This window comes from Mytilus galloprovincialis, chromosome 2, assembly GCF_965363235.1.
Source record: "Mytilus galloprovincialis chromosome 2, xbMytGall1.hap1.1, whole genome shotgun sequence".
In the NCBI taxonomy this organism is placed as follows: Eukaryota; Metazoa; Mollusca; class Bivalvia; order Mytilida; family Mytilidae; genus Mytilus; species Mytilus galloprovincialis.
Window position 1 is genome coordinate 106,467,336 of NC_134839.1, and position 72,089 is coordinate 106,539,424.

Consider the following 72,089-nt stretch of genomic DNA (forward strand, 5'->3'; position numbering starts at 1 on the left):
ACTTCCGGTTTACAAAAGGTCACTTCCAGTTGTGTTTTTTAAGGTCACATTGCTTACAACTTAATGCAAAAAGTCCCATGGCTTTATCATGTGTACATATGAGGTAAAAGCAAAGGTCAAAATCTAGAACGTTAAATTAGCATATGACCTTGAGCTCAATTTCAAGGTTATAAACCAAGGACCTCAAATCAAAAGACTCTAGTCCTCTACTTTATATTGTTAATGAGTTATATTACCATACGTATGATATTAGATATAAAAATGGGGAAAACTCGCGTCAAATGTCTACGTACCCTTTCGACTAAAATGTATGTGTTACGACATGTCGTAACTAACAATTGTGTGAAAATATTTTGTTGATATCTTGTATGATTACTGAAAATAAGAGATAACAAGCCAAAATCAAAATTTTAATCATGACCATGACCTTTGACCTTGACCTCATTTTAATTTTTTTGGACCAAGGACCTCAAATCAAAAGACCCTAGGCCTCTACCACTTATGGTTTTCCAGTTAAGATGCATATCACTTATATCAAATATAAAAGGGGAAATAACTCTCATATGAAGTCTCCGGATAGCTTCGGTCAAAATGAATCAAATCATCCTGAGGATATAACGAGCAATTTGGTATAATAAATTTGTTGGTTTCTTATACGGTTGCGAAGATTAAGCGATAACAAGAAAAACAGTGTTCGGGGTAAGATAAGATTTTTATAAATATTCTTTTTTTCAAGAGGATGATCCCATTAGTTAAAACTAATCTTCCTGAGAGTCCTCAAAAATATTGATAAACAAAATTTTAATCTGTTAACCGAGTCTCTGTGAAGGCACATGGTTACATTCATGATGTCTGCTTAAGTAAATTATGCTATATAAAATCAAAATATACGCTGCATGTATTTTTTTAAATTATGGTTACATTAATCAAAATATAGTATCGGATATAGTTCTATGTACATTTAGATTCCATGAGTTGTAGTTTTATCTACAAATGACCGATTATATCATTTTCATTTGAAGTTCGTTGATTTATAAATCTCTAGTACTTTATAGGTAGTTGTGATTTAATATATAGTATTTAAATTAAATTGAGAACGGAAACTCTTTAGATACTTTGAAAATTGTTAACATATAGACTTTGAAAAGAGAATACATGAAACTAAATATATAATATCTAACAAATTGTAAACATGAAAGAAGAAAAAATAGCATTCAACATGCTTTACTACATGTTTTTTTTTCCAATGAGTTCCGACAACAGTTTATTAGTATAAAGTTTAATTTCTACATTTTGCGGAAACCGACTTTACTCCCTCCAAGATGATATTGGTTTTTAATTGAACCCATCTTTGCTGTACCAGATGGCGGTGTACATGAGGATGTAATAGTAATATTAGATGCATCTATTTCTTTTAAATAGTCAAGTATTCCTGATTTTATTCCGTAGTCTCTGTCGTCATCGTACCCATCGTGTATGTGTCCGTCTGTGTCCGTAGATCTATATACAAATGTGTTGTATATGCATGCTGATACTGGGTCCTAAATTATTTGCCGGGCAGCTTCACGAACTTCTGAATATGTTGTGGTGACACAATACGTGTGACCATTGTCATGAATTCATTGGAATTAGTTTGTTAAAATAGACCAAATTTAGACTTGTTAGCATCACAAATTGCAAATACTTTTACTTTTGGTGTTGACACTTCCACATATTTAATTCCACTTTTACTGAACAATAGACTGTTTCTTTTAAATTTTGTGTCTACGTCTATTTCCTTTTACTCTTTTTGTTTTTGTACCAGCCTTTTTCTGTTTTCATGCATATCTCTTTGTGTCTACTCTCTTACTAAATTCGTTTTCAAAAATACTTAAGACTACAACATTGTGTTTGTTGTTCGAAAACACATTATAATTTGAGAAAACCAAGTATCGTGATTAGATAATTCAACAAATGATATTTACTATCTGTGATTTTATATCCAAGTACAAGATGTTGTACATTAAATGTGCTAAACAAAAATTACAATTATCAGTATTAGTTTTTTCCCCACTGCACTAAAAGCATTTTTGTTGGACCAATATACTGATTACTATACACTGCAATAATTTAAATATTTCTAATTCATTTTCCAACAGATATTTCAAAATTAATAGGTACAATGAAAAATAATGTTAATCCAATTCTTGAACCAATGCATACATATTAGTCCAGTCAAACTAATTTTTAACCTTAAACTAATTGCAACATGTTAGTTTTAAACTATAGCATCAACCCCTAAATATACACAGAGAAAAGTCCCATAAATTTAACTTGAGGAAAACTCAAAAATCAGCAGTTTTAATTTCCTAAGGAAATTTCCTAAGGAAATTAACATTGGGAGGGGAGATAACGCCGCAAAAATAAATCTTTTTTGTGTCAGTTTTTGGTTGATTTTCTTTAGATTTATTTCAAGTATGATATTTTGATGGGTTTAAAATTCGTATTTTACTATTTTATATAATCTCCTGCCCATGAAATGTACAAAGCCGAGTTTTTATGGGTATTTTTTATTTTTGTGCATTTTTCATCAAAGAAATTGCAAATTTGTGGCTTTGTGACCATTTTGAAAAAATAATGTAAAATTTGGTATTGTTAATATCTGTTTATTATATTTGTTCAGCATCTACCTCCTTTAAAGAAATTTTAAACCACAAAAAGAAGAATATATGCTTAATTATATTTATTAAATTTGAGATTCTTTACCTTGACATGTTGAAAACTCAATAAATGGTCAACTAATAAATTACGAAATCTATATTGTAGCCTGATAAAAGATATGAAAATATCTTTAGAGTTGTTTGTTACACTCTAAAGATGGCTAAAATATCAAGAATCAAGACATTCCGTTGAATAAAAGCGGTAAAGTTATAATTTTGCATCAATTTTTATTGATATTTCTGCCTTTTTTGTAGAGTTAGCTCCCATTTTCAATGCAAATCTCCATAGGAATTTTAAATTGTGATTTTTTTTTAGTTTTCCTCAAGTAAGATATTATGGTTTTTTTCTGTGTATATTTGGGGTATAATGCTAAAGATTAAAACTTTAAAATCTTCTGTAGCAACTACTTCAGGTTAGGGTGAAATGTATGCTAGATTGACTGGACTATATATCATAAACGTAATCTTCTGTGCATGACTTTATAATTTTTTTCGCATAAATTCGTATAATCCTCAAAAAATATTTCAATCGGTCAGTGTTGTTGTGAAAATATGGCAGCTAATTTATGATCGTGTTTTGAAGTCGAAGTTTAACGGTTGTCACCCGTTTGTAAAGAAATCAACAAAGAAGCATGAATATTCAGATAAGCACGTGTATAGCAGGTACAATAAGATATAGTTTAGTTTGATGACGGAACGATGTTAACGTTTGGTTTTCCATTTGCACTTGCGTATTGCGATCACCGGATTTTTACGGAAAGGTCACGCTGCATACGGAAAACATGTTGGCGAATTGTTTGCTGGAAGCAAGCAATTGAAGAAAAGTAAATTTCTTCTAAATTTGGATAAATTATAGAATTTTCTTGAGAAAGAAATATATGTACATAAGTTTTATAATAACAACTAGCCATTTAGTTATAAAAAAACCATATGCATAATTTTTTTTTAATTTGAAGTTTCATATGACTTAAGTCTCATGTCTCAATAATATATATTTAGAATAATCTTATATAAATATAAAAAGAGAGACATTCTGTACATAACTATAAGAGACTCTAACATTAAATAAATTATAGAGAATATGTCTTTTATAAAACATTTTATAAGAACATGATTTCCATATAAAATTGTCTACGTCTATTAAACTTAACTACGAATCATATTGATATCTGTAAATAAAATCACGAATTTTCTGTTTATCATCAAAAGTTACAAACGTTATTAATAATGTAAAAAAAATAAACAGGAAATACGAAAAAGTATTTGAAAAATATATAATCTGCTAACCAAGGATTTTTCAGTATACGGATATGGATAGAAAACTGCACATTGCTAGAAAACGAAGAAATACTGATGCCAACGTTAAAAACGTTATTAATAATGTAAAACAAATAAACAGGAAATACAAAAAAATATCTGAAAAATATTGATCACAAAAATTTAATATGCTAACCGAGTCCCTGTGAAGGAAGATGGTTACATTCATGATGTCTGCGTACCGATACCGAAAGCATGGTAAGTAAACTATGTTATATACAATCGCAATATACGCTGCATGTATTTCCTTGACTTTTTATACGCCCGTCTTTTAGACGGGAAGTATTATGGTATACCGTTGTCCGTCCGTCTGTCCGTCCGTCGTCCACACTTCGGACAATAACTCAAAAACACTTTCACCAATTTCCATGAAACTTAAGTGAATTGTTTATATCTATTGACGTAAGCTCCCTTTCGTTTTTTTTAATTTCAGATTTTAAGTTTTGGATTTATGGGGCTTTATTCATAAAAAATTGGGGATTTTCAACACTTCGGACAATAACTCAAAAAGGCTTTCACCAATGTCCATGAAACTTTGGTGAATTGTTTATATCTATTGATGTAAGCTCCCTTTCAATTTTTATAAATTTCAGATTTTAAGTTTTGGATTAATTGGGCTTTATTCATAAAAAAGGGGGATTTTAAACACTTCGGACAATAACTCAAAAAGGCTTTCACCAATGTCCATGAAACTTTGGTGAATTGTTTATATCTATTGATGTAAGCTCCCTTTCAATTTTAATAAATTTCAGATTTTAAGTTTTGGATTTATGGGGCTTTATTAAAAAAAAGGGGGGGGATTTTTAACACTTCGGACAATAACTCAAAAAGGCTTTCACCAATGTCCATGAAACTTTAGTGAATTGTTTATATCTATTGATGTAACAAATAATACTTAATAAAATCTGATGAAAACATAAAATTTGTAAAATCTTTAGTTCAATTTAAAACATTAAATTTCTTGTAAAAAATAGGTTCCATGAATGTCATACGTTTGTTCTATTATTGAATGGTTGCAAGGATGAAAGCACATTAGCAGTCCCTGAGATACTAACTGTTCCCTGAGGCATATATCATTTTATGATAACATTTTTACTATCTAAGCTATGGATAAAAATCAAATACTGTTTTTGCATATAGGATGTTTTACTCTTGTTAAAATTGGTTGCAATTGAAATCACAAATGATACCTTAGCATTGCAGCTTTTTTATAGAGTTCGGTTTCGGTGGAAGGGTTGAGCGCAATAAAAAATGTTATAAAACATAACTAGTCTACAATAACACATAATAAGTGAACAAGTGACAACATGAAAATCCTAACATGTGACTAAATATTCCTTAAATGTTAAAGGGTGTCATTTTATGAAAAAAATAAGGAAATCAAGTCTCCTAAACATTTATCAATATGATCATCTTGTGAATATTCTAAACAATAAAAAGGTAATAACCATTATCCACCATATTAAGCACCATTTGAACAACTTTTGCATACATCTTTGTATAATTTAGTATGAATTCCTTACTGTGTTCAACAGAATCTACCTATGAGCAATATACCCCAAGAAAATTACCTTCTTTCAAACTACTATAAAATTTGGAAATCAGCCATAGAATTACTAAAACCCATAATCATATATCACTTTCCTTATATTGCATTGAAGACTTCTGTGTTATATGCCAATGTTAATGATATTTGTTTTTTATGCTAAATATCGAAAAGCTGAACTAGGTTTAATCATCAGTGTCTTCTTCACTGTAATCACTGTCCTCATCATCAGAAAAATCCTCATTTTCATTCTCAGAAGAAGCCTCCTCATCATCAATGAAATCTTTATCTTCATCACCAATGAAATCCTTACTTTCATCACCTACTTCCTCATTTAGATCATAACTTTCAGTAGAGTCACTTTCACTATCTTCACTTTCCCTGTTATCTTCTTGCTGCTCCTCATTGTCATTGTAGTCTTTTTTGCCATTTTTATACGCCCGTCGTCTTTCAAACAACGGGCGTATCATGCGCTAAAGCGCAGCCCTTTATTTTAATCATGGTGACATTATTAAAAATATAGTATCAGATATAGTTCTATGTAAATTTAGAATTCATAAAATGTAGTTTTATCTACAAATGACAGAAATAATTTTCATTTGAAGTTTGTTGATATATAAATCTGTAGTACGAATATGGGTGACACTGAGTTCTGTAATAGGAAATATGTATTTTTAAATGTGGATTGTATTTGTTATCAATTACAAACACGTGTTGCAGGATCTCAATATTGACGACTTTAAGTCTAAACCTCCTGATTGCACTTGTTCTAGTTCCAAATTCACATATAATCCGGCTGGCCACGTTATTACCGGTGACCTCAACATTGTTAATAACACCTCCCTCCGAAATGTGTTATCGAAATGTCCGAAATATCGTGAGCCTAAATTTATCAATTGGAAATACAAGTTCAAAATTTTGATGGATTCAGTCGAGAATTATGCCAGACAATGGGCTAAGCGCGAGAAGGCAGACGTAGACACTCTTTCTGAATGTATTAAGGCTGTGAGGTCGTTGATACAAATCAGAATTTGGAAATTGAATGGGTTTATCAATGCCCATGCTACGTCAATCTCTAAAGAACCAAATGTTGCAAAACACTTATCCTACCTCCATGACAAATATGTTGTTTTCCCCGCAGATAAAGCCTAAAACAACATCGTATTTGTGTGTAAAACTCATTATATTAACTGCTTGATAAACTAATTAGGTATTGACAATTCATTTGGAAACTCAACATATACCCTCACGACACTTACGAAAGAGGAAATCATGGATAATCACAGGTCTGTTCTATGTTCCTTTGGAATTTCAACCAAAGATGAAGAACTGGATCTTCCATCACTGTATCGGATTCCTAAACTACATAAGTATCCTTACAAACAACGGTATATTGCTGGGTCTTCCAAGTGTTCCACGAAATCTCTTTCTGAATTATTTTAAAAACATCTAATTTATCAACAATCAAAGCCGGGCTTCAAAGTTATTGTGAAACTTCCTATTCTAGAGGTGGCATGAATCAAATGTGGATACTAAAAAATTCCAAAGATCTTTTAGAGTACTAGTATAAACAATCTAGCTCCCTTTCATCTTGCAATAGTATTAAAAATTGACTTTTCTACACTTTACACAAGTATTCCACATTCCAGACTAAAAGACAAATTGAAAGAGTTGTAATTGCTTTGTTTCATAAAAAGAATGGCCAACGTAGATACAAGTATCTTGTCTTAGGGAGGAATAAATCCTCACTCTGAATCAAACAAAAAATGCTCTAAAACTGAAATTATCAAGATGCTTGATTTTTTTTATTGACAACATATTTGTTATCACCCAATTGATACGATATTCCCGTGCGTGCTTCTCCTATCATGACTTTCTTGATAGATGGTTGCTGCTCACAAGGATGCTATTAAACCAAGAGTTCCAAATGGTGAAGTTGAAATCATCCCTTCGTAAATTTTACGGACGCCATCACGAGTTGGTTGACCGTTATGGAATAACCGTTTCACAAATGATATCGGATATGTTCCTTACGTCGTAAATACAAACCCCTTCCCTTTCATGAATGTGACCTACCGAATTAGACTATTTACCGGATTTGTTATAACATAAGCAACACGACGGGTTCCACATGTGGAGCAGGATCTGCTTACCTTTCCGGAGCACCTGAGATCACCAATAGTTTTCTATGTTGTGTCATGTGTTGTATTGTTTGTCTGTTTGTCTTCTTTTATTTTTAACCAGGCGTTGTCAGTTTATTTTCGATTTTTGAGTTTGACTGTCCCACTGGTATCTTTCGTCCCTCTTTGTTAACAGTCTATAGTTTATGCATTTTGGTGATTTTTTTATTGACGAGTACCATGTCTGTTTGTATTGGCCAATTACATTTGTAGCTTCTTTTTGATGTTCTGATTAAGCCACTTTGAGAAACGTCCATTTTGTAGTCGAAAAATATTTGAAAATCAGCACATGTTTAGAATATCTTGAACATATTTGATCCATTTGATGCTTTCATTTTTCACAACTGTGTTGATAGTATGCGATCTTGTAAATTAATGACGACAGTTTGTTTTCGTCTGAGCATAGTTTGCACCAGAACGAAATAGTCATGCATCTAATGATGATGTCACATTAACTTTTAATTTTCAAATATGACTGTATCACTTAGTAAATCTAGTTGGTTTTGGAGATCGCCTTTATTCTCTAACATGATGACGGTATCATCGGCATAAAGTAGTAAACACAATCGTAAGTACACATTCAGATCATTTTTCAAACATTCGGATATGGAAGATGAGCCATTTTGATATTTTTGCTATTTAAAATAAACCGTTAGATCATTTATATATAAAGAAAATAAAAATGGCGATAGGTTTGCACCCTGTCTAAAAGATTGAAGATTCATTGTTATATGTCCATGATTTGATACCATTGTACGTATTTACAATATACATTTTACCATTGATGTCATTCAGGTTCATTTTATATCCGAGTCCGTTTCCCGAGTTTATCGAATGCCTTCGCGAAGTCGTTGAAAGCGCTTAACACGCTCCCCCCCCCCTCTCCGGTTTTTCATCATTTCAAAAAGACAGTATCATTTACAATTTCTCGAATAAGAATCGGAGGAAGTGTAACGTGTATTTTCAGGTGGAATCGTCGTTCTTGTTTTGTGTATTGGGATGACATATTAATCCACATGACAAAATTGCTTTAATTTTCTTCAAGTTGGACATATTTTGATATCTCATCTTATAACAATTTATTAGGCCGTCCGATCGCCTATTTGATAAGTTGCATCTGTTTTTCATTTGGAAAGTATAGCCAGGCAAGGATAGATGGTCGCAGTTGTCGGTTTTAGTTTCTTGGAAATATATAATGTCGTATTTGGTTGAAAGGTCAATAAATTCGGGATATTGCCTTTTTGTCTTTATTCCACATTCATTTAAGCTTAGCAATTTTAATTTTTATTTTCATTAATATCTCTCTTAGCTTCCGTAAGTTCTATTTTAAATTATCCAGCATCTTTCTCTTATGTATTTGTTCGGGTTTTCATTATCATTTTTTTTCAATGCTCGATACTTTACTCGTTAGCTCGGTAAGTTTTCTATCAATGCCTTCTTTTTTATCCGTCCTTTCTTTAATTACACTTAATTAATCGATAATCAAGTTTAAGAAGTAGCTCAACGATATCTTCTTCCATATTCTGATTACCAGCATTGAACTCCGTCATTTTATTCTAACGTTATAACAATATTTCGGGATTTTTGCAAAATTAAATCAGATTGTCTTACGTTGCAATAAAAGCTTTATAGCACAATAAAACAATGGCGACGTTGTCGGCTTAAAAAATACTTTTAATAACTCGATAGAAATAGGGGGAAAATGTCACAAAAAACAATCAAATTGATAAATGCTTACTTTAAATTCCTTCTGGCTCTTTCCTGAATCTTCGTTTATCAGTTTTAATACTAATTTTCGGCAGAGCAAATTTTACGCGGCTGCTTTGTTATCTCTCTCTCAATAAAGGACATGGGCTTCATCTTCTAACAAATCCGTACATCTATCACAGACTCGATCCTATAAAAGCATTTTTTCAAACCTCCCCGTTTCGAGTCTTATTGGTGCTAATCGACATCGAAATTTGGGACAATGATTTCTTTGTGAAATTGAAATTGTAAAATAAGTTCTGTTTCAAAACTGTCTTCAAATAAATTATACGTTCGGAGTTTGTTTTCACCTTTACCAGATAAAGCTGTCTCTATCTGTAAATTGCATTTCACTTGTTCAAGATATTTACAAAACATCTTATACATAATAGTATTGACAAATGAAGTATCAATATATTCTTTAATAATACACAAATGTTCTGCATTACACTCAGAAAATGATTTCCTTACATAAAAATTCAAATCTTTATACACACGTTTTTTTCTCATAAATTCTGCCCATATGAAAACTTTTTTGTTTTGTATCTAAAATATCATTCTTGTAAATCACAGTACTCTTAAATAAGTTCTCGAAGATAATTGGATTATTTCACAACTTTAAAAATTTATCTCCATACATTTTTTAGTTAAAAAATTAGTACACCATATCCGGTTTTCTTCAGTGATGTTAGGGATATATTTTAAAAAAGAAACATTATATCAACCAAGAACAGATATATTATATATTGTTTTGCCTTTTCAACTTTAAAAAGATATATTATACTATATTTGGCCTTTTTAACTTTTTTGGATTCGAGCGTCACTGATGAGTCTTTTGTAGACGAAACGTGCGTCTGGCGTGTATACAAAATTTAGTCCTGGTATCTATGATGAGTTTATACCAACCGGAAAAAGATATATCCTATAAATCAAGTAATCAATTAGTTCTTGGTGATCTTTAATTTGTAATACTTGTAATTATTGATTCTCCGATACCCATTTTCCCTTTCCGACAGCCCTGACCTACAAATTATAGAAAAAAAACTTTGACGATCAGTACACTCTTTAACTGTAGGTTTAAATTTATAAAATTCTATTAGAGGTAAAATTTCCGACCCTCTTCAAATAATGTCTGCTAGCCTTGTGATTTATATTTTCTGAGACAAGTCAATCGCTGTTCATTTATTTGAGATCTCCAAACTTTTGTTTTGTTTTGCTGAGACTATAACTTTTTGTGTAGTGTTTTGAGTATTATTGTTGATCTTTTCTACACTTTTCTTTATGGCTGTGGTTTTGTCTTGTTAATTTTCAAATGATGATTTTTTTATTTCAAAATTGTATTTTCTATCTCGTTTTTCTGGTAAGCTTGCCTTGTAATAAGCTTTTTGTGCCATCAAGATACTATTAACCGCTGTTGAATATATGTTTCCCAGATGTACACAATTACTGTCCAGTTGTCGTTACCTTCATCCTATCTTCTCATAATTGAAATATTGAAGTTTTTATAGAAGGGAGACGATATTTACATATGCATTTGCGTGTTACTTAATAAGCTTTATAAACTTATCACCATAAGAATAAGGATGTCATTTCCCACAGACATATATAAAGTTATTTAAAAAAAAATCAGATTATAACATATATTCCTGATTTAAATCAATATACAACAAGTATTATCAAATGGTTCGTTTCTATGTATTTTGTTGTTTAGATTTGCTGTTGTTCTGTTGTTTTCCTCATAGCTGATGTGTTCCTCTGTTTGTTTGTAACCTGCTTTGTTTTCTCTTAACCGATTTGCGAAAAAAATTAAAACAGCGGTATAATACTGTGGTCCTTATTATACTACAACAGTTGTCCAGTTACACACACATAATGTTCCTCCACTGGAAAAATAGACTTTAGCGAAATTAACGCTTAGAAAAGGTAAAATGGCAATCAGAATCGAAATATTTGGGTTTTTTTTCAATTCAGTACATACCGTATTTCATTTGATATCCATAATCCCGGAAACGACAAACTACATTGTCCACGTTATATAAAACTTTTAACATTTTGCAGTATTATCACTGTTTACCGATAACAGCTGATTACTTATGTCGTGTTGATACTTTTATACTTGTTTGCTTTCTGACTATTTTTATCTAAGCGTCTCTGTTGAGTCTTATGTAGATGAAACGCGAGTCTTGCGTATCAAATTATAAGCCTGGTACCTTTGATAACTAAGATAAACCGTTTAATATTTATGTCTCTGTCCTGAATTTTCTTGCGTTTATTAGTACTGTAGTCCTGTCATATAATGTTGTCATTTAAGTGTTATATTTAACATTGCTATAAAAGCGCGAGGTTACGCTAGCCACAAAATCAGTTTCAACCCACTATTTTTTTCTTAAAATGTCCTGTACAAAGTCATGAAAATGGCAGTTGTTATCTTATAGTTCGTTTCTTTGTGTGTTACATTATCGTTTGGTTTATTGTCGTCTGGCGTACTAAATTATAATCCTGGTACATTTGATAACTATTTACACCACTGGGTCGATGCCACTGCTGGTGGACGTTTCGTCCCCGAGGGTATCACCAGCCCAGTAGTCAACACTTCGGTGTTGACATGAAAATCAATAATGTGGTTATTTTTATAAATTTCCTGTTTACAAAACTTTGAATTTTTAAAAAAACTAAGGATTTTCTTATCCCAGGCATAGATTACCTTAGCCGTATTTGGCACAACTTTTCGGAATTTTGGATCCTCAATGCTCTTCAACTTTCTACTTGTTTGGTTTTATAAATATTTTTGAAATGAGCGTCACTGATGAGTCTTATGTAGACGAAACGGACGTCTGGCTTACTAAATTATAATCCTGGTACCTTTGATAACTATTTAGTGTTTCTGTAATTTCGTTGTTTTCCTCTTAAAGGTGATGTGTTTCCCTCGGTTTTATTTTGTAACCTGGATTTGTTTTCTCTCAATCGATTAAAGATTTTCGACAGCGGTATACTACTGTTGCCTTTATTTGATACCAATCAACGATTAGTTTCTGAACCGTAAATGGAAATGGCTTAAATTGACAATTAACAAACGAATGACATAAATTGGTATTTGTTTCCAAATTTTAATAGGAGCTACAACATGTTAGAAGGAAGCTATTAAACCAAGAGTTCCAAATGGTGAAGTTGAAGTCATCCCTTCGTAAATTTTACGGACGCCATCACGAGTTGGTTGACCGTTATGGAATAACCGTTTCACAAATGATATCGGATATGTTCCTTACGTCGTAACTACAACCCCCTTCCCTTTCATGAATGTGACCTACCGAATTAGACTATTTACCGGATTTGTAATCACATAAGCAACACGACGGGTTCCACATGTGGAGCAGGATCTGCTTACCCCTCCGGAGCACCTGAGATCAGCCTTGTTTTTGGTGTGGTTCGTGTTGTTTATTCTTTAGTTTTCTATGTTGTGTCATGTTTACTATTGTTTTTCTGTTTGTCTTTTTTCATTTTTAGCCATGGCGTTGTCAGTTTGTTTTAGATTTATGAGTTTGACTGTCCCTTTGGTATCTTTCGTCCCTCTTTTAGAAAATGTGATTTCTTTATGGGAAACTAAGATCACTCCTGTTTCTGCTTGTGCAGTTCAGTTTTTAAGTTTCTATTTTGTGTTTCTTACATTGTTGTTTGCATTTTTTGTCGTTTTCGGTTTTTACCATGGAGTTGTCTGTTTGCAACAGAATTATAAGTTGAATATCCATTTGTTAACCAATCTAGTTTGTGTACATTCCTCACAAAACATGACTCGATGTTTGTTCTCTAGGACTTATTGTGGAATTGTCTGATATTATTTTCACATTAATACTTGATTTTCTTCACATTTAAAAAAAATGTTTGATGTATTCACGGGGTGAATCATGAACGTCTTTTAAATATATATTCTACGATAATTATGTATTATGAAACAGAAGAAAAAGAAAACATGGTTCTTGTTCAGATGTTTCTTGCTAGTTACAGTGAAACTACCTTATTTATGAACTTTCGTCTTTTAAGCATATAAGTAAGTACGTTAATAATGTGCAACCAAATACACATTTAAATATAGATGTCCAATTTACTTCTCTATACGAAACAACACGGAATTATATGTAATTAATTGATATTTGCTTTCGTCGAATTTTCATACCCTTAAAATAAATGCGAATGATAAATAACAGTCAATGTATCGTACAAAAAATGATGTGATCGTTTTCAGCATTTAACAAATGTGGAATAATATAACCACATTCGATTAGGTTAATTGCATTTGTCCGTATATAGTTTAAACAGTTTGATTTATTTAAGATTTGTGGTTAAACCCCAAAATCAAATCCCGAAACTTCGGTCATGGTCGATGAAGTGAACACTAAAAGCGGCCGTAAATTACTTCTGATGGGTAACTACTTCGTTGGTAGACTCAATTTGTACTTGACCAATGTTAAACAATATATTATATACACTATTTCAAAATCTTTTTGATTCAGTCAGGTCCGTAAAATTAACTCAGCTTTATAAATCCATGTCAGTTGTGCACATTCAGATGTTGATGTCCTGATTCTATTCCGTATGGACGTAAATGGTATATGTAAAACTCTAATGCGTACATTTTTTGTGGAGGCACATAATGAAAAGATATGGCATAGTCACTTATACTCTCTGTTCCCTGTAAAAGACCAGATAGATTATTAAAACCTCATATTATACATTTTTAAGTGACCATTTTTGTTAGGCAGTTTTATGTCATTACATTTTCCAAGTCTACTTGCCACAGAGAAGGAATCAGAATACTTACATGTATTTGTCGACCGCTTATTAGTTGCTTAGAGGAATAGACGAGATATCGATTGATACATAGTTTGTTGGTTGCTCCCGTAAATTCCGGAGAGAAATGAATGATATACTTTAAACGACCGTGCTATACCCTCATATGGAGTCAAAGTCGTTAGACACCTACGTGTAGAAGCTGTATACCTGATAGGTTATTGGTTTTCTACTGTTGAGTAATGAAAATGAAACTTATTAATAGATCGTTGGTTGGGTGCTCACTAGTTACTTGATAATGAGTTTGTAGGCTATAATGTTAAACATGTGTCTTAGTTGTTTTGTCTGATACGTTACCATTTGCCTTAACAATTTGGCCAACTAAACTTGGTATTTTTTAGTAAGAATGATAAATATTCAAATGTATCAATAACAGAAGAAATAATGTCGAACTTCGGTTATACTTTTAACTTTCTGGACACACTCATCCGTCCTTTAACAATATCACTGTCTTACTAGCATAACAAATGTCGAAGTAATTACTATTTAGCATATGATTACAATAATATCAGTATTCGATAAAATGGTTCCCTTTCCATTAATCGAAGAAATGGAGAAATAGTTAGTTCTAATTTATATGACTGATGATGTGACTGATGATGCGACTAATTGATGCGACTGTCATACAAGTGAGAGGTATAGCGCTATAAAACCAGGTTCAATCAACCATTTTCTACATTTAAAAATGCCTATACCAAGTCAGGAATAAGGGATTTGTTGTCCATTCGTTTGATGTGTTTTATCATTTGATTTTTAAAGTTTGATTATGGACTTTCCGTTTTGAATTTTCCTTGGAGTTCAGTATTTTTGTGATTTTACTTTTTAGATACATGTTTAGGAAAATGAAAACAGTTATTGAAGTGTGGAATTTTAGAAATAAGGCAACAGAAGTATACATCTGTTCAATAGTCATTATTCGATAAAGCAAATACAAATCCCGGGATCAAATCATAACCGAGGGAAATACATCAACCATCATAGGAAAACAACCGAACACCAGAAATACATCAACCATCATAGGAAAACAACCGAACACCAGAAATACATCAACCATCATAGGAAAACAACCGAACACCAGAAATACATCAACCATCATAGGAAAACAACCGAACACCAGAAATACATCAACCATCTTAGGAAAACAACCGAACACCAGAAATACATCAACCATCATAGGAAAACAACCGAACACCAGAAATACATCAACCATCATAGGAAAACAACCGAACACCAGAAATACATCAACCAGAAATACATCAACCATAATAGGAAAACAACCGAACACCAGAAATACATCAACCATAATAGGAAAACAACCGAACCCCAGAAATACTACAAGAAAAGCACACGCAAACAGACATAGAAACAGACTGTAGGTAACAACTACCACATTCATGACTTGGTACAGGATATTTTTTTAGAATAAATGATGGGTTAAACTTGGTTTTACGGCTAGGAAAACCTCCCGTTAGTAAGGCAATGTTAACATTACTGCTAAAATGACAACACTATCTGACAGGAATACAGTAAACACAAACGCATGAACACTCGGCACACAGGAATACATAAGTAAATAAAATAATAGTACATTACAACATGTAAACCGTAGAATAACAACGAACAACATAACATTACAAACGAAATATAAACTGCGCGTCATATGAATTGATCAACGCCACAAAACTTGGCGTATTTTTCTGACGTTTTTATTATCACAGGAAAATTTCTAAAAATAAGATAGATTTGCTTTATTTATAGTCACAATAATATTAAATTTGGATTTAGTTTGTTATAGTGTTATTTGATGTATTTTATATCCATGAGATGAAAATTAAAATGCAACTGTGCTTGTTATGGTGATATTATTTATGTTTTATAACCTTGTCGGATTTTCATCTAAATCGAAACTGTGTATAAACAATAAAATCCTGTGCTAAATTTGCTTTAAACATATAATCAGAAACCTTTCCTTGATTGGTAAAACTGTGATTCAAAAATAAATTGCAATATCTTATCTAATTAATGTCATTTCAACTTCCATGTACTAACATCACTATGTAAATCCTAATTATTTTTAGTCGAATAATAACATTGTCATATTTTATTTACTTATATTTTGTGACAATGTATGTATGCAAAGCAGTATGAACACCAAAAAAATCGTAAAATTAAAAAAAAAAACATTTGAATACGACAAAGTACAACAAATTAAAACATATTAAGTTCTTACAAGGTTCTTACCTAAATTAAAACGTATACATTACTATTAGGATAAAACGCTCCATGGGGTGCAGCTTGACGCAGCCGCAGAAGTCGGACATTTAACAGTTTGGGCAAGTATAAAAACTTTAGGCATTCAAGAAAGATACAGCACTGAATTTGGATTGTGATTAAAAGTATGACACAGAATAGATTTCCGCCTTAGATTGAGTGTGAACAAGTAATCGGGGAGGGGGATCTGATATTGGACTAATAACTTATATGGTCCAAAATCCAAAATATAAATACACGATCAGATTCGGCATATCTGAGTTCACCAAAAATTTATTTATTCATTAATAGACAATTTATTGTAAGCTGTACTTGGAAGGAAACCTTTTATTAAATTAATCAATTGTATGATGGTGTTTGAATATTGCTACAAGTGTGGGGTACAGATGGTAGTTCATGTTTATTTCTCATCAGGTAGTTATGGCAGTTTAAAACATAGTGTGACTTTGGTTTACGGGAAAGGGGAGATAATCCTTTTTTCGTTGTCAAACTTTTTACCTTGTAAAATTGAAAACTTTGAAACGAAATTGGGTATGAATTGCATATTTTGGTTAATGTGATTTTAATTCTAAGTGTTATGGATGCTATTTAAATAAGAGTTGTGGTTATAATTAAGATTTGTTGTTATAATTGTTGCGAACAGTGATATTTATAGGGGTTTCATCCCGCTTTTTCCACTTTTAATAACATGCATTTTTGATTGAAAATTGATTCAATATTGAGATTTAAAAACAAAAAATATCATATCAAAAACTATAAATATAATCGAAAAAGAAACAAATGATATAAAAATGTTTATATTTAGATTTTAAAAGTGCAAAATTTTATAATGAAAACTATAAGTATAATTAACTAGAGGCTCTCAAGAGCCTGTGTCGCTCACCTTGGTCTATGTGCATATTAACAATGGACACAGATAAATTCATGACAAAATGGTGTTTTGGTGATGGTGATGTGTTTGTAGATCTTTCTTTACGGAACATTCTTGTTGCTACAATTATCTCTATCTATAATGAACTTGGCCCAGTAATTACAGTGGAAAATATTTCCTAAAAATTTACAAAAATTAACAAAAATTTATGAAAATTGTTAACAATTAACTATAAAGGGCAATAACTCCTTAAGGGGTCAATTGACAATTTTGGTCATGTTGACTTATTTGTAGATCTTATTTTGCTGAACATTATTGCTGTTTACAGTTTATCTCTATCTATAATAATATTCAAGATAATAACCAAAATCTGCAAAATTTCCTTAAAATTACTAATTCGGGGGCAGCAACCCAACAACAGGTTGTCCGATTCGTCTGAAAATTTCAGGGCAGATAAATCTTCACCCGATAAACACTTTTACCCCCATGTCAGATTTGCTCTAAATGCTTTGGTTTCAGAGATATAAGCCAAAATCTACATTTCACCTCTATGTTCTATTTTAGCCATGGCGGCCATCTTGGTTGTTTGGCCGGGTCACGCCACACATTTTTTAAACTAGATACCCCAAAGATGATTGTGTCCAAGTTTGGATTAATTTGGCCAAGTAGTTTCAGAGGAGAAGCTTTTTTTAATAGATTACTAAGATTTACGAATCAAAGCACCAAAGGCACTGTAGGCAGTTAAGTAAAAAAAAGCAGAGGCAAACTTGGCAGAAGTTAAGACGAATATTGTTGAAAAATTGGTGAAAATATTATCTCGGCTATTTCTCAAGTATTGAATAATGTTTGTACCCTAAAGTTTTCACTATCCAATCCTGCCACTTTCAAAAGTTATGTCGAATTATTTTTTTAATATTTAATATCTGCGATTATGCACATACTGTACACTGTCCCATATAAGGGAAGAGTTTGTGCCTGTCCATATTCAGGACCCAGTAATTTGGTAATTGTTGCTGTATATCATATCCATTTTTCACAACTGTTTTGTACATAAATCAGGCTGCTGTAGTTTTATTGTTTTACATTTGTAATTTCCTGGTCTTCTAAGGCTTACTATGCAGTATACATGTAGGTTTTGCTAATAGTTACAAGCTGCATGGAGAATTATTCTTATCATATTAACAATTTCAATAATGGGGTCCAGCAGTGGTGTGTGGTTTAATTCAACTAAATTCTATAGTATGAATATGCCATATTAGCAGTTTTAGTTGCATTAGCTGGTGCACCTACATTGTATGCACAATCATCAAATCATAGATGAAACTATCTGAAGTGGTGTAATTTTCGTGCAAGTTATATTACAATAAATGCTGATGTTGTTATAAGGGCCTAGCAATGATACAACATTTTTTGAAGCCTGTATGGTTGCCTAACTATAATTGCTTACTTTCTTCATTTTAATTTTGGTGGATATATGTATATAGAGTTTGTCTCATTATGATGCATTGGCTATCATTCGGCATCTTCTTATCTTTATAATAATTGTACATGTCTTATCTATAATCAGCTTTTAATACAGATACATGTTTTGCCTATTTGTTATTTTGATAATGCAAATAATACAATTAAAATAGAAATGCATTAACATGTAAAATATATTCAAAGACAATGATCCGTGACTGATTGTACACGGCTGAACAATCCCTATGGAAATAAGATGTGCCAACACTTATACAACTGCTTACCAAATACCATTGACTTTTCATAAGTTGTCCCCTTAAAACAAACCTTAACACATAGATTACTGGTATCTTAAACTAACATAATTATAATAATCACAAACTAGTTCAAGTAAACTAGTTAAAAGTTCAAAGTCAATAGATCATGCATATGACCAAGGGGTATTAAGGACCTAATATATTATATGGAACTGAAATGTACTAATGCTTTTTCACTTACATGGCAATCATCATTGACTTACGACGATTGGTTTCCCTCATAGTAAAATAATCAATTTTTTTATGAAATTTAAAAGTAACATCAGTTTCCAAGTAAAAAGAGAATAATTGAGGGGGCAGGGCCAAATATCCTCAATAGAAATTGAAAGTGACAAAGTTTATACAACTGCACACCTGAGAGTACTATATGTGTTATAGTAGTCTCAGTGCACACCAAATATCATTTACCGTTCACTAGAATAACTGACCTAATTAAAAACTAATACATGTAAACTATTAAGTTTCAGAGTCAATTGACCATGACAAAGGGGGTGGGGCTAAATATTCTGGTAATGAGAAATATATGCTAACACAACTGCTGACTGGCCAAATATCATTGACCTCCCATAAACTAGACCTAATCACACAATCACACTACATTTTTGTAATATATTGTTGATGCTGACCATGCTGACAAAACAACATAACTATATATATGCCTCTCTTTTTAACTGTCATCTTTGGCAAGACAAAAATTCCAACAAATTTAATACAAATATTTTGTCCATCTTTTTTTAATATTTCTTTATTCTTTATTTCTTGAATAAATCAATGCTACAGATAATTCGATATCAATTAGAAACGTTTAACATGTTTAATGTCTACTTCAATAGCATCAAAATCACTTCACTGTCCAAATGAGCTTAATTTTTAACTCAATTTATAATATTCATTTGATGTAACTGCTGGCAAGTTTATAAATAATTCCTGTCAGAATGCTGAATCAAAACTTGTTGTACTAGTTGACATGATTAGACCTGGCATAAACAATCTTCAAAATTGATCATATATGTAGATGTACATGTAGCCTTGCAGTGTTCTCCCCACGGATAAGAATTATACATCGCGGCAAGACCGATAGAACCACGGTCAAAAATTATACATCGCGGGCCCGCGGTCCTTTAAGGGCCTGGGGAGAACACTGAGTAGGTATATGTAAATATTTTCATAACATCATACATGTAGTAGTCTAGAGTTTCATTGTTGTTGTGGAACTATAGGGGTGAATAGACAATCCAGTTGCTACAGAGAATCATGTATTGTACATATACATGTACATGTATGCCTTGCCTCTTCTTGTATTAGCCATCGCCAAAGATTGGAATCAAGCTGAAATAAAAACAAATACAAATAGGTATAATATTCATTATTGCTTTAAAATTTTTACATATATGCAATATAGCATAAAGGCTTCATGTCACGTCCACTTGTATTTTTGTCCATCTGATGAGTTAACCTTTTTCAACTGACTTTTATAATTTATTCTCATGTTGTACTGTTATACCACTGTCCTAGGTTAGGGGAGGGTTAGGATCCTGCTAACATGTCTAACCCTGCCACATTATTTACATATGTGCCTGTCCCAAGTCAGGAGCCTGTAATTCAGTGGTAATCGTTTGTTTATGTGTTACATATGATATTTGTTTTTCGTTCATTTTTTGATATAAATAAGGCCGTTAGTTTTCTCGTTTGGATTGTTTTACATGGTCTTATTTGGGCCTTTTATAGCTTACTATGGGATATGGGCTTTGCTCATTATTGAAGGCCGTACAGTGACCTGTAGTTGTTGATGTCTGTGTCATTTTGGTCTCTTGTGGACAGTTGTCTCATTGGCAATCATATCACATCTTCTTTCTTATATATATATATTCATGTCTAAAATCTTTATGTATTAGTTTTGTCCATGTTCATTGAGGCCCTTATAATTACATTTGTAATGCTTAAATTCTCTAGGGTCCCAAGTCAGGATCGTCTGGCCTTTGTTAGTCTTGTATGATTTTCTATCAATATAGATTCTTGTTTATAATTCTAATTACTTAGTTTAGTATGACTTGAAGTCCTTTATCACTGAAATAGTAACTTTTGTTTAGAGGTCAATTGAAGCAAGCCTTCATGTATGAGAGTTTTTCGCTGCACTGAAGACCATTTGATGGCCTTCAGCTGTTCTCAGCTCTTTGGTCGGGTTGTTGTCTGTTTAGCACATTCCCCATTTTCATTCCAATTTTATTTGAAATTGTTAGTGAAATATCTTGATCACGGATTCGTTGTCACCCATTGCCAATGTTATAATAAAATAATATATCTGTTGTATAAATAATTGATGTAGGAATTAAGAAAAAAAAATGTTTGTAACTTGTTAAAAACGTAACTTCGTAACGCAAAACGTTACCTTCTATGGGCTTCTTTTCGTACTATGCGAGTTTTATTTAACAGTAATTTCATAGAAAAGTGGTTTACCAGTATCAAATTGCTGAAGGAAACGTAAAGTTATGATTCTTGAAAACTTCACGAATGTTTAAGTATGAAAAAATCACAAAAAGAAACATCGAAAAATGATGTATTTTCATTTCCAGAAAATGAAAAATGCTTGTAAATCCAAATCAATTACGGCTTGGGACGCGTCACAAATTTCGTACTTAATATTTTACAATTATATGCGACTTTTGAAGTGAAATAATGCTGTCCTTTAGCAAATTATTGATAATGTAGTAATCTTTATATTGTTTGAAGCGCCTTTGGCTATATCAAAGCACATGTAGCAGTCTGGAACACCAAAGGCTTAACTAAAACACGATAAAGGAAACCATCTTGAAATGACCTTGACATCGACAAAATCTATAAATACGTATTCAAATGAGGTCCCGATTGAAATTGCAAAGGCCCTGATCGAGTATAACGTTTGAGGGTTTCCACGATACATAGCAAGTACGGAGGGACACGATGACAAATAATAATATCACCTTGCATTAAATAATTAAATAAAATACATATTTTCATACAATGTAGAAATAAAATAATCAAGTATTCTTACAAATTCAAGACTTATACAGAGAGGAAGTAAGACAATGCTTAAAAATATTTACCTTTATTAGGATGGAATCCACCAAATCAACGGCGTCACTGATTAAAAATAGCCGCAAAATAATATCCATGCGCCATTTGGCACATTTTAATGCCTTCATTACAAACATTTTCGGCGATGAAATTATTCTTACAATAGTTCACTTACATCTTCATCAAAAGCACAGACGATAAAAAGCTATGCTTAACTTTTTAATTAGCACTTTTTCAAATGGGAACATCAATTGTTTTGGGAAAATCGACGATCATTTAAGGTATTCTTCCTTATATTTATTGTTTTTCATAACAAAAAGTGTGGAAAAAATGTTTAATTAGTTACAAAGAATCTACCAGACCTGCCAGATCAGAGCAATGGCACTTTTTCAAAAATTCCCAGGGGGGAACCCAAATCCAGGGTGCTCGCATAAGGCAGCTTAACTGCCTAAAAATGGTTAAAAATTTACTATAAAGGGCAATAACTCTTAAAGGGGTCAACTGACCATTTCGGTCATGTTGACTTATTTGTAAATCTTACTTTGCTGAACATTATTGCTGTTTCCAGTTTATCTCTATCTATAATAATATTCAAGATAATAACCAAAAACAGCAAAATGTCCTTAAAATTACCAATTCAGGGGCAGCAACCTAACAACGGGTGGTCCGATTCATCTGAAAATTACAGGGCAGATAGATTTTGACCTGATAAACAATTTTACCCCCATGTCAGATTTGCTCTAAATGCTTTGGTTTTTGAGTTAAAAGCCAAAAACTGCATTTTACCCCGATGTTCTATTTTTAGCCATGGCGGCCATCTTGGTTGGTTGGCGGGGTCACGCCACACATTTCTTAAACTAGATACCCCAATGATGATTGTGGCTAAGTTTGGTTTAATTTGGCCCAGTAGTTTCAGAGGAGAAGATTTTTGTAAAAGTTAACGACGACGGACGACGGATGACGACGACGGACGACGGACGCCGGACGACGGACGACGGACACCGGACGACGGACGCCAGACGCAAAGTGATGGGAAAAGCTCACTTGGCCCTTGGGCCAGGTGAGCTAAAAAGGAATTAAATGTCATAACAACTATGATAACTGCATATATTGTATACCTCATTGTAAAGAGGACATTAAAACTATCTGTAAAACATTTCTGTAAAATTCGTAGCAAAAAGATTGGGAAGCAAACAAAGAACAAGCATTATTTAAAGTAGTAATTGATTTAATTTCAAATTACTTTTCCCAAATTATCAAGGGAGAAAAAAGATTACTTTTTAAACTTAGAATAGAATATATTTAACATAAAAACCATCCAAAAGAATGAGAGTACTCATTTCAAATCTCGGCACAAACTGCTGTCAGACAGTTAGAAAATGTAGAACAGTATATGTTTAATTTTAAATTGTTTAATTTAGAAAGGGTAATTTTATTTAGTTCGTTTATGTGTATGTTGACGTTTATTTTTTATGCACTTCAGTATTTCTGTTGTTCCATCGTTTTCCTAGCTCTGATAGCTGAAATGTTTCTCTCGGTTTTAGTTTGTGACCCGGACTTGTTTTCTCTCAATCGATATATGACTTTTAAACAGCGGTATACTACTGTTGCCTTTATTAATTTGAAAAACTAAGAAAATTAAATGTTAATGATTTTAATTTACTTAAAGGATATAATCTTATTCCTATTTATAAATGTATATTTACTTCTTAAATGCTAATTTATGTCAACAATTCTGTATAATACTAAGTGCTGTGCAGTTTTGTTTTACTTTTTATTATTTTTATCTAAAGTCATATGAAACATAAAATTAAAAAAAATATGCATGTTTTTTTTTAAAAGTAAATGGATAGTTTTTATAATAAAACTTACGTACATAAACTTTTTTCTTAAAAAATTCTATAATACGTCCGAATTTACTTTTAATTGTTTGCTACCAGTAAACAATTCGCCGATATGTTTTCCGTATGCAGTGAACTCACCGTGACCCGTATGATGGAAGAATTCATTTTGCTGTCCTTGAACAAAACCATTAACAATTTAACATATAAATTTAGCAAAAATAAATTACTATTGTATTTTGTTTAATTCTATATACATATATATAGAGAGAGATTTAAAAAATAGGGGACTACTTATATTAGGAAGAATTCATTCATAATATGTGTTTATAGATACTATTATGTGTTAAAGATTTTTATCATTTAATGTCCTCCTCCATTAATATTTCATATAGGCTGCCTTTACACCATTTCAACCTTACCAAATCAAACCGCACAAGAACTTTTTGCCGAAGATATAGACGTAATACTCACCACTGTACATTAAACAGACCACATTAAACAAATTCAACGAACTATTATAACTTTATCTTCAAAGTTTCCATTTGCCTAAGGTTAATCATTCACCTTTAACGTACAACTACAGAACAATTTGTAATTCCACTGAATTTTCGAAACAACTGCTAAACTATATTACACTTCTTCAGTTATGAGTCTTCTTCATAATAAGTCTCATTACATATAGACATGTAGATAAGCTGTGCCAACCAGTGGTCGCCCCTGACATGGTAGTCGTGATATACAGGGTATGAAATTATGTTTAGTTTATATTAAGTTTTAACCAGTTTATCAGTACGTAGCTTGTTAAACAGTGTCTCTTATTTTATAATATCAATAAATTACTAGTAATAGTTTTATCTATCTATTTGTATTTATCATTTTTGTCTTTAAACAATTTGGATTTTTGTTTAGGGGGGTATATCATGAAACAGTTTTTGCATTTTGTGAGTCAGACATGGGCATGTTTTCTGCCTGACTGATCACCAGTCAGAGCACATGTCAATGCCTGGGTCCAGGGTGCAGTTAACCAACACTATCACTGTTAGTATCTTCCGTGGGATAGTGCGTATACACTTTCCCCACGGGACCACTGGTTGGGGCAACTGACCAAACGTTAGTTACATTCATATTTAACCAATACAATAGTTGCATTTGATAATGATAAAAATGAACACAAATAAGCGAAACAATATGCCATTTATCATAAAACTCACAGCCAATTTCGGATAACACTGCATTAAAATGGAGTTTTTAATTAGGTGGGTTTTTTTTCTGTACTTTTGTACTATTCGAACATTTACTGATTTCAGCAAGTCAACTGGGTGGCTACTTAAATACAAAATGTCAACATGGCGGCTACTTAGTTACAAAATGTCAACAGTCAACTGGGCGGCTACTTAGTTACAAAATGTCAACAGTCGAATTGACGGTAGCTTACAAGAAAAATTGTAAATTAGAAATGGCAAATGTTTGGTTTTTCTAGCAGTTATTTAAGAAATAGTTTATGCAAGCAACAGATTTTTAAGAATTTTTTAGGTCGTTTGTAAAATTTCCAACAAATCTATGTTCCCTGGAAAAAGTAAAATGTACGGAAACTTCGCCATGGGATGTCCACAAAAAGTCATCTCTTAAAAATGTCTAAATAAAATAAGTAACCCGTAATCATTTCTAAAAAATGAATAGTAAGCATGGATAAATGTCAAACTGATCTAAAATAAAACAAAAGATATGATATTAAATTTCTAACGATGTGAATTTTAACATGGATGCTATTTGGGTACTCCTCATTACAGAATCATGGATCGTTCTGAGGTCTGTTCAAATTCATTTTTTTCTACGAGTCAAAAAGGATTGAAAAAGAGCCACATAATTAATAATGATACATCTACAAAATAATCACAAAATGGAAACTTTTATCTAGATCATAGATAAACGTAGGTGAAAAAAATCGTCAAAATGGGTGAAATTAGGCTACCCTCACGTTATATGTAACTGTGAATTATTCAACATTGCATAAAATCTGCTTTTTGCTTCCTTCGTCAATATAGTACAAGATCAACGAAAAAAAGCGAACAACACAATTCGAATAAGTTAGGAATTGTATGTGTATGATAACTTACCTTTTTAGCGCCATTGGCGTCATATTGGTAATACCAATCAGGATATCCACCGAATAAATGAGTTTCTGGATCAAAGCAATGGAATCGGCTTCTTCCTAATGCATCCGTTGAATTGACAGTTTTTACACCAAGATTCTCCATACATTTCCCAAGTTCTGCGTCCTCTGCTCCACCGTCTTGACGACATACGCGTGGGTTGTTGCCCTTAGTTACTAATCTTGTTAAAGCTTCTTTACTCAATACATAACCGGCACCGCCGCTATAATAACCTTGTTTTACAATTGTTTTAAAATGATGCCCAAAATAAACTGGTTCACTAGGTTTGTAATCATTCAAAAAATATCTAAGATTTTCTAGTATGACATATGTATCATCGTCTGCTTTCATAAACCAGTCAGCCTGGTCTTTATAATGTTCATATACGTATCGAAAAGCTTGCATAGTTTTACCAGTTAGATGTTCCCGTCCCTCTGATATATTTAAACCAATAGTAGGGAAACTAGTATTTGTTACAGAACTTATGAAAATAAGAATGTTGCATCTTTTAGCCCATGTTTTTTTTACATGAATGGCTTTTTTATCTAAATTTTGTGGGCCAGTCATAACCCAGCACAATACTCGAATATTCTTTTCAAGATCCTTTGCTACCGAGTTATTATCTGAAAAACAATAAATGATGTCAGAAAATGATATATAATTACAGAATAGCATGCAACTGTCAGAGTACAATTGGTATTTACTTCCCTTAGATTATTTTAGTAAAAACAAAATGCGACCTGTTGGAAAGCGGTCCTCTTTTGAGTGATTCGTGAGAAAAATTATGAGGTAATCTGACTATAGATGTCTTTGTTATTGTCGGTGGGATGCTGTCTTATTGAAATATTCCCAACATCTTTAATTATTATTGAATGCACAAAATCGTAAGTTTTATATTGATTAAACTTCGGACGAAAATTCAGTGAACACTAACGATAGCTTTCTTCTTCTTTTTCGGGACAATCTGATGAGTCAAGCCACTTCCAAGTGATTTTGAGTTTATTCTTTAGTTGTGTGTTTACAGGTTATGGAAGGTTGAACTCTAATAAACTTAGCTAACCCGTACGTCCCCTTACCAAGACGTGATCCTGTAATTCAGTGGTTGTCCCTTGTGGCTGTTTCACATTTTGTCATATCGATGACTTTAAACAGACATACAAAACGTTATTTGAATATGGCATAGTACAAAACATAAGTTCTGATGAGTGCCTTTAAGAATACAAATATACATAACAATTAAAACAAAGCATCATGCACATATATATCATACATACAACTGAATATAGCCACACGTCAATCAAAATAAGCAGATTTCTATAGGAATAGCCGGGGCGGATACAGACTTTATTAAAAGGGGGTTCTTAACCCAGGATAAAGGGGGGGTTACAACAATATGTTCCAATACAAATGTATTGATCGTCCCAAAGAAAGGAGGTTCCAACCACAAAATCCCCCTTCTGGATCACCACTGAGGAAACTTTTATAAATATAGTATTAAACAGTCTGACCATTTACAATTACATCCGACGTGGAAAGCACCTCACTATATTTAGCTGTCTGCGACAACCGACTGTAGAGGTAAAATTCGAAAAGTTTTGAAAACGTTCTAGAAGAAAAACTATTAATAGTAGCTAATTACTTTAGTTATTAGTAATGAATATATTCAGTAAACAATTTAAAATATGTATTACAATTTATAATTTGATTCTTTAAATTTTGCATTATAATGACGAAGGAAATAAGAGGAACTTGAATATAATAATTGTTTTTAGTAAAATGCGTTTAATACAACGAACGACAGTCTTTCAAAATAACGTCTTCCTCTCATCCAAAGGTCTCTAAATAACACATCGTGTTGCAAAGAATGATGGTATTCAAATCTATACAGTAAGAGAGGTAAACACAGAAGGCAACCTAAACCTTGTCTTTTAGATCAGCAGAAATAGTATATACTAACCGTGATGAAAATGGCTATCATCAACTAGTACTGGCTTTATAGGTCTTAAGTTTTTATCCATTATATCGTGCATATCCTTTTGGTTTGTCGTCACCTGCATTAACGATCGAGTATCTAGAAACGATCTAAATGTGTTTGATGTATGGTCTATTGTCTTCCTGAATGATGTTAAAGACGTGAAACAGGCCAACAAGAATGATATTCCTAATCCAAAGGCAAGGCCAAAAACAAAGGTGAGTCTGGATGACTGTGTACCTCCAAACACTGAAAATACAATAATAAGTATAGCTTTGACGAATTAAAGACTGGGTGGCTGTTGCTTAACATCAATTAGAAATCAATGTTTTGGTGGCCTATTCACCGGAATGGACATCCAATTCAATTCTACAAGATGTCGGTTACAAGAATAATAATGATAAAAGTCTTACAATCCTAACCAAATAACACATTTAAATCAATATATCCGAATAGTGGAACATTTATACAATAAATACTCCTATAGTATAGAAAATGTTATCATACATGTTCCTAAAATGTAAACACGCTTGAAGATGTGTTAACCATGTTTGCTTAACTCTGAAATTCTAAAAGTTTTTCCAATCATGTATGCTCAGAGATTTGTGTCACTCAATATGCTCAAAGTTTGAAAATCATCTGTGCTTAGATATTTGTCAATCATGTATGCTTAAACTAGTTAATCATGTATGCTTAAAAATGTGTCAATCATGTATGCTTAAAGCTTTGTTAGTCATGTATGCTCTAACTTGTCAATCTTGTATGCTCAAAGATTTATCGATAATGTATGCTCAAAGATTTGCCAATCATGTATGCTCAAAACTTGGTCAATCATGAATGCTAAGGGGTTTGTCAATCATGTATATTTACAGCTTTATCTATAGTGCATGCTAAATTATTTGTCAATCATCTATGCTTAGATATTTGCTAATCATGTTTCCTCAAAGATTTTCCAATCATATATGCTTTGTCCATCATGTTTGCTCAGATATTTGTCAAGCATGTATGCTCAATAGTTATCAAATGCACAAGCTTTGTTAATCCTGTTTTCTAAAGATTTGTCAGTCCTGCATGCTCAAAGCTTTGTTAATCCTGTATTCTAAAGATTTGTCAGTCCTGCATGCTCAAGGCTTTGTCAATCCTGTATTCTAAAGATTTGTCAGTCCTACATGCTCAAAGCTTTGTCAATCCTGTATTCTAAAGATTTGTCAGTCCTGTATACTCAAAGCTTTGTTAATCCTGTATTCTAAAGATTTGTCAGTCCTACATGCTCAAGGCTTTGTCAATCCTGTATTCTAAAGATTTGTCAGTCCTACATGCTCAAAGCTTTGTCAATCTTGTATTCTAAAGATTTGTCAGTCCTGCATACTCAAAGCTTTGTTAATCCTGTATTCTAAAGATTTGTCAGTCCTGCATGCTCAAGGCTTTGTCAATCCTGTATTCTAAAGATTTGTCAGTCCTACATGCTCAAAGATTTGTCAATCCTGTATTCTAAAGATTTGTCAGTCCTGCATACTCAAAGCTTTGTTAATCCTGTATTCTAAAGATTTGTCAGTCCTGCATGCTCAAGGCTTTGTCAATCCTGTATTCTAAAGATTTGTCAGTCCTACATGCTCAAAGATTTGTCAATCCTGTATTCTAAAGATTTGTCAGTCCTGCATACTCAAAGCTTTGTTAATCCTGTATTCTAAAGATTTGTCAGTCCTGCATGCTCAAGGCTTTGTCAATCCTGTATTCTAAAGATTTGTCAGTCCTGCATGCTCAAAGCTTTGTCAATCCTGTATTCTAAAGATTTGTCAGTCCTGCATGCTCAAAGCTTTGTCAATCCTGTATTCTAAAGATTTGTCAGTCCTGCATGCTCAAAGCTTTGTCAATCCTGTATTCTAAAGATTTGTCATTCCTGCATGCTCGAAGCTTTGTCAATCCTGTATTCTAAAGATTTGTCAATCCTGCATGCTCAAAGCTTTGTCAATCCTGTATTCTAAAGATTTGTCAGTCCTGCATGCTCAAAGCTTTGTCAATCCTGTATTCTAAAGATTTGTCAGTCCTGCATGCTCAAAGCTTTGTCAATCCTGTATTCTAAAGATTCGTCAGTCCTGCATGCTCAAAGCTTTGTCAATCCTGTATTCTAAAGATTTTTCAGTCCTGAATGCTCAAAGCTTTGTCAATCCTGTATTCTAAAGATTTGTCAGTCCTGCATGCTCAAAGCTTTGTCAATCCTGTATTCTAAAGATTTGTCAGTCCTGCATGCTCAAAGCTTTGTCAGTCATTTACATTTACACAATACTTCTTAACCTCGAGATGTTGAAGAATACAAGAAGGTACATGCTAGGGAATGTTTTGGAAAATCAGAACATATTTACAATTAATTTCAAAAAACATTTTTCTAATTTTCATTTTATGATGTGACCGCAAAAATTTGTCAAGTATTATAATAAATGCTTAAGGTTTATGTACCCTTCTGTAGCCATTTTTGTACGAACTTTTCCAATTTCAATTGTATCAAATCTACAGATATTATGAATAATTTTGTACATATTCCAAGGGGAAACTTGATGCAAAGCATTATTTTTTACTGTTCCTTTGCATTTAATAGAAAAAGAGGACTTTGTGGCAAATAAATCAAGATTTTTATAGAAAATCCACAGCCTTTATCCTTGTACTCTCATATTTGGCAATTTGATGACTGATAGATATAGGATTATTGCATGCAGTGCTAGCATTGATTTCCTTAAAACAAGTTTATAAATGTAGTTATTGGTTAAGACAAGTATAAATATGGCCAAAATCAAGTACACCTTTTAGGGTGCGCTCGACTTTAGAGACTCAGCACGAGGTGTTTTGGAATTTACAGGTTACTTAGAACTTTTTGTAAAAAATAAACACTAGCACATCATAGAAAATCATGTGAGTAATTTATGTTTCAAATTTTATAACAAAACTCTCTGTATTAAAGGCTGTGGATTTTCTATAAAAATCTTGATTTATTTGCCACAAAGTCCTCTTTTTCTATCAAATGCAATGAAACAGTAAAAAATAATGCTTTGCATCAAGTTTCCCCTTGGAACATGTACTGAATGGCCTATCTCTATTGTTTATTATATCTGTAGTTTTGATACAATTGAGGTTTGAAAAATTCGTACTAAAATGGCTACAGAAGGGTACATAAACCTTAAAAATTTGTCAATCTTGTATGATCAACGCTTTGTTAAAGTCATGAGAAACCTCAAATTAGAAAAAATGTGCATATGTTTTTTATAACTAAATGGATAGTTTTCATTATACAACTTATGTACATATACTTTTTTCTGAGGAAAATTCTTTAATTTGTTCACATTTAGAAGAAGTTTACTTATTTTTGATTGCTTCCTTCCAGGAAGCAATTCGCCGACATATTTTCCGTATGCATAGTGACCTGAGCGTAACCCTCCTCGTAAAAATCCGGTGGTCGCAATACGCATGGATCTGTCATTAAAATAACTGTTATCTGATTGTTCAGGTTAAACACGTGCCCAATAACCATGCTTTTTGTTATTTGTTTACTATAAGGAGACAACCGGTAAAGTTCGGCTTCAAAACACGGCATTTTATGAGCAGCCATATTTTTTAAAACATAACAGACAGAGAGAAAATAAACTGACGATTAAACAATATATATGCGTAAAAAATGAGAAATTCGTGCACAGAGGACTAAGTGTATGATATATACATGCATTGGTTCAAGAATTGGATAAACATTATTTTTCAACACTCACTCGTTTCATATGACTTTAAATATGTATACGCAAAGATTTTTAATTACGTATGCTCAAAGATTTGTCATTCATATTTTTTTCAAAACTTAACCGAAAACATCTATGCAAATATTGCTGTATACTGGGTTATTTTATGCGATGGTCATAATCTTATAGTACTACTGCGAAAAAAAATCGTCCGCTTTAAGCAAAATAAGACTGTGTAGAATTTTGTTTTCCCTTATAAAACGTAATTATTTTATAGAAAAATCAACAATAATTGGAGGTTCTCCCCTAAAGAGTGTAATCGCAAACACTGCATGGACCATGTCTAAATGCACGAGGCAAAACAATCATTATAGCAATTTGAGGTCTCAATTATAATGCAACTGCCTACGAAATATCGTTTACATTTCACTATCGGCTCAATAACGAAAACAAGCAATTTATTGTCGCTTCCGTCGTAGTAAAGTCTCGTAAACAGATTCTAGTTCAAGGTAAAAAAAAAATCATATCGGAAAAGTATCTAGTAAAATATAATGTAAACGTATTTGATTTTCTAAATATTTAGTTAAAAATACATAATTGTTTGATTTACCAGGTCGAATGGTTGTTACGGTGTCAAGTCATCTGAAAAATAGGAAATGCTCGTTAACATGGTCAGTTCTATGTTCATCTCATTTATCTTAATAATGATTAACAATAATTGTGTAATTTTAATAAAATAATGACATTTTATTGTTGAAAAATCAATACGAACACATTCTGTTGTCTTAGTTATATGTTTTTTTTGTAAACGTTTAATTAATTTCAATTTGTAAAATGCTTCAAACATTGCCAGAACATAATTTTTTTCAATAAATCAATCGGTAGATTATCTTAAGTGGCTGGACCAAAAGAACGAATTTTAATGTTTGATTTATTGAAATGGTTCATGTATATTTGGACGAGAACTTTTATATTGAAAATGGTATACATTCATGGCAGAATGAATTGGAACTCGAATATATGAATGAACTTAATATATAACCTGGATTCTTTTTCTTACAGAGAGATTTATGTAAAACTGTTTTTTCGATCGTTTATTCTCTTGTGCAACTTATTTTCTCAATGGTTAATTTAATCAAACGACTTTATTTCATATTTCAAAAAGAAAAAAAATAGTCCATTAGCATCTCAGTAAGGAGGAAGGAGTCCACAACAGACAATCAATACACCAACAAAACATCGCTACATTGTACAGGATAGAAAGAAAAATATAAATGGAAAAAAGAGCGGTATGTTTATAAAAATCAAAGTGCTGGATAGCACCTCTGGAAAGTTTGCCACTGTATATGTGTATTATTTCAAATAGGTTATAGACGTGTATTATTTCAAATATGTATTTAATCACAGTTTTGATTTTTCAAACTAAACCATTGTGTTGCCAGCAATTTCCAAAAATCACTTTTTATGCCCAATTTATGGGCATTATGTTTTCTGGTCTGTTCGTCCGTTCGTCCGTCCTTCTGTCCGTTCGTCTGTCCAATTCAGGTTAAAGTTTTTGGTCAAGGTAGTTTTTGATGAAGTTGAAGTCAAATCAATTTGAAACTTAGTACACACTAGAACACCACCGTGATATCGCGGGTCTGTGACTGAATTAAAGTATATAACTATGCGTATGCCTTATTTTAGTATTGGGATTGTCATCTGATAAAGTCATGTCGATTATAAGATGCACAGTGTTCTCTGCTTTCAAAATCTTTCTGTTTGAACCCGTCGACCTGGAACTTATCAATTATTGGTAATATTAATTATTTGGAAAACAAAAGGTCGTGGAATGGAATATGTTTAATCAACAGCATTGTCCTATGTTTATTAATTTAGTTATAAATAAAGATTTCTTTGGTTCACTGTTTTATATCATGCCCGTTAACAAATTGAAAACTGTACCTATACGCCTTATTTTAGTCCAATTTTTTTGTATTCGTATTGTCATCTTAGAAAGTCTTACTGCTTAAAATACTACAATAGGGAACAATTTGACAATGATTGAATTTAGTAAGTGTCAACCCTGTGATTATGACCCGTGTATATGGCAAAATCCGAAATAAACCGTTTGGTGGTGCGCCTGTCAGATGAGAAACGTACAGATATGGTAATAGGTAACAGGTGAATATTAATTATGTGGAAGAGTGGTGTAATTTTTAATCAACACCATTGTCCTATATTGGATATATATAAAATTGAAATCTTTGATTTGTCGTTGTTACCCCATGACGGCTGATAAATTGGACCTCGTTTAATATTTTAGTATTATAGTTGTTCCCTATGATAAAATCTTTCTAATTTTAATGCCAAATTAGAGTTTTACTCCATTTTCACGGTCCACTGAACATAGAAAATGATAGTGCAGATGGGGCATGCGTGTACTGTGGACACATTCTTGTTTTATTTATCTATACTTCTAAATCTAAAGGCCGTTTTTATGTTCACCTGATAAATGTATAACCGAAGAAAGCTACAAGTCAAACTAATATATAAAGGTATATATACTTGATAGGGTATGCTGAAAATTTCACCCCTTTACATCTAGAATGGTAAAACTGACGCCAACAAAATTCAAACTTGACTTGTGTTTTGTGGTTGCGTATAAGTTTCATAAAATTTGGTTCAGGCAAACTAAAGTAAGAGAACAGAAATCAATTTTGGGATGTATGGACGAACGTACAAGTAAGGAACGTACATACTTACAGGAAAAAACAAGGATAAAACTCAATATGGTGGGGGCATAACAATAGTAGTATGACCTCAGGAATAAAAAGTTTATATACACTAGATTCATACAATGTTGATCTGAGGTGCTTATAACCCTGTAACACATTTTAGTTGCTGCTGCGTAATTACCATTGAGGCAATGACATTTGAGATTTTTGTTTAAGCCATTTATTTGATATACAAGTAATCCTTGCCTCTGTGGCGACACATTGTCAATTATAGGTCAATCTTAAAAAATCAAACTGCCCCAGAAATAAAGTGTGAGGATAAAAAGTCACAGTCTGGATCCGCCACTGCATTGTTTAGAACTAAGAAAGTCATTTTGCTAGTACATGGACAGATGTTATAAAATCATTTTAATAATTTCTACAGCACTTGTCTTTAGCTTGATCTCGGTCTTGATACACTGAACTATAATTTTCTAAGAAGTAGATTATGACTCAGTTGCTTTTAAATTATACGGATGCTATGATACCAATGGTCATTAAGACAATGTTTTCCTGTTGTAAGTTTGGTCCACTTGAGCATACTGAACGAGTGAAGGTCCTTATATCCACATTGGAATGTGAAACAGCTAGTACTTAAATAACGGAATTAAAAGTTTTCCAATGATTTTTGGCATCAAAACCTTTCAGATCGATGTCAGTTTGACAAAAACAATGCACTTTTCTATTTATTTCTATAAGCCGGTATTTACCTTTACTCGTCCTTGGCGTGAGACATAAGCCTTATAATTATCGATTATTTTATATTCTATCACCTGTGTATTGTTAATATAAATCAAACCATTATCACTTGTCAATTATCCGATAATTTTGTCAAATATCAACTTGTTCTCGCATACCGGACTCTCGGGATTTCGATACACTCGGGCTTTTACTTATTCGATAATAAACAGTTGTAAATATCGTACATAGTAAAAAATAGTGCGGGAAAATGTTCATTCATGAAATATTCATGAATGAAACGCTGTCTCGCGTAGATTTCTTTTGATTTTCTCTTAAGCCAATGGCCGATCCGCAAAGTAGTGTTTGTGATACTTATTTTCAAAATGAAGTTAAATTCATCTGAATTATCGTTGAACATTCATTCCTCAAGCTGTAATCTATTCAAAAGAGTAGCAACTCAAATTATCCAAGAATCAGAAGTCGAACACTAGTACTACATTATCTTGGAGCAGAACATTACGATAGCCTGTCTCACCGGAAGTTGAGGCCGACGCCTAAGGAAAGTAGCAATAGCTTAAAGCTATTGCAAACTTTCCAAAAAATTAATTGGGAAGTTTGACTGTGAAACCCTTTATTCCATTTTGAGAGAAAAAAACATCACAGGCCGCGTGACTTGTCTCTGGAATTTTTTTTCTTCTGTATACTTCAATATAACTAGGAATGTAGTGTAACGTGTTAACTGAGATATAGGACCCAATAATGTTAACAGATTCTCTTGGGCAGATAAGAAGTTAAAGGAGATGTCAACTTCCCACAAAAATCTTAAATATACACAAATATACTGCCAATCTGATTAGTATAACATAATTAATACATGCAGCAAATAAAACTACTGATTAACGAAAGGGCAATATGTGGTCCAAATGATATACATCTTTATCATATATTTAGTAAAAAAATAGTGCACATCTTTCTTATCATGCTAATGACGAAAAACACGCATATAGATGAAAAAGATTAAGTATATTTAATATATTAATAATTATGATGTAAATTTCATAAATTCAAGGATAATAACTATAAAACAATCTTAAACACGATTCGTGATTTCCAGCTTTAGAGATTAAAACAGATTTATAATTCTAATTCTTAAATTAATTCTGAAACACAGACATGGCTCTAAGCCTTGGCAGTTCAGCGAACATTATAACATGAAATACACGATGATATTGATCGAAAACGAAGGTGAGAGATTCAAATTGTAAAATCAGCCGCTGATTCAATTATATTACTTTTGAATGGAAAAGTATGATAGAAATAACTTTAATTCATTGTAATTACATATATTTTTTTATCAAATGATAATTTGGTTAAACTGCACCAGACATGGTTATTTCATAGCTCTTTTACAAATTCCGAAAAAAATAATAAAGGAAAAATTAATATTCCCTTGAAAAATATATCTTCCCATGGGAAGAATTAGTGTCCCTATGGGAAGAATAAATATTCCCAAGGGAAAAATGTGTTCCCGTGGGAAGAAAAAGAAGTTCCCATGGGAAGAAATTATCTACTTATGTTCCCATGGACTTTAAAATTCTCATGAGAAAAGTACTTTTTCCGATGGGAACTTTAAAATTTCCCATGAGAACTTCAAATATTCCCATCGGAAATGTACTTTTAATCAGCTGTGGTGACAACAGTGACATGTTAAGACATACGGGGAAATTTTATTTTTTATTATCTATCACTTGGCCAATTAATATTTGTCAGATTTGCCAATTCTGGAATGGAAAATTTGTCCCGCACAGTGTTGCTACATTGTACCGTAAAGAAAGAAAAACATAAATGGAAAAAAGGAGTATCTGTAATACTAAAATAACGAGGTCCAATTTGTCAGCCGTCATCACGTAAAAACGATGAATCAAAGAATTCAGCTTTATATATAACTAATATAGTACAATGGTGTTGATTAAAAATTACACCACTCCAGGCCCATTTGTTTTCCACGTAATTAATATTGCCAATAATTAAGAAGTTCCGTGTCGAGTCCGACACCGATACCAATAGTATATTCACCTGTTACCTATTACCTTATCTGTACTTTCCGCATCTGACAGGCGCACCACCAAACGGTGTATTTAGAATTTTGCTGTATACTGTTGAGTACAAAATACTCCATTCCAGGCCCTTTTGTTTTCCAAATTATTAATATCACCAATAATTGATAGGTTCTCCAGGTCGACGGGTTAAAACAGAAAGATTTTAAAAGCAGAGAAAACTGTGCATCTTATAATCGGAATGACTTTATCAGATGACAATACCAATACTAAATTAAGGCATACGTATAGTTATATACTTTAATTCAGTCACGGACTCGCGATATCACGGGTGTGTTCTAGTATTTATAATAAACATGAATTGGCTAGTTGGACTGTGGAACCATTTCAATCATCTTTAGAGCAAGAACATCACAGGCACTTGCCTCAGGAAAAAAAATTATCTGTATACTTCAATATAACTTAAGTGTATTGTAATGTAAAAGTATATAGGTAAATAAATTAGAGACAAGCGACTGTGGATAGACTTGATTGGACCCAATGAGACTTGATAACCAAACAACACAATAAAACAATACAAAATATCTCCAATCTCTTAGGTCTATAACATACTAAATAAGAGTCAAAAGGAGGGCTAAGCAGCAGTCTTGTTAGCGGGCACCATCTAGATTCAGTTAGTTTTGAGGGGGCTGGTAGGGAGAGATGGGCTAGCAACTTTGATGAGGTCAAAATACTTTTTTTAAACATTAAAGCGGACAGATTATTTACGTTAATTCCGCCTGAGTCCGCCTTGGCCACAATATTTATTTTCTGATCATTCCCAAATTGACTTCAAATATGCCCCTCTTCAGCACCCTTCAGCATCAACTGTTCACCCCATTATGATACAGATTACGTTTAAGGTCAAGGATCAGTAAATGAACTAGTCCATAGATTTTTTTTAAATTTAGAACTCGATTAGATATTGAAAATATACATCAGAAAATGTAAAAAAAAGTATATGTCACCGACTTCGTTTTCGAGAAAAATTCATTTTTAAAATGGTCCGAGAGGGTACTAAATTACATTGAATATATAGGGAAAATCTGTATTTTTCTTCTACAATTTTCGGTTTCCGGTATAAATCACGTAAACCGCTCCATAGAATTTTTTTTTAAATTAACATTTTCTTCCTCTTTGTCTTACAAATTAGATGATTTAAAAAAAAATATGGTCACCGACTTCGTTTTCCCTGTAGAAGCGATGCAAACTCAACATTTTGGCAAGAAAAATATCAAATTTCGTGACGTCGTTATTTTTATTACATAACGTCAAGTTATCATGCTAATTATTTCCAACGTTCTTCGTGTTGATTATGCACGATTATTATGTGTTTCGTATTGATAGATTCTTTTTATCTGGATAATTATCATTAATTTTTATTTTGTATTTCCAATATTCTTTATTCTTTATATTTAGGCACCCCATTATGCTCTTTTTCTTTTTTCTTTTTTTTTTTTTGCCTTTTATTCTGCAATTTTTGCCCATTATTCTGTATTCCGTTAACCCCAATCAGACCCTCTTTTATGGAACATTTTAAAAAGAAATTATACGTTATAAAAAATATGATACATGTATGTTCATTATCAATACACATGTCTAAAACAATTACTAATTCAAACAAAAATACATTGTAAGTACATGAACGCAAAAATAGTAAAAACATAAAAATAGAAATCATCAGGTTTACTGTCTACAATCTACAAGTTGACGCAATAAAAGATGTAATTGAAGCTATAATTTGTTATGCCCCCGCAACTGAAAGTTGGGGGGGGGGGGTGTTACCCCTGTCCCTCTGTCCGCCGTCCTTCCCCTATTATAGTTAATCCGCATAACATCTACAGTTTGAATTCTAGAACGTTTTCACTTTGTTGTCTGTTTGTACATATATTGAAGGTGTGCATGTGGTCAGGGTTGTGATCTTTATTAATATTTGCTCTAATGAGAGATTGTTGAATTTTGTCACTTTTTTGGGGAAACCAATACGTAAATCTCTTAGACTATAGTGTAGATCATCTGTTTGCATTTTTTCTCCGTTCCGATATATGATTTGGCAAATTTTTGAAAACAACGGTTACTTTAGCAGCGGAACATGTAATAGCTCGTTTTTTGGTACTATATCACGACAGATCGAGTTCTGTCCATATACTACTGCTTAACATCGCATATATAAACAAACATTATATCAACGATTCTACATAAAAGAGTGTCGTGCGGTTATTTATACATCTGCAAGTTAACAATTAAAACACGCAGACAAACTGACATCTTTGTAAATATTTTTGTTTGTTCTGCATACAATTTATTGTATACAAGTCTACAAAAACGTGTTAAAAAGTTTAGTAAATAGTTATTTTTCCATAAGTGAATATGTGTATGCTCGAAGTATATATAGAATCAGTACATGATACACAACATGCGACAAAAAAGGGGGGTAGTAATAACAGGAAACTAAATTAAACTAAGGCTTTCATCGATGTAAACTTCAACAAAACTGGAAGTAACACAAGGGGAACAGGAAAATAAGAATATATTGCATCACTTACGACAACCTTTGAATTGACCAGTGACTTTTTTTTTATTTATTACTGACCAGCCACACCGAGATAATCCAACGAGTTTTTAAGGGTTCATATGAAGTGTGGACCTAAATGTTCTTTATCTTTAAATATAACGCTTATTCTGTAAAATCCTCAATAAACAATTTTGTAAAATTCTTCTATCATCAAATGATTTCTTAATTCTGTACATGGTTCTTGTCTGTGTCTACACTGTTGTATTAAATTATTATTTTATTTTCTGTTGTTATTCTTTATAATTTTGCAAACTTTTTGTTCAATTTTTAAATTCGCCAGTATCCGTTATTCTGCAACTCCCTTTGAGATCTTATTATATGTGACAATAAATTAATGTCCTTCTCTCTCTGATTTTCGCTTTCTCTCAAGACATTGCACGGTCTTTGAAGCACGGTGTATTTTCCAGAAGATACATCGTGTAAAATATTTACAAGGAAACCAAACATACGGAGATTGAGATATATCTTAAAAACAGATGTACAAATTAATGTTTAATATGCCTACCAAAATAATCCCCCCCCCCCCCTCAAAAAAAAAAAAAAAAAGAAAAGAAAACACAACAAAAAACAAAAAGAAAAAAAAAATACAATCGCACACAGGCTGAGACATAACTCGAAAATGTTTGTTTTGTTATTTAGTTCATCCACACAAATGAGGGAGGGGGGAGGACCGGGATCGGAACTCCGGGATCGGGTATTTTTAAACACGGGATTTCGGGATTAATCTTTTCGGGATCCGGGTATTCTATTTTCGAATTTCGGGATGGCGGGATTTATTTTAAATTTCGGGACCTCTAGATTTCATTTTTTAAAGTCCGGGATTTCGGGATCAGGACCCCTCCTATTTTTTTAGAAGGTATATAGTAGTAGTATGATATAGAGATGATCGATATAATCTCGTTCTCGACCTTCAAGTTTTATGGGTGAAATAGAATTGAGAACAGTTCTATTCTATATTTGAGATGCTACTTTCAGGGTACATTTTTATTTTTTATTCGGTTAATTTTTACCCATATATATATATAGAACAATTTCCTTTGAGGAGACAACCATACGAATCAATACTAGTAAGAAAATTCTTTTAAGGATCCACTGAATGTTCTTTTATTAGGATAATATTCCATGTATAACTCTTTAAACCATAAACTATTTATACATGTATCTATTAAAAAGATTTGTGTTCTATTTTTAACATCGAAACTTTCAACAAAATTGCGGACGTGAAAGAAAACACCATAACAAAAAAAACCGTCAGAATACAAAATGTAGCGATGGATTAATGATCGTGAAACATCATTTTCGTTTATTTTTCATTTGTTATAGTCTAAAAACTGTTGTATGAATATTAAATTATTGTTCCAACCGTAAAGAAGGTTACAAATTTAAATGTATTATAGTTTAGTGTCATCTATATGACTGACTGACAGCAGCGGAGAATTTATGACCAGCATTAATTTATGTGGTTCATTTCCTTCTCTACTTTGAAAATATTTATACTTGTTCTGACTGGTGTGATAGTTTTCAAAATAGGGGATATCTAGTCTTACCGTACAAGACTAAGTTTAGTATTAATGTCCCAAACTTGCACCCCCTAGAACTGCTTATTTCCTGCTACACGATGTCTTTTCCCAGTGAATATAGGGTTTTTGTATGGATAGTTTTGACATACTACAAGTAGAATACAGGGGCCAATCCAGGATTTTGCAAAGGGGGGCGAAGTTTTTGGGACCTTTTTTTGGTTAAAAAACATAAAATAAGTGTAAAATGCACTTTTTAAACGGTTCTAGACGTGGGCATGTATATTTTATAGTTGCTGTTAAGTGTAAGAGTTGGACATTTTTGATGTTGTATTCTCCCCATAAATTGTCTATCATAAAATTATAGTATGGGTCAAAAGCTATGAACTGATATATTTGATGTGGGACTTGTCAGTAAAAAATAGACATGGAAAATTCTCGCTTGTTGTATGTTACGTTAGCATAAACTCACAGATTTCTTGTTGTAAACAAGATACACGCCGCGCTATTCGATGAATTTTACAATACGAGCGACACGAGTTAAAAAAGACAAACAAGCAATTTTTAAACAAATGTTTGGTTAAAATGTTTTACCCAACACAATTGAAAATTAACCAAAGGCTACGAATGAGTCTGAAATGACAACGAATTTATGAATGACGGTCGACAAATGGAGACATAAGGGCCACACCAGCAGGCAGGTTGCAGTCTGATCTTGATAAAAGTATTCAATATATCAGTTCATGCAAACCCCCGTCCCCCCCAAAAAATACGCCCGTTTTTTATTCATTATGTTCATTTAATGCTATATTATTCTGTTGGAAATTTTCGTTTCTATTAGCCAAAAAGTGGACAAGATTATTGTTTTCAATCTAAATACGGCCAGACTCTCAGATCTCAGACTGCCTCCTCAAACAAATGGCTAGTACCTTGCACTTTAAATCTATCCAGAGCTTATACTGACTGGGTAATAATTATTCAGCTATGTTATTTTAAGATAGGCGCGGACGTTTGGGGTTAAACATAATTTCGTAGGTAAATAATATTAATGTGGAACTTTTTTTCATGAGATTATAATAGAGTATAACTTTCTTTTTGGTTGAATTGTGAAATAGAAGTCAATACGTTCTTGCTCACTCCTTTGTCGCTTGAAGGTGTTATGATTTTTCATGCTCAGAATTGCAAATGTGTTCCTGTAATTTGAATTTCAAAATGACTGAGTGACGTTTTTTCGACGAACTGGTCAACTCAACCATACCGAATCACTCTACTGTGATGCGACTGCCATATAAGTGAGAGGTTTAGCGCTATAAAACCAGGTTCCATAAATCCATCATTTTTTACATTTGAAAATGCCTGTACCAAGTCAGGAATATGACAGTTGTTGTCCATTCGTTTGATGTGTTTATCATTTGAATTTGCCATTTGATTAGGGACTTTCCGTTTTGAATTTTCCTCGGAGTTCAGTATTTTGTAATTTTACTTTTGAAATAATCAGTAAATAATGGCGAAAAATTCTTTATATGAAAAGAATTGTCTCATAAAAATTAAATACACGGGAAATGGCAAAGTTCACGAAGTCTAGTCTTATTAATCTTTTTACAAAAAAAAAAAAAAAAAGTCCAAGCAAAAAAGGGGGGGCGTACGCCCTCATGCCCCCCTCTGGATCCGCAACTACACGCAGTTACTGACAGCTTGTTCAAAGCCAATAACAACTAATAAAAAAATCAAGCATCTAAGACTAAATTCTTACCAAGATTTCTGTAAATCAGTGTTGATTGAGACCCACTGGAAAGAAATGCACCACTATTATTCTGTGTAACAGATTGTCATTGTTGCGTCAACCAGATTGATTTCTTGTTTTAATTCATTTCAATTTTAAAAGTGTAAGAAAAATTGATTTCTTGTCCAAAAATACCGTGTGTTGCACTTATAAACATTTCTTACTGTTTTTAAAACATGCTAAATGTTTATAATTACATGATTGTGTAAATTTACATTCAAACATTAGATGAATTGCATTTATTTCAAACATGCCAGAAAACATGCACATATTCGAATAAGCTGACAATAATTCAAGTGAAACAGGGATGGGGATATACAAAGTACTGTAAAAGAAAAGTTAGAGTATCTATACTAATAAACGAGAAGACCTAATTTTGTGTGTCGCTTCTCTTCCTTCTACAATGAATTAATCATCATGCCTCTGTGTTCTATATAGGTATAGTCGCATTTGTCATCTTTTCTTATGATTATTCAGTTTGGGTTATTTTGGGAGGAAAACGAAAATAAAGGTGTCAGACCACCAATTAAAAATCCCTATCTGTTCAACCGATTCTTGCAATTTTCACAGCTATCTAAATATTTTACCTTAAGTTTAACTTCAAGGAAACCAGGTATATCCTGAATTGTACATGTATCACCTTTCTACATGCCAATTTTCAACCAAAGTTTAAAGTCTTGTATGAAATTTCTGATCTTGAAAACACAGGTACTACCAAAATAACTCCCTGTTTTCTGGAAATCTTAAATTAGTGTACTATGTAGCGCATTAATCCTGAATTTTTAACGCAAACTCATAGACAAGTGAATTTTGACTCAAAATGGTCTAAATATATTTCCCTTTCACCAGAGGTTTCATTTCTGCATATTTGTTGGTTAGTTAACGTAAACATGACATCAAAAGTACTATTTTGTGTCATAGTTCAATATACTGTCGAGACTGCACTGTTTTTCCTCATCACAATTATGTAGAAGTAGAAATAGTGGTGAGCAACAGTGATCAACAGTTTTCACACTTGTTTTAACTGGTCGGCAGATATCCAAACTCAAACACCTGATTTTCGTTTTGAAGATCGTCTTCATGACTGTTTTCATATTCATTTTCAAAATCCTGTAGCATTTCTTCAATTTTAGCAAACAAGTTCATGCTCCTAGAAGATACATACTTTCCGTCAGATTTACCGTTGTCCCATTGAAAAGTCACCGGTTGAAATTTTAACATTGCAAAATCTGGTCAAAGGGACATAATTCGTACAAAACATCGCAAGATTTCGCGGAATCCGCTAGACGGCGTTCATTTACTGTTACTTGACCTTAATCATTACAAATTGGGTTCCCGAAGATCCTCGAAAGAGAAGTTTCATTATCCAAAATGATAAGCGAGCCTTTTTTTTTTAGATTTCATATACGAAGTAATATTTGTCCCTCAAAACAGCAACTAACAATACTTCTTTCCGGATTTTCTGTTTATAATGGAATCCTTTGTAAATGATTACACAAATGTATATCGGGTCAGAATATTTATTTTTCATGTGTGATATGACAAGATGGTTCGTTTTCATCTAAATGGGGCCCAGAATATTTATTTATAAAATCTGCCAGACCCCTACTCAGAATCAAATGAGTGTCCCTTTTTTGCTGATTTTGTTAAAGTACAAAAATGTAAAAATTAATACATAACTTAACATTTTAAAAGTGGTAACATTTTGACGAATTATACATCATTATGTAAAAACAGTAATGTCTCCAACATCGAATGTTAAGCTGGGGTCACACATGCACGATTTTTACTGCCGTCCTTGACAGGACCATTCCCTATTAAAATGTGTCCAAAGTCTGATCAAGATCCTGTGAATCGTGGATGGAAATTCAAACTTTAAGCTGAGGTCACACATTCACGATTTCTACTGCCGTCCTTGACAGGACCATTCCCGATTAAAATTTGTCAAAAGTCTGATCCTCAAGGTATCCTCAAGGGGATTGAAATTCTAGATCTATTTTTGGCCAAATTTTGGGAAATTATGTGTGTCATCTGTACCCACTTTGTGCAATATTATTAGTAAAAAAGGCAGGTTGTTGCCATGGATACACCAAAAAGAAATATCTTGAACCATTCAACTACAAGGTATCAGATCTATGGAAAATACCGATTACATGTACAGACATACGTATATGACACAAAAGTAGGCTTAATTTGTAAGAAAGCAAGGAAAAGGGGATGGTAATATTTATGCATCTAACATCAGTACTTATCTAGTGACAATCTCATTTTGAAGGAAAATGAGCAGTAACTCCCATAACAAATCAGCGTCCTACTTTACTTTCAGGAAGTTTTTATAACCATTGAGGTCCTCTTTTCCCCTCCTGCAAGTCTCTCATTACTTTTGATTTTGCCATTTGATTAGGAACTTTCCGATTCAATTTTCCTTGGAGTTCAGTATTTTTGTGATTACTATTTATACTGCCCACACAATGGTCGCCTTTTTAGCCACTGCATAATCATTATATAGATTTTTCAGCAACCTTTTCTGTCTACCCCTTTTTGTTTGTTTTCTACGCTCTCTTCAAGCTCTGTCACAGCTATTAATATGTCTATCTAAGCTCTAACCACATTGCCAAACAATCCAACTGCTTTATTTCCATGTAGATATTTTAAATATATAATTTTACTCAGACCTTCTGTTAAGTAGATATTTTAAAAATATATAATTTTACTCAGACCTTCTGTTAACTACCGAATCTAACCAAACAAACGGGGAACGTGTCCATTGGATCGACACAGATAATGCCCCAGCTTGCATATAACGTTATAAAGAGTCATTACTCAAGAACGGTAAAATTGACTCTACCCAAATTCGCACTTGATCCGTGTTTTATGGTATTGCGTTTCATAACATTTGGTTGAGGCAAAATAAAATTAGAGAACGGAAACTTATTGTTGGGACGTACGTATATGTACTACGGACGGACAAGGGTCATCTAATGCCTCCTCTGCTGCAGCGGGTTATCTTAAAACATATCAGATGTTTTTATACTGAAATTGTACATACCCGACCAATGTCCAACTATCCCTACGACTCCCATACGATCAAGTCGATCTGGTCTGGCAGTGATCAGGCTGAGATCGAGTATAGTTGATTTGGTCCAGCTAGTCGAGTAAAGATTGTGTAGAGATCGTCAATTGGTCAGAATTATCGAATATGTATTCAATTATTGGTCGGGTTTGAGTCATGATGGAGTCGTGAATGGTCGGGTTACGGTTGTGTACAGTCGGACAGCAGTCGGGTAGAAGTCGTAAACAGGTCCGATCATGAATTTGGTCACGCTTCGTCGTGGAAATTTGGACAATCGGGATCATTAAATTGATCTGATCGGCAGTGTGAACCTAGCTTTACATACAGTGAATCTGATTTTGTTAAAATATACGATAAACAAGTCAATACATGGTAAAATCCGTATTGCATCCTGTATCGATCACCACTCGACCAATATCAGCCCTCGACACAATATAAAGGCTTTTTTTTTTATCTCGTTCGCTGCCATTATTCGACTAAAAGCTTCATATTGTGACTCGCAGCTAATATTTTACAATATCAACATGCAGACAACCTGATAATCGGTACGTACAATTCCTTCTGATTTTATTAAACCAACTTAGTCGATTTGAATTTAAAGAAATTAAGAAATACAACATTATCAAAGTTTTTCCTTTTTTGAGTCAAGTATGTTACTAGTATTTATACCAAAATTGCGTGAGCAAGAATACAAAAAAAGATCATTAAAGATGGTAAGCTGGTTTGATACTTTTGTAAAATGTATATGAGTTCCTACTACTAAAGGATTTTCTTGGCTAAAGCTCAATGTCAAAGTTATGTATACTTGTAGAAGTTAACGCATTCTTTTTACCAGTATTGATTTTTTTCTTTTAGTATAAACGAAGATTTCTCTTCAAAATAGTCCCGTATTCATAATAATATTATTGGCTAATATTGCATTAAAAACCAAAAGCTCCCAAGAGCCGGAATCGCTCACCTTGAAAAATATGAAATGTTGTCTGGTTTGTGGATCTTATTGCGCGGAATATTTTTGCCTTTTACTGTTTCTGTCTATCTATTATGCTAGTCACTTTTTTCAAGAATACTTTTACCCAGACCATCATATGTTACAGTGAATATGTTCAATCACAGATTTTTTTTTAATGTCTCAAAAGTCATGAGTTTTGTAAAATCACTGAGTAAAAAATCCATTTTCACAAGGGATTATATAAAATGCCTGAAATAATTTTGATTTTTTTTACAATTTCATTAATTAATTTCAGCGTATTTGTAAATTAACAAGTCTTTTTGCCTAAATCTTTTTAAAACTTAACTTTTTATTCTATTACATGAAATCAAAGAGACAGAAACCAAAATAAATCAATTGCACGTGGTTGCTATCTATTTATTCTATGTTAATGTTTATATCGGGCTATGTGAATGTTAGCAGTCTTCGGAGGTCATCTCGATACTTAATTATATAGCGTCGAGACTATATTAAACACGAACTGCATATACATAATTATTGATTTCACGCATTGTTAATTGGTTTTTTTTCAGACTTATAATAATAATTTTGATATATTACGTTTTAGTATGTCTTATTCAAATATGAGAATTCGAGTCATGGACGTGAATTAGACATCTAATGCCGATTTAAAACATCTCGTGCATTTTCAAAATATTCCTCTGACGTTTAATTGTTATAAAAATGTTGATCTTAAGGAACATAAGTTGATATAAGGATAATTGTGTTATTTACTTACCTTATATGTGTTTATTAGATACTGATAAGAAATGATACACTTAACAGAAATAAGTATAAGAGGACTTTAGGCGACAGGTGTAACTGTTCGCTATAGCCCACTGGGCACACGTGTTTAGATAAGCTAAAAAGTACAAAACAAACACCATTTTATCATTTGAACGCATCACTTGAAATAATCATTCATTATAACAAATATTTGTATCATGTGTGCAGGATACATATGTATTATTTATAAAAGAATTAATCATTCATTATATTTTTGTATCTTATACGTACTGAATTTATTTCTAGAATTGATACTTTGAAAGTAAGTACAATATATCTAGAATTGATACTTTTGTTAGGGGCCAGCTGAAGCACGCCTCTGGGTGTAGGAGTTTCGCGCTGCATTGAAGACCCATTGGTGGTCTTCGGCTGTTGTCTGCTCTTTGGTCGGGTTGTTGTCTCTTACATTCCCAATTTCCATTCTCAATTTTATTAGTAAGGACGATAAAAAAAGAATTGATACTTGTTGAGGGTGATATACCTAGAATTAATACTTAGTAAGGACGATATATATGTCTGTTAAATGTTGTGTGATGCGTCTAGTGTGCTGTGTTTTGTGTCTGTGTGCTTGTCACCTCTCGCTTTCAGCGCCGCTGGCTAACAGAAATGTGAAAAGGTGAGCAGTTTGTCAGTCTCACCCTGCCAGTACATAGCCTCTCCACATCAAGTCCTATGTAGTACCTCCCCGTGGGAACAGATGGATACTGAGCACCGAAAGGCCTCAGGAATAACTACAAGGGCGACGGGAAGATGGGTCTCGTGCGCCTAGGAAGGCAGCCTGTCTAGGAGAAGGAAAACTCTGATTTCAAATCCCGGTTGGTGGTAACCGTTAGTCCTTTCAAGACAACCACTCCAGCTATTGGACAAATAGTGGGGAGATCACTGCCCCGGCGGAAGATTGCTGCCAAGCGACAACGGCAAAGGGCGTATGAGGGCAAAAAATGCCCCACCGGCCAGTGACCCGTATGGGGAAGGCTACATTCCAGATGCCTTTACAAAACCACCTGGAACCTTTAGGTAGGCTAATCCCCCGCTTAGAGGTTAAATCGGATTACAGAAACACGAAACGAAAATTTACAAACCTTGGATGAAAGAGAAAGAAGACCTTTACATAGAAGGAGAATGACGTTGAATGGCCAAAACCGAAAGGAAGCTACACAACTGAGACTTCTGAACTCTAAATCCGCAACAAAGATAGGAACATGGAATGTGAGATCTATGTACATTCCAGGAAAAGCGCAAACCATCGCCAATGAAATGAAGGCATATGAAATAGGCATACTAGGAATAGCGGAAGCAAGATGGAATGATGCAGGACAATCAAAACTAACATCAGGAGAAATGATTATATACTCTGGACATATGGAGGAGAACGCTCAACATTCTGAAGGAGTTGCCATTATGCTGTCAAAAGAAGCTCAGAAAACGTTAATTGGATGGGAGCCAATAAGTGCAAGAATCATCATGGCAAAATTCAAGACCACAAATAAAAGGATATCATTAAACATCATCCAATGCTATGCCCCTACAAATGGTGCAGAGGACAATATCAAGGAAGAATTCTATCAATTGCTGGAAGAAACCACCAGGAAATGTAGCTCCAAAGACATCACAATCTTAATGGGAGACCTAAATGCTAAGGTAGGAAGCGACAACACCGGTTATGAACAAGTGATGGGAAGACATGGGCTAGGAGAAATGAATGAGAATGGAGAGCTCTTTGCCAACCACTGTGCAAATCACAATCTGGTCATCGGTGGAACAGTTTTCCCACACAAAAAATGTCATCTAGCAACATGGGTATCTCCAGACATGAACACTGAAAACCAAATAGATCATGTCTGCATCTCCAAGAAGTTTAGGAGAAGTTTACAAGATGTCCGAGTTAAAAGAGGAGCTGACGCTGCCACTGACCACCACCTTATTGTAGCTAATGTCAAATTGAAGCTGAAGAAACATCAAAATATTGAATCAACAGGAAAACGATTTAACGTATCAATGTTGGAAAACAAAACAAAGAAATCAGAATTCCAGATAGAGCTAAAAAATCGCTTCTCAATATTTCAGAATGCAGCAGAGGAAATAATTTCAATAGAAGATCACTGGCAAGAGATTAAAAATGCTTTCACGACAGCTTGCGAAACATCAGTTGGTTTAAAAAATAGGAAACATCAGGAATGGATAACGCCAGAAACACTTGTAAAAGTAGAAAAAAGGAAAAATATAAAAAATATCCTGAACAACAGCAAAACAAGATCAGCAAAGCAATCAGCCTCAAGAGAGTATACTATAGCTAACAAGGATGTCAGGAACAGTTCAAGGAGAGATAAGAGGGCATTTGTAGACAAACTGACAGCAGAAGCAGAAGAAGCAGCCAGAGCAAACAACATCAAAGCTCTGTATGACAACATTAAACTGCTAACAGGGAAATACCAGAAAGGAAGTAGACCAGTCAAAAGCAAAGAAGGGAAAACACTCAACACACATGAAGAGCAAATGAAAAGATGGGTTGAGCATTTCAAGGATGTGCTAAACCAGGACCCACCTGTAAGAAAAGCTGACATCCCACCCTCGGAAGAGCTTTTGGCAGTAGACTGTAAAAGACCATCAACAGGAGAAATAAAGAAAGCCATAAAAATGCTAAAGAACAACAAAGCTCCAGGTCCTGACAACATACCTGCAGAAGCACTGAAAGCAGACATTGAAACATCAACTCAAATGCTATATGAGCTATTTGGAAAGATCTGGGAAGAAGAAGAGGTCCCGCTAGAATGGAAAGAAGGACACATGGTAAAGCTTCCAAAGAAGGGCAATTTAAGCATTTGTGACAACTATAGAGGAATAATGCTACTATCAGTTCCAGGGAAAGTTTTAAATAGAGTTATGTTAGACCGACTCAAAAATGCAATAGATGAAAAGCTTCGTGACAACCAAGCTGGATTTAGACAAAACCGATCATGTGCAGACCAAATAGCAACCTTACGTATCATCCTCGAACAATCACAAGAGTTCAATTCATCACTCTATTCTGTTTTTGTCGACTTTGCCAAAGCCTTTGACAGCTTAGATAGAGATGTGTTGTGGCAGTTGATGAGACACTATGGCATTCCTGAAAAATTTATTACCATCATCAGAAACACCTATACAGGAATGCAGAGTAAGGTTATACATGAAGGTCAATTAACAGAGGCCTTTGATATAACAACTGGGGTAAGACAAGGCTGTCTCCTTTCACCTATGCTATTCCTCCTGGCAGTTGATTGGATCATGAAGCAAGCCACAGATGGCAGACGAAATGGCATCCAATGGACCATGTTCACTCAGCTGGATGACCTAGACTTTGCCGATGACATTGCATTGCTATCCCACAACCACCAACAAATGCAGGACAAACTAGAGCAGGTTGAAAAGAGAGCAGCAGAAACGGGCCTTTCCATCAATCAAAACAAGACCAAAGTGTTAAAGTCAAACACAAAGTCCCAAGCCAGTCTGATGGTTAACACCCAAGCATTAGAAGAAGTGGAATCCTTTACATACCTTGGAAGCGTAGTGGATAATCTTGGCGGCTCAGATAAAGATGTAAAGATCAGAATTGGCAAAGCCAGAACTGCATTTAACATGATGGGGTCAAAGGTCAATCTGGAAAGCACGAAATATCACACTTAAGACCAAAATACGCTTGTTCAATTCAAACGTAAAAACCATTCTCTTATATGGAGCTGAGACTTGGAAAACAACAAAAAACCTGCTTCATAAACTTCAAGTCTTCATTAACAACTGCCTCAGGCGCATCCTTAACATCAGATGGCCTGATAAGATATCAAACAAAGATCTTTGGGAAAAGACCAACCAATCCCCAGTTGATGAAGAGTTAAAAAAGAGAAAATGGCGATGGATAGGACACACACTGAGGAAGCCAAAAACTAACATTACAAGGCAAGCCTTACAGTGGAACCCACAAGGAAAGCGTAGCAGGGGCAGACCAAGATACACCTGGAGAAGGAATGTTGCAGCCGAGATGGAGAAAGAAGGGTACAAGTGGCACGATCTGGAGAGGCTAGCAAAGAACAGAACAAGGTGGAGAAATATCGTTAGTGGCCTATGCTCCACCAAGGGACAACAGGATTAAGCAAGGACGATATATATAGAATTCATACTTATTAAGGGTAATATACTTATTAAGGGTGATATACCTAGAATTGATACTTATTAAGGATGATAAACCTAGTATTGATACTTATAATTTAAGGGTGATATACCTAGAAATGATACTTATAAAGGGTGATATACGTAGAATTAATACTTAGTATGGACGATATATCTTGAATTGATACTTAGTAAGGGTGATATATCTAGAATTGAAACTTATTAAGGGTGATACACCTAGAATTAATACTTAGTATGGACGATATACCTAGATTTGATACTTATTAAGGATGATATATCTAGAATTGATACTTAGTAAGGACGATATATCTAATATTGATACTTATAATTTAAGGGTGATATACCTAGAATTGATACTTATTAAGGGTGATATACCTAGATTTGATACTTATTAAGGGTAATATACCTAGAATTGATACTTATTAAGGGTGATATAACTAGAATTGATACTTAGTATGGACGATTTACCTAGTATTGATACTTATAATTTAAGGGTGATATACCTAGAATTGATACTTATTAAGGGTGATATACCTAGATTTGATACTTATTAAGGGTAATATACCTAGAATTGATACTTATTAAGGGTGATATAACTAGAATTGATACTTAGTATGGACGATTTACCTAGTATTGATACTTATAACTTAAGGGTGATATACCTAGAATTGATACTTATTAAGGGTGATATACCTAGAATTGATACTTAGTAAGGACGATTTACCTAGTATTGATACTTATAATTTAAGGGTGATATACCTAGAATTGATACTTATTAAGGGTGATATACCTAGATTTGATACTTATTAAGGGTAATATACCTAGAATTGATACTTATTAAGGGTGATATAACTAGAATTGATACTTAGTAAGGACGATATATCTAGAATTGATACTTAGTATGGACGATATATCTAGAATTGATACGTATAAAGGGTATTATACCTAGAATTGATACTTATTAAGGGTGATATACTGATACTTAGTACGGACGATACACCTAGAATTGATACGTATTAAGGATTATATACCTAGTATTGATACTTAATAAGGGTATTATACCTAGATTTGATACTTATTAAGGGTGATATACCTAGAATTGATACTTAGTAAGGACGATTTACCTAGTATTGATACTTATAATTTAAGGGTGATATACCTAGAATTGATACTTATTAAGGGTGATATACCTAGATTTGATACTTATTAAGGGTAATATACCTAGAATTGATACTTATTAAGGGTGATATAACTAGAATTGATACTTAGTAAGGACGATATATCTAGAATTGATACTTAGTATGGACGATATATCTAGAATTGATACGTATAAAGGGTATTATACCTAGAATTGATACTTATTAAGGGTGATATACTGATACTTAGTACGGACGATACACCTAGAATTGATACTTATTAAGGATTATATACCTAGTATTGATACTTAATAAGGGTATTATACCTAGATTTGATACTTATTAAGGATGAAATACCTAGAATTGATACTTAGTAAGGACGATTTACCTAGTATTGATACTTATAATTTAAGGGTGATATACCTAGATTTGATACTTATTAAGGGTGATATACCTAAAATTGATACTTATTAAGAATGATAAACCTAGTATTGATACTTATAATTGAAGGGTGATATACCTAAAATTGATACTTATTAAGGGTAAAATATCTAGAATTGATACTTATTAAGGGTGATATACCTAGAACTGATACTTATTAAGGATGATAAACCTAGTATTGATACTTATTAAGGGTAATATACCTAGAATTGATTGTTAAGGGTAATATACCTAGAATTAATACTTAGTATGGACGATATATCTTGAATTGATACTTAGTAAGGGTGATATATCTAGAATTGAAACTTATTAAGGGTGATACACCTAGAATTAATACTTAGTATGGACGATATATCTAGATTTGATACTTATTAAGGATGATATACCTAGAATTGATACTTAGTAAGGACGATTTACCTAGTATTGATACTTATAATTTAAGGGTGATATACCTAGAATTGATACTTATTAAGGGTGATATACCTAGATTCGATACTTATTAAGAGTGATATAACTAGAATTGATACTTAGTAAGGACGATATATCTAGAATTGATACTTAGTATGGACGATATATCTAGAATTGATACGTATAAAGGGTATTATACCTAGAATTGATACTTATTAAGGGTGATATACTGATACTTAGTACGGACGATACACCTAGAATTGATACTTATTAAGGATTATATACCTAGCCTAGTATTGATACTTAATAAGGGTATTATACCTAGATTTGATACTTATTAAGGATGAAATACCTAGAATTGATACTTAGTAAGGACGATTTACCTAGTATTGATACTTATAATTTAAGAATGATAAACCTAGTATTGATACTTATAATTTAAGGGTGATATACCTAAAATTGATACTTATTAAGGGTAAAATACCTAGAATTGATACTTATTAAGGGTGATATACCTAGAACTGATACTTATTAAGGATGATAAACCTAGTATTGATACTTATTAAGGGTAATATACCTAGAATTGATTGTTAAGGGTAATATACATAGAATTGATACTTATTAAGAGTGATATAACTAGAATTGATACTTAGTAAGGACGATATATCTAGAATTGATACTTAGTATGGACGATATATCTAATATTGATACTTATAAAGAGTGATATACGTAGATTAATACTTAGTATGGACGATATATCTAATATTGATACTTATAAAGAGTGATATACGTAGATTAATACTTAGTATGGACGATATATCTTGAATTGATACTTATTAAGGGTGATATATCTAGAATTGATACTAATTAAGGGTGATACACCTAGAATTAATACTTAGTATGGACGATATACCTAGAATTGATACTAATAAAGGGTGATATAGCTAGAATTGATACTTATTAAGGACGATATATCTAGAATTGATACTTAGTATGGACGATATATCTAATATTGATACTTATAAAGAGTGATATACGTAGATTAATACTTAGTATGGACGATATATCTTGAATTGATATTTATTAAGGATGATATATCTAGTATTGATACTTAATAAGGGTGATATACCTAGATTTGATACTTATTAAGGATGATATACCTAGAATTGATACTTATTACGGGGGATATATCTAGAATTGATACTTATAACGGGTGATATAGCTGATATCTCAAAAACTAAAGCATTTAGAGCGAATCTCATTGATTAAATTGTTCAATATGATGAAATAAACTCATCATAAATACCAGGACTAAATTTTGTATATACACCAGACGCGCGTTTCGTCTGCAAAAGACTCATCAGTGACGCTCGAATCCAAAAAAATTAAAAAGGCCAAATAAAGTACGAAGTTGAAGAGCATTGAGTACCAAAATTCCTAAAAAAAATTGCAAAATACAGCTAAGGTAATCTATGCCTGAGGTAGAAAAGCCTTCGTATTTCAAAAAATTCAAAATTTTGTAATCAGTTAATTTATAAATATAACCATATCAATGATAATTCATGTCAGCACAAAACACAAAAGTGATACCCTCGGGGAAATAAATCTACACCAGCAGTGGCATCGACCCAGTGGTTGTAAATAAACTCATCATAGATACCAGGACTAAATTTTGTATATACACCAGACGCGCGTTTCGTCTACAAATGACGCTCGAATCCAAAAAAGTTAAAAAGGCCAAATAAAGTACGAAGTTGAAGAGCATTGAGGACCAAAATTCCTAAAAGTTTTGACAAATACAGCTAAGGTAATCTATCACCCCTGAAATTTTCAGTCGAAAAGAACAACCCATTTTTGGGTTGCTGCCACTAAATTTGTAATTTAAGGAAATTTTACAGTGTTGGGTCATAATTATTATTGAAGATAAAGATAAATTGTTCACAGCAAAATTATTGTTCAGCAAAGTAAGATCAACACATAATTTTATTTGACAACAATTGTCAATTGACTCTTAAAGGAGTTAAAGACAATTTTTCATTATTTGTTCATCTAGTTTGCATTCTTGAAAAATCTACTCCTTTGAAACTGTTGAATCAATTCAGCCAAACTTGGGCTGAATGAGTTTCAGAGTATCTAGTGTAAAATTGTATTTTATTTCTATGTACGTCAAGATACATAGCAACTATGGCTAAAATGGAACATAGGGGTACAATGCATACTTTTGCTTTTACAGATACAAAGAACATGTAAATTGCATATTAAACCACTCTAATATATTAAAAAGCAAAAACTATCATTGATAAAAGGTTAAGCAAAAATATAAATATGTCATTCGTATGTACAGGTGAGAGATTCAACTAGCTCTTGAGACACTCTTGTTTTTAGTCGATTTGAATTTATAGGGTTTTTTTTTCCTAACCAGATCTAGTTAATTATTTCAGACCTGTCTCTCCCGAAAATGAAGCGACCTTTTAATCATGTTTATAGATTTATTTATTTTTTACCACATGACACATTATCTTCTTCTAAGTTATATTTCTTATCAGTTATTTAGTTTCACCTAAAGGTTAATAGTACTTGCTTCTGTTTATCCGAGTTGAATTAACATAAGCTCCTTAACATGCTTCTTCAAAGTCAGTCATTGATTGTTAACGTTGTCAAACGTGGGAATCGTATGCATGTGCATAATGTTATGGTCGCAGTAGAAACTTATATACTACCATGATCCCATTGAATTTAAAAGAACGTTCGTCATCTTTTATCAACAATTATAAGTCAATGAAAATAATGTACTTGTTGTGTTGAAGACCCAAGAGCTTCAGATTTGTCATTGAATTTCGTTTAATTTATTTATATATACACATTACAGTTGATACCCTTGCATGTATCATGCTGATACACTAATATCTTGTTGTCAGTAATGCCAAAGCAGATCTGCATACAAAATGAGGTGTGAAAAGGTATGCAACAAACACGACAAGTAGCCACGCACACAGCAAATCATATACATGTATAATCAAGTGTACATAGCTATTTTTACATGTAAATATTGAACCTTGGCTATTGTAAAATAGGACCAGACAGAATGATCACCTTGTTTTATAAATAATTGCTTGAGGAAATAATATGACAATGTTCTGGTTTGTATAAATGATTTCCCTTTCATTATTACATGGTAAATTAAGCTGACATAAATAATGCCCTGTGAATGAAAACTAACTTTTCCGTTGACTATTAGTTTCACAAGTACTTTTCAATTTATTATTAGAAAAATTCAAGTAGTGCATGCAACTTCTTACCATGAATAATGTGAAATAGATCAATAAATAGTCATAAACACATTCCTGTTTCGTCATGACAGCTAGATTTGGTACATTTATACTGAGCATTTATATACTGTGTGTATTTTTATACTAAGTAGATTGTTTAACTGATGTAGAAAGTAAAAATGCATAACGGATACTTACATCCTGACCAATTAAATCCAATGTTTTTGTAAATACTGTATACTTTCTCATTCAAAATGTGTATTTCTTTTTCTACACATATCCTAAAGACACGTTCATTTGAGATAAGATTAGGAAATGTATATATGTATGTACCGTACACTCACTCATATAATAACATGTATATCTCCTAGGGACACTTGTGTACCTTATCGACTTTAGTATTCATGTTACCGATTTGGAATAAACGTGTCTATAATTGATCACTGGATTTGAAAAGAATCGATGACCTTTTAAAAAGTTTCCGATAATAAATTCACCTGATATGAGACAGGTTTATGAAAGTTTTATCTTAATTTCATTGTATGTACTTATTTAGTTAGAGGTGATTTATTGAATATCTCGGCAACTGAGGATTTAATACTCGTATCTTAGAACAGGTAACTTCAAGGAGAAAACGGAACGGCTTGGAATTAAGCGCACTGTTTCGGACGTCTATTTACGTAATTATTTAATGTTCTTAAAAAAATATATGTGGTTTTTACAGCTATTAAGATGAACTATAATTGATTTTACGTGAAATAATACTGCTTTCATCACTCTAGACAATTCATGTCCAAGTTTTGTGAATACATGCAAAATATGATTATCACTTGCTTTAATTACGTATAGATTTAAAAAATAAATCATCATTAAAGTCTAAATTATTCATGAAATGGTTCAATAGTATAGGCAAAATATTCCTACATTGGTGTTTGTACGTATTAACCAATTATACTCTAATATTAATTAACGTTGTTGCTTTTCCCCAGTATTTACCTTCCAATAGTACACGATCCTATGGTTGTGTTGATGGGTTTTTTTCAGTGATTTTGCTATGGCGGTATTAAAATGTAGTTCCTCTATTCTTACTAACTATTCTATTGTTTCACATAGGTCATGTTGTAAATATCAATGCAGTACAATAAAGGTTTTTCTTTATAAGAGAGAGAATGAAATTGTCAACGTGACAATACTATTAGTTACATAGTGTACAGGTGACCTAGTACGGTATATACGGGGTCAGTTAATTCCATATGGGGTGAGAGCGAAGCTCGAATCCCCATATGAAATTTAATGACTCCATATATACCGTATTAGGTCACTAGCACACTATGTAACGAATTTATCTTACCGACTTTCTTAAGGAAGTTTGCTGCTCAGTTTCAAAATAAATAACTTTCCGTAAAACTAGTATATATTGATAGGGGATTAATTGGGGAATCAAAAAAACAAAATAATATAGGGGTCAATGTGCTTGTTTTAGAGATATTAGCCATTGGAATTTTGGCGGGAAATTGTTCTCTCTTGACTTTTCATAGCTTCATCATCATAGGTGGATCAAGAGGGGGGTCCGGGGAATGGAATCCATCCCTTTTTTGGCCGATCAATGCATTTGAATGGGGACATATAGTTGGAACCCCCCTTCCCTTTTTTGTCCTGGGTTGGGAACCCCCCCTTTTTAAAATGGCTGGATCCGTCCCTGATCATTGACCATTTAAAGTTCTCAAAAACTATTAAAAAATAAATATTATTTTATAGGACTTTTACAAATGGCTTAAAATTATACATGTAAAAGATTTTTAAAAAGAAAAATGGGGGTCCATGGGCAAATTTTTTTAAGGCATTGAAATGGATAAACCCAGAGGATTTCGAAAATTTGACAAGCAAACATCCTTAAAGTGTTAAATTTAGACTAGTGACCTTTCAAAATGAGCAAGTCTTCAATACTGTTATTATATTTATCAAAGTTGTACATATATCGATGCTAGTTTGTTATGTTTGGTAAGGAAAATGCACTTGACTTTTGCAAGTGGCTACTCCCATGTGAGGGTTTTGTATTATATTGATAAATGTTTTATGTTCGGTTGAGGTTACGAATTAGAGCATAAGCATTAAGAAACTACTTCCATTGATCCTACAAAAACAGATACCAACAATAACAACTGGTTAGGTTTCATGTGTTTTATGAATTTATTTCAATCTTAAGGGCATACGATACAGTTTTGATCCTGTATTTACAAGTTCATGAAAATTTGCATATAGGCTATTTTTTACCTGATTAAATCAAATATGTAACAAAAAATATACCTTCATGTGCTACTTTCTGAGTAAAATTAGGTCGAAATTTTGTATATTTGCTCAAAAGTCAGATTTGTGGCCGTAATTTCTTTTTCGAAAGAAAGACATAACTTTTTTGTTATAAAAGATAAACACAAATTATTTTTAATTTGTTAAATAATCGGTAATTTCTGTATTTTATAAGTATCCTAAAAAAATATGCAATTTTTATTCAGAAATAACTCATATTTATCAACTGTTGATGAATTGAGGAAAAAACGTCATTTTTTACTGCATGTTTATCAAAATTTTAAAAAATCCTCTATTTACAGTTTTATAAAATTTGGATCACATAATCTCCCTGCAAAATGAAACAAATTGCTGTTTTGAAAAATAGGGGTCCATGAACTCGTTTTCAAATTAAATCAGTTTGAATGCTAAAAATCAGTCGAAAAATACATCTTTTTTCCGATATGTCACAGTTTGACGTCGCGAAAATAACATTTTACGTTACCAACGTCATTACCTCCCCTGTAACTGTATCGTATGCCCTTAATAATCAATTTCTTCGTCTGTTGAAAACTTTACGATTTTTTCTCAGTACCGTTTTGTTTAGATAAAGGGACGTAACACCACTACTAACTGTTTATGAAATAAGCCCCGCCTCCCTACTACCTTATATGGAATATGAAGGGACGTTACACCACTGCTAACCGTGAATGAGATAAGCCCCGCCTCCCTACTAACCAAATATGAAATATACACGGTCTCCACGAGGGCGCTTTTAACCAATCACATTCCTAAAAATGTATAGGAGGTAAGATAAAATCCAATAAGTTCCCAATAAAACATTAAATTAAATACACAATAAAATGACAGGTGTACAGTCATCCCCGGACTTGGAAGATACAATTCTACACATATCCAACTATTCCAGTCATAATTATGTTCGATAACTCTGCATGTTACTGGTTTAATTATGATTATCTAAAACTTACTGGTTACCCGATAAATGATTTACAGGAAAGTGAATGATCTCGGTTAATTAATATCCATTCGAGGTCTTATTTTGTAAATAGAAAATAATATCGTAATGAATTTCATTGAGAATCGGACAACACTAATCTACATTGGTATTATTATTCTTTATTATATAGGTTATTTTGTCAACACTTACATCGTGATTAGGTGCCATGTTTGTTTTCTTTGATCCGGCGTTTTACGTTTCCGCAAATTGGCATTACTTTTCCGCGAAAAAAAGATGACGTTTCCGGAAAAAAAAGTTTACGTTTCCGCAAATAAATATCTTACTTTTCCGGAAAAAAAGTAACTATTCCGGAAAAAATAAATTATTACTTTTCTGCAAATAATTAAGGAATACCTATTGATCGAAACCAAAGCTATAATAAAAAATAAATATGCATTAAGTTAAAGGTCATCATAACAAGTAAGTAAAAACATCATTAAAATGTATGAAAACATTATGTTCAAACATATCTTGATATTAGTTCATAAGTCAGTTCTGGCATTCGTTGTTCTCTTTTCCTCGGGGTCAGGGGTGATGCCCAAATGCTTGGTGGAAATCTCAATTGCCACCCATATGAAATTCCAATATATAATCGGTAGACCTCATGCATTTATCGTCAGATGGAGCATCGACAATTAATTCAACAAAGCATTCTTTAATCATGTCAGTTGGCAAGTAAGCCAAACCAAAGATTTCTCAATGAAGTTTAACTCATCCTTACCCGAGTCAACTAGTTATATCTAGAAAATTGTAGCTATACTGAGATCAGAACATTTGTTTTATTAAAAATAAAAAAAATTAAAAAATTATCATATATGTACATTCAAATCTTTATAATTTACCAGGTAAATTTGCGGAAAAGTAATAAATGCAAATTGCGGAAACGTATACTTTAAATTTGCGGAAACGTAGTATTGGAACTTTGAATAATTAGCGGAAATGCAATACGCCCCTTTGATCACGTTGATGTTATGACTTAATTAGTATCTCCTTAATCTAGCTATGCCCTTGGCTATCATTATAGTGACTAAAACATGTCATATTTAATTGCAATGTAAACAGTGAAATAAAATTGAATTATGTGCATGTACAAAATAAGTGTCGAACATCGTCCACGATGGAAAATTATTTGGTCGCCATTTTTTTCAAATTTTATCAAACAAACACCATGTGACAGCTTGATCAAAAGGAACCAATGTTTTATTTTATGTTGCTTATAAAGGTAAGACTGAGAAGCTTAAAACAAGCAATGATCAGACGGATCAGCTTCGTTTGGTAAATAAAGATGTAATAAGATGCCTTTCAAATATAAATATTTCTGTAGACAACGTGTCCTACCAGTTACATCTTGCTGGTCTATCCTGTATCTGTACTGAGAGCTCGTGTGCATAGTACAATGAAGTAGTCCGACGGATTCGGGGGACTTGAACAATAATTTGTAAAGGATTTCGTTTTAGAATTCATACCAGGATTGAACATACGTGCAGAGACGAGATCGGATACTTTTGAGTTCATATCGAATTTAACACATGTAACTGTAAAAGAGGGACGAAAGATACCAGAGGGACAGTCAAACTCATAGATTGAACATAAATTGACAACGCCTTGGCTTAAAATTTAAATAAGAAAAACAGACATTAATAGAATAGAAGACACAACATAGAAAACTAAAAACTAAGCAACACGAACCCCTGGGCACCAAAAAACTAGGGGTGATCGCATAAGGTCCGGAAGGGTAAACAAATCCTGCTGAAACTTATATGTTAGTTTGAAATACGGGAATAGTTTGAGCCAACAATTCATTTTGGTTTTTACCAGTGAACAAAATACTGATACCTCATATAAAAAAAAACGTAATAGAAGTAACAATATTTTTTGTTTACTGTAATACATTAAAAAAAATAACATGCATCTACAATTAAAAATAAATAGAATTTAATCAATTATTTACAATTTACAAAAGAAAAATAAAGCACTACACTTTTTTAACCGACAATACTTTTGCTATTATATCATAAAAACTAATCGACACAAAAAACACAATAGTAACCATAGTAACCATATTTGTTTCTATTGGATACAGGACTTTAATGTTGATTGTATTTAGACGATATGTTGACAGAATATCTATCGATAAAGAAATCTTAAAAACTCTGTTCTATAAACACCATAGACACCCTGTATAACCCCGATACAGATTAAACCGGACGGTTGACGCGTTCGAATCGAACATACCGTGTAACACTGAGTTCAGACAGTAAGGAATTAATACTTTTAAAGAAAATCCAATATCTATTCTTCGGATATTTTGCTCCAATATATTCTTTGCCATAATACTCATTAGTTACTAAAAGGTTTTTCAAATGTGTGACTTTTTTATATACAAATATCAAAAAACGCACGACGAATCAATGATAAAACGTGCTTGGTATCTTTAAATATTTAAAACTTAATGGTTCTCGTACCTTTTAATTTTTTTAAACATACATTTTTGAAAATTCCATAGTATAAATTAACAAAATAAAGATCGTTTGTTTATGTTGTATCTAGAAACAAAAAAATACACGTTTTAAAGTGTCTTTATTTTCATGTTGTGTACGCTTCGTTGTCGTTACACCTTTTCAAGTATACTGTACGCTTCGTTGACACAATATTGCGTTTGTCAATGAATTTTGCATGTATCAAATTATGCTTTCGTATGATTATAACCAATATGCATGTATGAAAATAATAATTTCCCACCATAACATGCAGACAGCAACCCATAATATCCGTTATATTGTCGAAACACTCTTGGAGGAAATTTGTACATGTAAAAAAATCCTTATGTATACGAAAGTGTAAATTGGTAGGAATAGTTATCAAAGGTAGGAAAATACAATAACTCGACAGATGCAAATATGGCTATGCATACAGATACACACGTCCGATTTCTAATTTGATAGCATTTTTGAAAGTTTTTACCATACGACATTTAATGTACGGTTGGGTGGTGGGTTGGGTGCCCGCTAACATGTTTAATCCCGCCATATTCTGTATGTGCCTGTCCAAAGCCAGGACCGTGTAATTAAGTGGTTATATATATCTTTTTGTTCACTGTTTTGTGCATAAATTGGGCCGGTAGTTTTCTCGTATGAATTGTTGTGCATTTGTCATTTTGGTGTGTTTTATAGCTGACTATGCGGTATGGGCTTTGTTCATTGTTGAAGGCCGTACGGTGTGCTATAGTTGTTCATTTTTGTTTCGTTTGGTCTCGCGAAGAGTTGTTTCAATACCACATTTTTTTATATAGACAGCAATCAAAAACAATCAATGGATTATAGGTTAAGCCTTTTGGCCTGAATCTCAGAGGCGGGTCCTAGGGGTCATAGATTACAATAGAGTTACATTAAGGCTAAAGAATATGTGTATACAATAAACATGTAACTGATAACTAACAATAGTAATACAGTTACTTTTATGTGAAGATATAAAGATGAAGAGATAATTCTTAATTATAACTGGTTTGCTTTTTCAATTATGTTTTTTTGTTTGTTTAATTTTTAAGGTATAAAGATTATGCTTAATTTCCTCGAATATTATAGTCTTTCTACTGTGGTGCCAAAATCTAAATGCTTGGTCATTCTGGTTATTATAAGCACCTGAAAGTCTATACCCACCAATATGCATTTCATTCAAATTTTTACTTATTTCGGAGAAGACCAAAGGGACCATATTTATATTCCCCAGTTACTAGTACCCTTGGCGTCATGGGTAAATTATGCAGTTGAGCAAAGCATCAATCATCAACCTAACCTTAGACATTTGCTGTGTTTTTTCTTTCGTGTCTTAATAGTTATCAATAAAAAGCCCTCCGGAATTACGTTAGGGAAGTTTGGACTGCCCCTGTATAAAATCAGATATATTGAATAAGGACACAAATGTTGTCTTTCAACAGGTCATTTATGGACCTCTCATAAAGTTTTTGCAGGGGTTCTTACAGTGTAGTTAGCGTAATACCCTCTTTACACAAGACATTGGATCTTATATTCCCATTCGGACTGGACGTGACTGCGTACTTTTAAATCCCACACAACTAAACGGGTGGCCAACTTCGGTCAGGTTTTACTGCCGGTCGGAAAAAAAACAAAGTGACCATATCTAATAGTTATCCTTTACCAAATTCTTTCATGAATAAAAAAAAATTGGCTATAATATAGAAAGTTATGCTGTACCGGTTAATCACTTAACATTATTACAATATATGCACACTTATGAGAACTCATAATACCGTACATCCTCTCGATACTGTTTATATTTGGCATTGCACAAGTCCATGCGTTTTATTACGTCTTTACCTAAAAGCGTTGGATATATACTGATTAATACTTTAGATACATGCTTTACCTCTTAGTTGTAATTCGCTTTGAAATAACTATCAGTTACTAAAATTACTCCTTTGTCGATATTGTATATGGTTTTTCTGCCTTGTACCGACATTTTGAGTTGAGCCAATTGCAACTGTACAGGTTTTTTTTTATCATGTTGTGCTGTTACACCAGTGTCCCAGGTTAAGGAGAGGGTTGGGGGCTCACGTGTTTAATCCCGCCGCAATTTTTTTGTGTCGGTCCAACGTCAGGAGTCTGTAGTACATTGGTTATATAGATCTGTCATTTTTTCTTCTTCTTTAATACATAATTCATAAGTTATAAAAATATTACCGTTACTAGTTTTATCGTTTTAATATTTTTTTTTATATCGGGGCCTTTTTTAGTCGACTTAATGGTATAGGTTTTCCTCATTGTAAAATGTTGTACATTGGACTATAATAATTGCTTTATACACCCACTCCATTTAAACTTTGGTGGAAAGTTGTCTCACTGGCCAACACATCACATCTACAAAGCTTTATATATATAAAAAAAAAAATTTAAATAAAGCAGTTGGAATGCCATCTATGGCATTCGGCAAATTAAGTTCAACGAGTTCCTATGTCTGCTTTCGTCTAGGCGAATTAGGACTAACATCGGGATTTGGAAGAGTATCAAATTGTGAAAAGTAAGTCATTAAAGTTTTATTGACTGTACTATACTTTTTGAAACTTTATTTCTACTGGAATATATGTATTAACTGTTCATTTCATCTGGAATAACGTTGAAAGTCCCAATTTTCAATAGAAGCATTCCTATCAGATGTCACGCTGGTTAAATATTGCAATTTTGGCTTTGGATGACAGATATTTTAAGTTAAACTACTTTGACTAAGTTAACAGATAAACATTTACAATAAAATACAGAAAAAGGGTCGCAGACACCATCTCGAATATCTTGACAAGAAAGTGATTTGTGACGGTTTTTGTCAACGAACTGTACAGTGATTATTTAAAAACGCACAACGAACGCGACACATTTGATTAAACGAACAATACAGTAAGAGAAAATTTATTTAGTATGATATTGCGTTTATTCTATGTTCTAGGGAACATTTCAAGACACGTAGTAATTCAACGTATAGTTATTTATTATTGGTTAAGGTATTAATATGCAAAGGTGTATGCACGAAAAGATATTCAGCATTGTTTACCTCATAAAACGTATGAAATTGCACCATGTCTGTGCGTTTTTTATCAAACGTTCTATGCAATATCTAAAACTTACAACAACTGTATAATTGAAAAAATAAACTAACATGCACATTGACATATTTATATATACTCAAATAAGTTCTAGAGAGGCATTCGAAATTGTTGTCATACCAAATGTTGTCCTGATTATCGCTTCGAACGCGTCAACGTCCGGATTCATTTGTATCGGGGTTATACGGGGTGATAGAACGGCCCTTGAAGGGAAGGTTATTATTATTGTCTTAAAGTAATATGAAAACGACAACCACTGAACTTAGGACAGGCACATACAAAATGTGGCGGGTTTAAACTATTTTGAAGACGCCAATCCTCACCTAACCTACGACAGTGGCGTAACAGTACAACAAAAGAAAAAACTACAAAATAAGCTAAAAAGGTTTAACTCATCAGAAGAACACGAATAGAAATACATCTAACAAAAACACAGAGTGGACGTGGGAAGTTACTTATACATCTCATCAACAAAAAAACATTGAGTACATAATATATGACAGTACTCGCAGTTATTGACAGCAACAATGGAAAAAATATTTATCACTGGCGCTCAGTAATTTCTAACAACCTATTTGAACAAATTTTAAAACAACACTTCTTTATCCCCGAATCGCTTTTTTTGATTTGCCTTAATCAGGAGCGTTCAAAGCCGAATATTTGAAAGCCAAGGGTGTACAAACACAAAACAGTAAAAGAACTTTATGAACATACTGGAACTAGAATAATAGCCAAATCCATCTAAGTTAAACTATGTCTGGGATAGTTGAAACCTTAACTTTTTATAAACGGGCAAATTACTAAAGGTTTGTTATAAACCACGACTGGCACTGGCGGACCCAGGAGGAGGGTTCCGATGGTTGAAACCTTCCCTTTATTTGGACGATCAATGTATTTGAATGGGGAGATATGATTGGAACCACCCCTCCCTTTTGGAAATGACTGGATCCGCCCTTGTCAATATGGAGTATGGACTACTGAGCTGATCATATCCTCAAGGGTACTTTACACAGCTGTTTGGTATTTTTTAGAAAATGTAATTTAAATTTGCAATGACTGCTTGTGTTATGTTTTTTATATTATTTTTTTTAAAATTTGACAGTTTTATGAAGTATATTTTATAGCTTTATTGTATTGCCTTTGAATTAATTGAAGTATTAATATTTTAAAAATCCAAAATGACATCTCAAATATACATTCAATACGATGCATTTAATATCTAATGATGCAATTTTATTGATTTTAACTAACAAAACTCTATAGAGGAGACAATAGTGGATATTAAACTAATTAAAAACTTGTTTTCACGTATGTATAAAGAATAAAGTAATTTGAAACAAAAAAGTATTCATTATTTGTGTAGCTGCTAGCACAACATGTTACCACTTCCAAACACCATTCAGTTAAGTTTAGAGAGAATTGAAGAACTATCTGAAATCAATACTTAAATTTGAAAATGTTTTTCTGTCAATTTATACGTAATATTTATGAAGTAAATCATATTTTAAATCTATCAAGTTTACATATCGTATGACTTATGTACTATGATTACTTGTCTGATATTGTTTCTTTACACTTACATATGTATATATCCAGGATTTGGAATCGTAGCAATGCATCACATACATTGTATCTTCACGTCTAACTTACTTACTGGACCTTACATAGAAAAATCATCGTGTGAGTCTTATGATGTTTGTTCTATGTCCACGTTTGATAACTATGAAGAAAGCTTAATTTATATTTGAGATCCAGATACAATAGTCTACATCCCTACTCTTCTAATTTATAGTCTATAAAACAAGATTTCTACATTTTACCAGTTTTTGTCTGGCCTATACTAGTTAATTATCGGAATTTCAAAGAAAATTATTTCTAAAATGTTGTACATCTACTTTTATCCAGATATTATTGCTCTATTAAAACAATTATCATAAGTCTTAATATTTTTTTCACTGACATTTTATATTGGTTGAATGATTTATAGAATCCGAATAACAAATAGTAAATTTGTATATATTTGTGTGTACCTAATACCATATAAGATTATACAACAGGTGGTGTTACATTTACATTGATTTTAGATCACAATCTTATTTATTAAGCATTTTTATTATCTGTATTTACTAATTAATGTTCACACGTTTTGTTGGAGACATTTATATTATAGGGTTATTGCATGAATATTGGGGATTATTGTCCCGAGTAGAATTTTATATTGCACGAGCTTGCGAGTGTAATATATGTTCTACGAGGGACATTATTCCCCAATATTCATGCAATAACCCTTTTATTGTATAGCAATATAATATTTGAAAGTAAAAATTGGTTTAAACTAAGAGTTTGTCGTTGATGACGTCATGAAATTTGAAGATTTATTGCACTAGTGCAAAATTAGAATTTATTGCACGCTAACTTTTGGTTACTTTCTGTGGAAAATATTATATATTGCTATGCAATAAACTGTTTTATTGGATTTGAATATAAAAGAGCGTAGATAAAATAAATTAGCCTGTATCTGAGAGACAAGCTACATAACCTTACTTATAATAGTGTAACTTATGTATTTGTTGATCAGACAAGGTGCTTATGTTTGAGAATTTTCTTGCTTCTTTTGATAGTGTCATGAACATGTATTTAATTGTCTTACTATTTTACATCAACGTCTAAAATGTGCTGTGCTAAACTTGTTTTAAACAATGACATATTTGTTTTCGGACATTTAATTTTTGTATTTTACAGCTTCTTTAAATACCGGGCTGCTGTTCGGATTTAACTAATACGATCCGCGACAAATTGCATTTTCTATTGCCTTTTTATCTTCAGATTCTAATAGTGTATATGTAGATTTAACTGTACTTTTTGTATACGATTTTATACATAATGTCGTAGCCTTTTTGGAGGTTATATTGTAACTGTTTGCTCAATCAAAGTAAAGCAGTCCATGAAAATGAATATGTAGGACTCAAATCTATGGTGGGTTCCAAATCTATGGCAGATTCCTAATCTATGGTAAATATGACGTCATGCCATCCCAAATCTATGGCAGATTTTTTAAAACCCTAATCTATGGCAAATTTTGTAATTTTTGTTGTTTCCAAACCTATGGTAAATTTTGTGCAAATGGTAAACAATGCAATATATATACGACCAATATCTTGTCTTAAACAAGTGGAAATATACGACAACGGGAGCATGTCGATAAACATTTGTGGAATAAACTTTCAATAATGGTCAACCAAAACATTTCTTAAATGATGAATTCATATATCCTAATACAGACTTAAACATTTAAAGATGCGCCCGGTTAAAATAATCATTTTTTAATGCATGGTACTTGTTTAGCCCATTCATTAAACCAACTAATTGAAGTTCCTTAACAAACAAGAAGGCAGATTTTTATATAAAAAAGACAACTAAAAATGAACAGTTTGAATTTTCACATAATGTTATTTTGTAGTTAATTTTTTTTATCTGATGACAAGGTATCAGGTAATTTGATCTTTCAGTTAATAAACTTTGCCTGACGTAAAATATTTTTTATAAATCCTTTTATAAAATTTCCGGCACTGAAAACCATCGATGTCCTTATTCATCGCGGGCTTCGGTCGGTGCAGCACATTTTGTCCCTCTTTCAGATAAATAAACGGCCACGTCTTCCTTTAAACCATCTGCAAAATGTTGTCAAGTGAAATACCTTCATCTGAAATGGTGTTCAAATCCATCGGTTCCATCGTATTCGCCAGCGACGATGTAATATGGCGTTATTCAATTGTGACGTTATGAAAAAGATCTGCCATAGATTTGGAGAAAACAAAAATCAGCCATAGATTTGAGTTGTTTGGCGTTTATAACGTCACATTTGCCATAGATTAGGAATCTGCCATAGATTTGGAACCCGCCATAGATTTGAGTCCTACAAAGAAAGATATTAAAATCCCAACCCTATCGTTATAGATGAATACCATAAAAATATTTACTAAAGTCAAATGGCAAAATCAAAGGTACTTCATTCATATGATTTGCACCACGTGACTTTGGTCCTTTTGATTGAATTACTTCCCTTACATGAAGATTGAAAATGTAAATTATATCAAATTTGCGGATAATCCAGTCATTTTCCGTCATGGATCTTAAACTAATGTGTCTTTGAAAACTTCATTTAGTTTAAACATATTTATTTATAGTGGATTGGGAAACAAGTTTTGCAACTTATATTAATCCCTTTCCACTATGCGGGTGCGAGTGCTGCCTTGTAGTGGCATTAGCCTGCTCTTTTTCGAAATCTACAAGGGTGTCTTTAACGTGCAAGAGATATGGCTCTCTCTTAACACGAGTCAGCCATTTATCGTCCCCTTCCGACAGACTATCATCGTTTCCTCAAGACCATACTCGCAAATGGTGTCAAGGGAGAGCCGAAAATTCAGTCCCTGAAATTTTCATCCCAGACGTCTGACGGGAATCGAACCAGGAACCTTTGTGTTAGTAGTCCGATGCACTAACCACTACACCACGGCTCTCTTAAAAACTTCCTTTGGCGGATATTTACAAAAATCTTGTGTAATATTCGAAGGGAGAATGCTTAAAACATTTTTACGAAATGAAAAGGTTGAAATCATCATGGTATTGAAAGAATTTGGCCAAAAACTTGAGAAAGCAGGCAAGTTAAAAGTTATTTAACTTTAAAATTCAACCTACAAGGTGTTTCCCTATATGCGGACAAATCATGAACAAAAAGAACGACATCCACTTATTTATTTTTTTTTCAACTGAATTGAGAAGAATCTTTACCGAGTCTGATACAAAAAACAAACAATACGAATCTTGCTTTTTTACGATTTTTCGTCATTTTATATAGAAATTATACTACGGTTACCACCTGGTAACGCTCCCGATTTTCAAACTAAAATAGCCGAATGATTTCAAAGTAGACAATGTTCATTTGTACACGGTCAGACGCCTAAAACATGTACTATTCACCTATATGCGGACACATTATTGATTCGATCATGGAAGTAATATAGATTCGATATAGGAATTGGCATATTGGCATTTTTATTTAAGAAGCATATATAATCCTATTGTAATAGCTGTCGTCATGATAAAGCAAAATGGCCCGGCGCTATGCAAATTAGCAAAGGACCCGAAATTTTGCCATATGTTCTGAAATTTTGAATAAGTTAAATATAAAACAAAACAAGTTAAAAATAAGAAGAATGTACGATTTATTGAAAAAGAAGGTAAACGTCCGTTTGACTTTTGATTGATTTTTCTATTCTTTTGGGTCACTTTTAATCATATATAGCTCTTAACTTTTTCTACATGCTATTACATCCTTGTAGTCCATCAGCTAGTTATCAAAAGCGCTCTAGTTAAAGAGTTTGTGTTACACCCCAGGGTACCGCGATTGTTTTTGATAGAATTCAACTTCATTATCTTATTGATAAAATACAAGGTGTTATACAAAAAAAAAGTGTCCAAAAGAGGTTTGAAAACG

The 72,089-nt window shown here is 32.8% G+C and overlaps 1 protein-coding gene across 3 annotated transcripts; it reads right to left on the bottom strand.

Moving 5' to 3' along the window:
- Positions 1 to 12,566: 12,566 nt before the first annotated feature.
- Positions 12,567 to 58,150, bottom strand: LOC143065283 (glycoprotein-N-acetylgalactosamine 3-beta-galactosyltransferase 1-like). Of its 3 annotated transcripts, XM_076238763.1 has the most exons (6): positions 57,873 to 58,150; positions 43,377 to 43,411; positions 32,595 to 32,640; positions 28,262 to 28,524; positions 26,269 to 26,927; positions 12,567 to 14,175 (listed from the first exon to the last, which is right to left on the bottom strand). In XM_076238763.1, coding segments are annotated over exons 3-6 (1,065 nt in total). In that variant the 5' UTR covers positions 32,597 to 32,640; positions 43,377 to 43,411; positions 57,873 to 58,150; the 3' UTR covers positions 12,567 to 14,034. The 3 variants fall into 3 exon arrangements, with proteins under 3 accessions (XP_076094878.1, XP_076094877.1, XP_076094879.1); XM_076238762.1 differs by lacking the exon at positions 43,377 to 43,411; XM_076238764.1 differs by lacking the exons at positions 43,377 to 43,411; positions 57,873 to 58,150 and adding an exon at positions 57,705 to 57,816.
- Positions 58,151 to 72,089: the final 13,939 nt, after the last annotated feature.

What these genes read in the sequence shown, in the direction of transcription:
- LOC143065283 (XM_076238762.1), bottom strand. An exon ending in TGATAGCCATTTTCATCACG is followed by an intron (nt 26,928 to 28,261) that starts GTTAGTATATAC and finishes ATTGTTTTTCAG; the next exon opens with ATAATAACTCGGTAGCAAAG. An exon ending in ACGCCAATGGCGCTAAAAAG is followed by an intron (nt 14,176 to 26,268) that starts GTAAGTTATCAT and finishes GGTCTTTTACAG; the next exon opens with GGAACAGAGAGTATAAGTGA.